Here is a 72,089-nt window from a genome sequence, read left to right as displayed (position 1 = left end):
GCAGAAACTGTAGTGTATCCTATGACGTAGTTCACACTGTTCTATATAGAAAACTTGCCACTAATCTGGAAAAAACAGATCCATTAGTCAAGCAGCTATTTACAGAATGGTAGCCCCAATACACTAGGTAAGGAGGTCCATTAGTAATAAATATTTCTCAATATATAATTAAATATTATTTTTGTGATTAATCACTGTTTAAATTATGTTTGATTTGTAGCAATGAGAATACATAATGCATATCAGGTATTTACATTCTGAATCATAACTGTAGCAAAATTATAACTGCGGCGTCACCGCAACACGAGGAACTGTATTGCGGGGTCACAGCATTAGAAAGGTTGAGAACCACTGCTCTACACACAGCAGGCTGAATCCTAACGTAACCATGCGCATGATGGCTCTCTTGGTTTGCTGATTACTGTTTGCCTTCTGCTCGGGTGCAGCACAACGGTGGAGACCTGAGAACAATGGGGAGGGGAGGGGACATGCTTACGTTTGACTCTCTTTGGCCATGGCCTCACCTCGCTCCACGCACCGTGTGGCCGGGCTAGGTTTTTCTTTTACTCAAACTGCTGATTTGGTAGTCTGTTTGCTCCAAAGTTTGGAGAAACACTTTCAATTTGTGGGCTCCGCTTTTTTTTTCATTTAAATCTCTTGCTTGCCAGACCTTTCTGTATTGAGCAAGCTTTTAAGCCACTGCAGTGGATTCATTATTAAATTTAGCCACCGATCAATGTATGGAAACTGATCGAGACAACCTGAGTTTCCAATTACTATATTCCAGACTGTCCTTATTATCCAAGGATTAGAATTCCCGGTTGTTATTACTTATTACAAAACTGAAATTTGTTTCAGGAGAATCTAAGAATTAGTACACTATCAAGAAAGATAAGAGATAATTAACTAGTACCTGAATAAGAGGGTGTTTGACTATAGAGATATTAATTATTATACCAGACAAGGGGAAGAAGCCAACCGAAGAGAATGATTTTTCCTTCAGGGGAGAAACTTTAGCTTGCCCATTCTAGGGCACCCCGGAACTAGTATTTGAGAACAAAGAGAATAATAGTTCGCTACTTAAGATTGCTTTTTAGTCAGAAGCTTCCAATTTTAACACAAAAGACTCAAACAGGCCTTAAAACAGACACGTTTAGACATTAAACAAAGGACGTATACACACAAATCAAGAAGTTTAAATGAGCCTGCTTTACTTATCCTAATTTTTCTGGCAAACAAAGACAAAGTTTAATAGACAAGGGAGGAGTTCCCCTCAGTGGAGAGCATCGCAATCCAGATGCTGAAAAGTGCTGTGCCTCACTGATGAGGAAAGGGCTCCCCCTCGTGGCCTCTCAGGTACACGCAGGCTGCACCAGAGATTCCTTTAAACCAGGGTTTTCTAAACAGTCACCTTTAAAAACAAAGACAGATCTCGACAAACAGGGACGTCTTTTGGAAGTCTTGGGTTGAGATTAATCAATCCAGGTTAGCTCAGCCTTCACTGATTCAGTGCAATGCGAGACTAACTAATCCTGGAAGGATTTAACCTCCATTAGCTTTCCTGGAGATAGACGCATGTCCCCACTTCTGGCATTCACTGAGAGCACACCTAGAACCCAAGGCAGGACCAACCACTAAAACTCCCACCTACACCTTGGACTTGGAGAGCCCATGCAAACTTACGACCACATCTGGTCTGTTTCGTGGCAGTTCCAGTTCAAAACATAAAGAGTACAGACTAGTTACAACCAGCAAAACAGTTTTGAAAGCCCTACTTACTCCACCGAGGTTCCACATCCCCAGAGTCACAACTCAGCAAAGCCCCCAAATCCACTCTACTTACATTTTAGTCTGACACATAAAAGTGAAAGCAAGAGTTCAGAGGAAAGCCAGAAAGTTCAGTAAAGCAGAAAGAGTTGCTTTACTTACCTCCTCAAGTTCTCTGCCAAATTATTCAAATTGTCGAATTTGGGAACTCTCTTCCCCTCCCGCAGCCAAGGCTCCATTGGAGCAAAGATGGCCTGGGCGCTGGGAATTTGGGAAGGCATCTATCAGAGAAAAGTCCGAACCCCACAGCAAGACCAGAAGCCCTGAAAAGTCTCAGGTGGAGCACCTTTCCTCGAGATTCAAGCAGGGCCGGGCAGCTTCCCAGAGAGACCAGCCGATTAGGGGTGTCTCTATCTGGTGACGTGAAACACCAGATCCCGGACAAGCCCCCATATGTTATAAAGTACTGCACCCTTGATTCTGAAAGGCACTGTACCTCACTTCATCTAGTTCATGTAGAGACACCCAGTCTAGATAAATTTTGAAGTTTTATTAGAGGACGAGATTTATTAAATATACTGGCCACATATGGCTGACACGGGGCATCATACCCAAATTGTGCAGTGCCCAAAATAGTTCAGGGGCTGCTTATATACTCTTGATCATGTGCGGGCATTATAGCACAATTATTAACAAGATTATAACATTTGTCTAGGGGATACACAGAAACATTAAGACTCTCAAGATAACACAAAGACATTTACAAATCTTTAAGGGTTCCTCTTCCCTCACTAGCCTAGAGGTATTTTACACTCAAGATTCCAGGAGAAGGGAGGAACTATAATCAATGCTAGGTGGTATGTAAATTCTGCTTCCCATTGAAAGAGAAGAAGCTACTTGGTTAACTTTTTTTTTTTTTTTTTTTTTTTTTTTTTTTTGCATTTTTCTGAAGCTGGAAACAGGGAGAGATAGTCAGACAGACTCCCACATGCGCCCGACCGGGATCCACCCGGCACGCCCACCATGGGGCAACGCTCTGCCCACCAGGGGGTGATGCTCTGCCCATCCTGGGAGTCGCCATGTTGCGACCAGAGCCACTCTAGCACCCGAGGCAGAGGCCACAGAGCCATCCCCAGCGCCCGGGCCATCTTTGCTCCAATGGAGCCTTGGCTGCGGGAGGGGAAGAGAGAGACAGAGAGGAAGGCGCGGCAGAGGGGTGGAGAAGCAAATGGGCGCTTCTCCTATGTGCCCTGGCCGGGAATCGAATCCGGGTCCTCCGCACGCTAGGCCGACGCTCTACCGCTGAGCCAACCGGCCAGGGCCATCGGTTAACTTTTAATTTGGATTTAAAACTAAATGACCCATTTTTCTTGCAAGCCAGAAACTTCTACATTCTTCTCACTCCCCTCCTTAAGGGAGGGATGGGACAGGAAAGCCTGATAGGAAAGCCTGACCTTTCCTCCCAGAATATCAATATCAATTTTCAGCTTTTTGGTACCTAACAACAGTTAGAGTGTTGGCCTGGCGTGAGAGTGTCCTGGGTTCAATCCCCAGTCAGGGAACACATGAGAAGCGACCATCTGTTTCTCTCCCCCTCCCTCTCCTCTCCTCTTGTAGCCAGTGGCTCAATTGCTTCAAGCGTCAGCCCTGGGCTCTGAGGACAACTCCAAGTGTCAGCCTCAGGCTCTGAGGATAGCTCAATCCCAGATGGAACTTTCAAAGGGGCACATACAGGAAGGAGTCTGTTTATCTCCCCTCCCCTCCTCTCACTTAAAAAAAATAGACATTGAACTTGTTTCCCATTTTTGCTTTTACAGACAGTGCTGCTCTAACGTTCTTGTGGAGTCTCCTTGTGCATGTATGTGAAAGTTTCTCTGGGGTTTATAGTTAGGAGAAATGGCTTTTTAATTAGGAGTCTTTGATAATACCTACCTCAAAGGGTGTTGTGGAAGCATATGAAGTATTATAAGTTAAGGACAATTTTAAACATTCAAATGGTTATTGTTGTTGTTAAACTAGCTTTGAAATGTATAAGGTCTACCGGAAAGTTCTGTCCGTTTTTATCACAAGTTTCGACACGTAAGCACATGTTTATTTGGCGCATGTGTGCCTCTCTATTTTTGTCACTTAATGTATACATACTGTTAAGCCAAATTCAGAGGGACCCGAAACATGAAACACAGGAACAAGGTCGTTTACACATCAAAGCTTTATTGTCTAGCTTGGCCAAGCGGCGGGAACTCTGACAGAAATCTGACGGAGAGCGTGCCGGCCTTTTGTTCTACTTAGTTTTTATAGTTTTGTAAGTGGGAAATACAGAAGCAAAAATTGCAATTAGGAGCCCCTTATCACTATTGGTTATAGGCATATGTCCTCTAACATGATAGGACCACGTTCAATTTGCAAGCCATACATCATTTTGGAGAAAACAAAATTTACAAGTCAACACAATGGTAGAAAGATGTCTCTTTACATATTAAAGGCATTCCTATATTATCTAGTGTTTATCTGCCATCTCTCTGTCCAGAGTCACACCCGCATTTACATAGGAGAGGTAGTTTCGGTGGGGACAAATGCCCGCGAATGGCTCATTGCTATAAGAAAAGGTTTATTTTGGCTTTTCTCTCCCTGTACCTGGCTAGCCATTCACCCTTTTCCCCACAGGCATGGTGGAATATCTGGGAATCCATGTTTTCCTCCCCTTTGCATTTACAATACAATGCCAAGGGCCATCCTGACTATGCCAATCACACAGTACAGAGACTGTTCTCACAATTTCTCTGCACACCTTAACCCAAATTGATAAAATGTTCTCCAAGCCTCTTATAATATTAATATTAATTCTGTAGCCTTTGGTACTTTACAACACCTGCGGGTGAAATGGCTCAGTGGCTCCTCAATACTCACGTCGCAAATTAACTAAAACCAAGTTGATTCACGTTAGTCTTATGTGTGAAGCGATAGTGTACCCATGGGTACTGATAAGGTTCATTTACACCACTGTATTTTTACAAATTTCAACAAGGAAGAAATGCTACAGAAGCATGTAGAAATTTATTGAAAGTGTTTGGTGAAGGTACAGTTTCTGATAGGACATGCAGAAGATGGTTTGAAAAATTTGAAACAGGTGATTTAGACCTTTCTGGTAAGCCACGTTCTGGGCGACCATCTTTGATTGATGACGATGTTGGTAAGACCATGTTGGAGCAAGATCCTTTTCTGACAACATCGAAGATCAAAGAAAGGCTTAATTCAGCTCAGCAAACCATTTTGGACCATATTCGGAAGATAAGATTGGTGTGGAAATATTCAAGATGGGTGCCACATGAATTAAATCAGAAGAATTTGTATTTTGTTTTATTCCAAAAACAAATAGAACTTTCCGGTAGACCTTTTATATGAAGTACTAGGATATAAAGGACAATAGGCTGGTACCAGAATGATAAACAAATATAATATGTGTGCTTTTGTAGCTCCCTCCATACCTAACAGATTATATATAGTTGTCTGCCCATGTCATGCTGTTTTTTGCTTCCACATCTCTGCTCAAGCTGTTGTGTCCTTGGACCTGAAATGGTCCCCTCCAGTTCTGGTTCTGTCCCTCCATACTTATCTTCATTGGCCACTTCTTCTCTGAAGCCTTCCCTGGATACACTTTCCCCTTTGCTTTCTGTATGTGTCATTATCTTTCTGCTCTTCCATAGTCCTCTCTAAATGGTCAATGTCTTTGTTAGAATCCATGGGAGTCCGAAAGACCAGAGTAACAGGCTTTATTGAAAGGAAGAAAGAAACCCTGCCGGGCACTTCTCCAGGGAGAAGGGCACTGGTTACAGACTAGGGGCGAATTATATAGTGTTTGGGAGAGCCTGAGGGGATACTGAGGCAAAAGTCCTGATATGTTTCCTTTTACAATTTGAGGATTTCAGCTTTCTGGAATGCTCCTTCTTGGAGCAGGTTTACCAGCTTCTTGGAATTCCTCTGTCTCAAGGGCGATAGTCCAGTAAGGATGAGGTCTGACAGATAAGTGGAACATCAAAAGGGCAGTTTGGAATTCACGTATCTATCAGTCTTAAGACAGGGCCTACATTTTATTCATCTTTGTACCGGGACATTCACTGAGTAATACATGTGCTGATAAATGTGTGTGGAATAAACGAGTTTAAAAATTCTTGAGAGGAAAGCAATTGACAGCTAATAATTTCTTGGAGAGAGAAAGAAGGAGAGAGAGAGAGAGAGAAGGAGAGAGAGAGAGAGAAGGAGAGAGAGAGAGAGAAGGGGAGAGAGAGAGAGAGAGAGAGAAGAACTTCCTATATGTACCCTGACCTGGGATTGAACCAGCAACCTCTGCACTTTGAGATGATGCTCTAACCAGTTGAGCTATCTGGCCAGGGCACAAGCATGATATTTTAGTAAAAACACAGAGACCAGAGAGAGTGCAAAGTTTTTCCAATGATGTAATTATACAGACATAATGGGCTATCAAAGAAGGAACCTGCTCCTGTCATCCTGAAATGTGAGTGCCAGATATGCACTTGTACTTTTTCTTTGATCTTGTCACTCACCGTGATTTTGAAATGAATGGATGAATCAACCAGTGAATGCACTCGGAGCAGTGAGCTCCTCCTGGCCTGTTTAGCATTTCTAACATCTAGCATTAAGCTATGATATTATTATTTTAAAGCAGGGTTTGGCAAATATTTTCTGTAAAAGGCCAGATAACAAGTATTTTCATCTTAGTGGGCCATATGTTGCAAATATTCAACTCTGCTATGGTAGTGTGAAGGAAACCATAGAAAATATGTAAATAAGTGAGTATGGCTGTTTTCTAATAAAATTTTATTTATGGTCATTGAAATTTGAATTTTATATAATTTTTATGTGTCACAAAAGACATTTCTTTTGATTTTGCCCCCTGACAACCATTAAAGAGGATACAAATGATATTTAGTTCACAGGTCGAAGGGAACTTGTTGACCGCTGGCCTGAATGAAGATTAGCTCCTGGTATGGTACAAAGGAGGTCACAACCAGTGAGTGATAAAGGGCTGCTCTTTTACTAAATCAGGCCTTAGAAGAGATCTAAAATCTTGCAGCTCCTTTGATTTGTCACTAGATGGCAGTCCCTGAAGGTATAAGGATCAGCTAGTAGGTCTTAAAATAGAGGGAATGATTGTGGTTTTTTCCAGGTATGATAGATTAGCGGCCACAGTATGAATATAGGCACACAAATGGTTCCAGCGATTCAAGACTTATCACAAACCATCACTCTGGGTTTCATTTACGTCTTTACCTTCACACTTATTTGTATATATTCTCTGAATTGCATCATGTCCAACTGAAGGGAACGCAATCACTCTCTCAAGGCCTCTGAGAGTGTTTGCTCCGAAGACTCAGTACTCTAATATGAATAGAAGGTTATGGTTCAACTTGGGAGCTTATTGTGAGAGGATAACTTAAAGCCCATGTCTAAGCTTGTAATAATTCTCTCCAAAACAGCTCCATTTCTTGGCCTCTTCATGTTACCTGCTTCTACCCTTGGGGTGAATGACTGGGGACTTGGCATTACCCTTGAATATCCTTCAACAGTTACCTCACACCTTTAGGGTCTGGGAATATTCAGTAGCCATAGTAGTGTTCTTGACATGCGTGTATGAGCTGAGGTGGGAAGGAAATTCAGCTGAAACAGAGGTAGTTAGAACTATAGTGGTCATTATTTGTCATCCTCTTGTCTGGAATCGCTCAGGTCAGCCCTCTTTCTTGGACCATGGATCCACTGGCTTGAGTTGTCTCAGTTTCTCCCTTTCTCACCACCCTTCTTTATCCAGACACACAGAAGAAAGGTGATTGGATGGCTATTAAAATCATTAGCAATAGAATAAATTTCCATCTTCCTGGAGAGGAAAAGGGCTCAACAGAAATATGATTGTGAAGGTGTGTGAAGCTCAAGTTTATAATCTTTTTTTTTTTTTTTTTAGTTTTAGATTTTATTTATTTATTTTAGAGAGAGGAGACAGAGAGAGAGAGAGAGAGAGAGAGAGAGAGAGAAGGGAGGGAGGAGCAGAAAGCATCAACTCCCATATGTGCCTTGACCAAGAAAACCCGGGGTTTTGAACCGGCGACCTCAGTGTTCCAGGTCGACGCTTTTACCCACTGCGCCACCGCAGGTCAGGCTCAAGTTTATAATCTTAATCACTACACTACATTGTCACATGGTTATGTTTACTCTGGCAACCTAGTTTAATCTCTCAGGAAACGCAAAATGAATCTACTCCTTCTATAGTTCAATGTAAGACAATGAAGAAAGCTCTCATGTCCTTCCTTGCATCTTTTATTCTCTGGCTAGACACCTTCAGGAGGGTAATAAGAAATCCTTTCAAAACTCTGGATATGCTTTGTCTGATGATTAAGACCAGCAATTCTCAATGGAGACCATTTTCACCACTTAGAGCATCTTAGAAATGTGAGGGAAACGTTTGGTTGTCACAATCATTGTGAGATATGATTGGCATATCATGGAGAGGGGCCAGGGCCACTAAGAAAGGTCTGGATTCCAGTGGGGGGAAAACTGGAAGGATGTGGGGCAGGGGGGACAATGAGAACATATGAGCAAAAAACTTATATAGGATTTGTGTTGATTTGCAACGTAGCAGTGTCCTGTGTCCATTTCCTTCCCCATTACCAGCCAACAGCCTCATAACTAGTGCCAACACCCTTTGTCCCATTGATCTTGGAAAAGATGATAGATGTCTTGGGAAGCAAGGGACACTTCGATACAGTGAAGAATCTTTGCCCATCCTGCACAAACTTAGAGGTCCAGGAGCTCAGTTCAGGTGAAAACACTTTATAATGATCTGAGTCTAAGGTTCTGTTTATATTTAACCATAAAGAAGCTTTTGTAAAGTTTTAAAACACAAAATTTTCCAGGAATTTAACTTCTTATTAAGTGAAGGAAGATTATTCTTGTTTTTACTCAGAACTTGACTGAGTTATTCACCATTTCAGAGGGTCGTATCACACACAACAACACCCTGCTGATATTTCTGTCCCCAAAATCAACCTACATTTTTATTTTTTAAGATTTTATTTACTGACTTCAGAGAGAGGTGAGAGAGAGAGAAAGGATGGGCAAGGAGTGGGAAGCAGCAATTCGTAGTAGTTGCTTCTTGTATATGCCTTGACCAGGCAAGCCCAGGGTTGCAGACCAGCGACCTCAGCATTCCAGGTCAATGCTTTATTCACTGCACCACCACAGGTCAGGCTCAACTTACATTTTTTTTTTTTTTTTTTTTTTTTTACAGGGACAGAGAGAGAGTCTGATAGAGGGATAGCAGACAGACAGGAACGGAGAGAGATGAGGAGCATCAATCATCAGTTTTTCGTTGCGAACACCTTAGTTGTTCATTGATTGCTTTCTCATATGTGCCTCGACTGTGGGCCTTCAGCAGACTGAGTAACCCCTTGCTCAAGTCAGTGACCTTGGGTCCATGCTAGTGAGCTTTTTGCTCAAGCCAGATGAGCCCACGCTCAAGCTGGCAAGCTTGGGGTTTTGAATCTGGGTCCTTCTGCATCCCAGTCCGACGCTCTATCCACTGCGCCACCGCCTGGTCAGGCTCAACTTACATTTTTAACTCTCAACTATCACAGGAATTCTACTTAGTAGTAGCAAACTCTGACTTTATCATGTGTCCTAGTGTAGTTGTACCCAAGCATAATGAGTGCATTGATATATTTACTTTACAATGAATATATATATATTTTAAAGATTTTATTAATTGATTTTAGAGAAAGGATACAGAGAAAAAAAAGGGGGAGAGGAGCAGGAAGCATCAACTTATGGTAGTTGCTTCTCATATGTGCCTTGACCAGGCAAGCCCAGGCCAAGTGATCAGTGAACCCAGCATTCCAGGTCGATGTTTTATTAACTGTGTCACACAGGTCAGGCTGAATAGACATTATCTTATTATAAGATTACTTTCATTATATTTCTCTCTTATAAGATTAGGTTAGTCAGTGTCTTAGTTCGTTTGGGTGGCAATAAACATACATAGAGTGGGTAGCTTAAAAACAACAGAAATGTATTTCTCACAGCTCTGGAAGCTGGATGTCTGGCCAAGGGTCAGCATGGTTTGGTGAGGGCCTTTTTCTGGGTTGCAGACATCTCATGTGTTCTCACATGGCGGAGGAGAAGAACCTAGTCTCTTTGGAGCCTCTACAAGACACTGATGCTTTTCATGAGGATTCCTTCCTCATAACTTAAGCACCTTTGGCAGTGAGGATTTCAAATATGAATTTAGGGGCACCCATACATTTGGATCATTTGCGTTAGTAATTTATGTGTTTTAGGTGTGAACTAATATATATGTATGAATTTCATTTGGGAGTAGCAAAAGAAATTTTACATAATATTTACTATAATGAGAGATACATATAATACTTTGTGTGTTCATTTTCTGTTGCTGCTGTAACACATTATCACAAACTTAGTGGCTTAAAATAACATAAATTTATTATCTTAAAGTTTGGTCCCTTCTTTCAGCTTCATTTTTAAAAATTTATTTTAGAGAGAGAAAGAGAGAGAGAGAGAGAGAGAGAGAGGGAAACATTGATTTGTTGTTCCACTCATTTATGCATTCATTGGTTGATTCTTGTCTGTGCTCTGACTGGGGATCGACCCATAACCTTGGGGCATGGGGACAACACTCCAATCAATTGAGCCACCTATCCAGGGCCCTTTCTCCATCTTCAAAGCCAGCAATATAGCATCTTCAAATGTCTCTGACTCTGACCCTCTTGCTTTCATTGCAACATCTCCTCCTCTGACTCTGACATCCCTACTTTCCTCCTATACAGATTCTTGTGATTCCAGGATAACCTTCTTCCGCCAAGATTTGTAATTTAATCACATCTGCAAAGTCTCTTTTGCCATTTAAGGTAGTATATTTACAGATCTGGAGATTTGGATCTGGACATCTTTGGGGGGCATTATCCTGTCTATCACACTTTAATAATATAATACTTCTTCTGATTAGGATGAGACTCAAAGATATAACTGAAGCATAGGCTTGATCCTCCCTCTCTTTCTGTTATCTTTTTTTATTTTTATTTTTACTTTAAGTAAGAGGTGGGGAGATAGGGAGACAGACTCCCACATGTGCCCTGACTGGTATCCGCCTGGCAACCGCCTTCTGGGGCCGAGCTATCCTCAGTGCTTAGGGCTGACACTCAAACCAATTGAGCCACTGGCTGCCAGATGGAAAGAGGAAGAGAAGGGGGAGAAAGGGGAGGTGGTTGCTTCTCATGTGTACCCTGACCAGGGATCAAACCTGGGGTGTCCGCACGCCAGGCCAATGCTCTATCCATTGAGCAAACTGGCCAAGGCTCTCTTCTTTTCTAGATTAAAAAATTTTTGGATGACATTGATTAATACCTTTCTGCTCTTAAGGTAGGTTGAGTATGTCCTTGACCTTGGCTTGGACTGGATCTTTTTCAGGGATACAGTGTCTAGAGAACAACCTGACCTTGCCAGGCTGAGGGAAGGCTCTGGTTGTTGCAAGACCCTGTGTTGCCAGGTAATGTGGGTACAGGCGTTCATTTGAAGCTGACCTGGATTGAAGAACTCCTCTTTAACTTTATTTTTCTTAGAAGCATTTGTTGTTTATTTTGGTGGGCACCCAACTTTAAATGTCTTAAATTGTTTGCTCTTCTGGATACATCAGAAGTCACTGAGATATTTTCTGGCTCAGGAGCTCCAGGTTCTGACCTATAAATCGGGATATATGGTCTGTCAAAGGACTTTTGATCTGCTTCCAAGAGTCAAAGAAATTTCAGGAGATGCAATTTGGTTGAAGACACATTAGACTTTTTAGTATATCTTGATAGTTTTGGTAAGATAATGTGACAGAAAAAAATAAAATAAAATTGCTATCATTTAATGAGTTCTTTATTTAAAGGACCAAGCTCACAATGCAGAGGTAGAATTATCTCCTTGTGTTACAGGTTCTGTTTCAAAGTCATAGAGGTAAACTCAGACTTCAAACGTAGATCTGACTCAGAAGCTAAGTGCTTGAGAATTACCACATTCACAGAGATCCAGAGCACAGGGTTCCCAGAAATAGATGCATCCCAGAAACTAAAAATATGACTTGCAAGATAAGCCATAGCCCTAGATCTACTCTTTCTTTTCCACCTGAGTTAAAGTTGGTATTTAGTTCACTGGAGATTTTAAAATTGTCTCGCCAGTGTCTTTATTCATAGGTAAGAAGCACAGAGTACACTGGTATTTTTCTGGCAGTAAACACATGTTAAAGGGAGATTTGATAGTAAGATAGAAATAAGGGCTTTTATTTTCAAGGTTTGCCTCCTCTCATACAGCCTGCACCCAGCACACATGCATGATCAGGGCATTCCCAGACCTCTATGCCCTGGTCAGGGTGCTGTGGGAAAAGGGATTCCCCTTGGAACCTAAATAGTACATTATGTGCATGCCAGAGGGGCTGTTCGGTGTCTGCCATCCACTCTTAGCTTTCTGAAACAGTCCACTGTGAAGGTGGGAACAGCAGGACAAGGGGCCTCCTGGGAGAAGGTGTAAGCCTGACTGATGAAGGGTCCCAGAGCAGCAGGCGTCACCTCTTCTCTTGGACTATTTCAGCTGTCTACTTTGGATTGACAGAGGCATCTGGCTGCTAAAAATACTTTACTGAACAAGTGCTTTCTATTTCAACTAAAGCTGAACAAGACTGCCATCCAAGACTGAGCTTCTAGCAAAAGAACTTTTCAAGTTTCAGATCCAATCCCAGAACCACACCAACTCATAGACATTTTCTCCTTTGTCAGCTTTGCTGGGTGATGAATGAGATGCTTCCCACATTATTGCCCTCTTTTCTGCCCCATCCCTGCCTCTAGGAAAAGTGGCAGAAGGAGAGGTGAGGGCCCAGTGACCAGAGGGGGTGGGGAAAGGGAGGTGGCCTATCCATTTATAGGCTTGTTCTTTGGGATGCTGAGGGTGCTAAAATAGCAACAACGACCGGAGACTTGGCTCAGTGTTAAGTATCTATGGTGCTGCCTGTGAGATGACAATAGGAAAAATGGAGAACGTGGAGGTCTTCACTTCTGAAGGCAAAGGCAGGGGTTTGAAGGCCACGAAGGAGTTCTGGGCTGCGGACATCATCTTTGCCGAGCGAGCTTATTCTGCAGTGGTTTTTGACAGGTATGAAATGTAAAGAGTTGCCTTCTTTTCTCCTGTTCGTTTGGCTGGTGCCAAACTCTAAAATACTTGGCTCTCAAAATCATCAGGAAAAGGATAAAATCCATGAGATCATTTTGAACAAAATGGCATTTCCGCCAGCAGTTTTCTGACATAACATTTTCTGCAAAGACTCATTGCCAATGTGATTTGCTCTGGTCCCTAGAAGGGTTGTAAAATTGAGCAATGGCTTTGGGGCAGTTTCCCTCAACACCAGTGAACTTGGCTGAGTGGGTGTGCTGGGTGTGGTGAGGGTGGAGGAAAAGAAGTGAAAAAATGGGTGTGGTGCTATAGGAAACACTTTCTAACGGAAGCCTCCTAATTGATGAAACTTCAAAAAAGGAATTGTAAGTACACAAGTTAGCTGGAATGCATTTACCTTTGAAAAATTAGAATAACACTAACAAGCTGAAATCTCTTTTTACATTTCCCCCCTAAACCCAGGCCCTTTTATCTTTTCCCAGAGGAAACCCCTGTTATGATTTCAATGTGTTTTCTTCTAGAATGTTCTTGTACTATTACATACATATAATTGCTTTTATCAAAATATACAGCTGTAGTTTTGTTTTGTTTTTTACAGAATCGTTTTAGAACTTGCTCTTTTCACTAAACATCTTTTTGATATTTGTTATTATGGGAACTATAAATCTATAGATACTTCTTTTAAATCTTTAAATATCTACTTCTTTTACCCACATGTGGATATATCCATGTTGGTTCATATGCCATCTGGATCACCAATTTAAACTGCTGTAAATATTTCACCCTATAAATATGTGAATCTTCATCCATTCCCCTATTGAAAGACATTTGTAGTTTCCAACATTTTATAAAAACTAACTTTTTTTGTGTGTGACAGAGACAGAGAGAGTCAGAGAGAGGGACAGATAGGGACAGACAGACAGAAAGGGAGAGAGATGAGAAACATCAATTCTTCATTGCGGCTCCTCAGTTGTTCATTGATTGATTTCTCATGTGCCTTGACGAGGGGGTGGGGGAGCTATAGCAGACCGAGTGGGCCCTTGCTTGAGCCAGCGACCTTGGGCTCAAGCTGGTGAGCTTAGCTCAAACCAGATGAGCCCGCGCTCAAGCTGGTGACCTCGGGGTCTCGAACCTGGATCCTCCACATCCCAGTCTGATGCTCAACCCGCTGCGCCACCGCTTGGTCAGGCAAAAACTAACATTTCTATAATTAAAATTTTTGACTGTGTCTTCTACTTGTATACACGTGTGCTGATTTTCTAGGCTATGTGGCTAGCAGAGGAATTGCTGTGCCTTTGGGTGTGCTGCTTTCAGTGTTCATAGGATTGCCAACATGGCTCTATTAAATTTACATCCCTATTTCCCCACAACCCTGGCCACACTTGCCTACCACACTTTTAAGAGTCTCTTTCTCTGCTTGACCAGGCAGTGACACAGTGGACAGAGCTTTGGACTGGGATGCAGAGCACACTGGTTCGAGACCCTGAGGTTGCTGGCTTGAGCGCAGGTTCATCTGGTTTGAGCAAAGCTCACCAGCTTTGACCCAAGGTCGCTGGCTTGAGCAAGGGTTTACTTGATCTGCTGTAGCCCCATAGTCAAGGCACATATGAAAAAGCAATCAATGAACAACTAAGGTGTCACAATGAAAACGTAATGATTGCTGCTTCTCATCTCTCTCTGTTCCTGTCTGTCTGTCCCTCTCTCTGACTCTCGCTCTGTCTCTGTAAAAAAAAGAAGAGTCTCTTTCTCTACTGACTAAACTAACAGGGTGACACTTTACACTTTTAAAGTTGTACTAAATATATATATATATATATTTAAAACCTACACTGTGATTAAATGTGACAAAATTTTCTGAGCCCAAAGTTGGGTGACCTGCTTGACTTTTATGTGGTCTGAATCATGATGGCCTCTGATAATCCAGGCTTTGTGGTTGGCTCACTGTACTGAGCATCCTGAGAATGGACCTTGCTTCTGAGATTATTTCATTATTATTATTATTATTATTATTTTACTATTTAGTGAGAAGCAGAAACAGACTCCCGCATGCGCCCTGACCGGGATTATTATTATTATTATTATTATTATTATTATTTTACTATTTAGTGAGAAGCAGAGACAGACTCCCGCATGAGCCCTGCAAGCCCCTACCAGGCGATGCTCTGCCTGGCTGGGCCATAGCTCTGTTGCTTGACAACTGAGCTGTTTTAGTGCCTGAGGCCAAGGCCACGGAACCATTGTCTGTGTCTGGGGTCATGGCTGTGGGAAGGGAAGAGAAAGAGAAATAGATGGGGCTGAGGGAGAAGCAGATGGTCGTTTCTCCTGTGTGCCCAAACAAGGAGTTAAACCCAGGACATCCACACACCAGGCCAATGCTCTACCACTGAGTCAACTGGCTAAGTCTGATTATATTTGGTTATGAAAAAAATTCTTCTTTCTTCCTGCCTACTAAGACCTTCTGGGTAAAGGCAGTGAATAGGGCACATGGCTGAATACCATTTGAAGAATAGAAGGAGGTTTAGGTGACAGGAATAGCTTTTTAGAGGGAGCTTGTCCTACTTCATTAATTTAGGTGTGTGTAGCTGTTGGGCAAATAAGTTTGTAAAATTTGTATTTTTTGAGTTTGCTCACTTTTAGTGTTAAAAAATGGTGCCAGGCAGCACCAGGTATGTGATCTGTGAAGTTGACAATTAACTTCCTGTTTGGGAAGGGTTATTGTCTTGCTAATGTTTACTGGAAGAGAGGTTTCACGCCAGAAAGTTTTGAAAAGAGGGAAGGAAGAGAAGGAGAAGAAGGAGAAGGAAGCCATGTTGGCAGAGTGAGGACAGAGAGAATGAAGGTGTGCAGATGGGAACCCGAGGTGAGGGGCTTTTGCGAGCTCCGCTGAGACTGGTGGGGCCTTTGATTCTAGGAGGAACCAGAGAAGATTCTCCTGGTTGTGGAACCAGATAGTGTGTCAGAGGCTTTGGGAGCCCTGAGTGAAAAGGAAGTGTTTTCCCTGTTTGTGTTTCATCATTGGCCGGTGCGAGACTTTAATAAAAGAATGGCCCATTATTTTTTTTGGCTCTGTTGTTTCTTTACCTTCTGTCCGAATCTAATGGGAGCCTGCATGTGAATGGTCACGACAACCGCGACTACTGGCCATACAGTGGCTGTGTGTCTGTGTCTATTAGGGGTGGAGGTGAGGGCAGCTAGATTTAGAATTAAGATAAAAATCTAGAAACACAAAAAATCTGAATAGTCATCTTGGTGCTGCCATTTGCCTTGTTAGAACACCTACATTGGTGCCTCCAATTCCCCAAAGGAAATACTGTTAGCCAATCAATTTCTCTTTCAGAATTTTTGGAGTTGAGTGAGTTTTCCTTCCAGTATAAAAGAAAGAAAGAAAAAATCTTCACACGAGGATAACCACTCTTAACATGGATGTCTATTTCCTTCCAGCTTGTTTTACAACAGAGGTTTCATTTGTTTGTACTACACAACTGGAATCTTTACCAAATACTATGGTGTTTTTACTTAATAGTTTAATTATCTTCTGTATTACCATAGACTCTTCACAAACATAGTATTTAATGGCTGCATGCTATATTATCATTCTTTTATGACTGGACATTTAGGTTGTTTACATGGTTTTGTTACTATAAATAACTTTTCATTCATTTGAAGTAATTACTATAAAACAACCTTAATGTACATTACAGATAAACTGCTACATAAAATGCTGTTATTATAATAGTAATAAAAATTAGAATAATTGGGGTAAATGATCTTTAAAATAATTTTTTAAAAATCTAAAAATAATACTTTTAAAAGATGATTTACCCAAACTCATCACTGAAAAACAAGGGTATACTTTTTCTTTGGGTAGACCTGACACAGCCTAGAGAGGTGGCCAAGGATAATTTTGTCCATCCTGTCCTCCCTCTCATTTTAGGCTCCTGATGAGACTCTGCCACTATAGTTGAGAAAATTGACTGAGGAGGTAAGACTGAGTCACCACAAAAGTCATTCTATAAAAGTGGCATAGTCTAACCCATGTGTTAACCTAAATATAAAAGGCCAATGTTAAAGGCAATAAGTATTTATTTGAGAAAAAAAAAAAAAAAAAAGCTACTCGGGACACTGATTCAAGCAGAAACCTAAATAATGTTCCAATTAACAAAATAAATCATTGCGTATTTATGAGAAAGGGAAGAGGAACAGTTACACCAATAACAGGATGGCATTTCTATTGGCACAGATGAGCTTCACAGTGATGCTAATTCTAAAGAATGTTTTTAATTTTCAACCCAGTAGTCATAATATCTACTTTCTTGTTATCTTTGCAAACAGTTCTTTGGGATAATATGTTGCTAAAGTCCCAGTCTAAAGATATTTCACCATTTCTAAAGAGTTGAGGCATAAAAAAATGCAAGGTAGTTCTTCTGAGATGGTAGCTCCGACTCCATTTTAGAGTTGCTTTGTTTATATTGATTTTTTACACATGTTATTACAAGCCAGGCTTATTTAGTTCATTTTATGTCAAACGAAATGAGAAGATAAATGGTTTTAGTTTTAAGAGTGCAAGGACTTTAGCATGGAAATTAGATCTTTATTTTTACCCTGCTCAGGCTTAGAAGGAATTTCTAGCCTTCTGAAATAGAACCTCCATCTTTTCCAGACTATAAAATCAATTAGTTGATTAACCCACTTGACTCACAGGGTAAGATCCAGGGGCACAATTTCTCACAAATGAATAAAATTGCATCATCACTGTCCCCAAATTAAGTAGACCTGGCTCCAGATGGGTATCTCAACGGATAACTCACTGCCCTCTGCCCGCCCTCCCTGCACACACCTAGGTCTGGGATTCAATCCCCAGTCAGGGCACTTAAGAGAAGCAATCAATGAGTGCGCAATTAAGTGGAACAACAAGTCAATGCTTCTTTCTCTGTTTCTCTTTCTTCCCACACCTTACTCTCTCTCTCTCTCAAATCAATGTAAAAATAATTAAAAAAAAAAAATTAAGTAGACCTTGGACAGCCTTACCTTTAGAGGAACCACCTCACAATATGTCAAAATGTAGCATTTTTTTGTTTTGTTTTGAGAGAGGCAGGGAAAGAGAGAAACAGGAATATCAAGCTGCTCCTGTATGTGCCGTGACCGGGGAATCGAACTGGCAACCTCCATGCTCCAGGAAGGTGTGCCAAGCAACTGAGCTATTTGGCCAGGGTTTGATTTTTCTTGATTTTTAGAGAGACAGAGAGAGGAAGAGAGAGGGGTGGGGAGGGGGAAGAGAAGCATTTGTTGTTCCACTCAGTTGTGCATTTTTTGGTTGCTTCTTGTGTGTGCCCTGACTGGGGATCGAACCCACAATTTTGTCATTTTAGGATGATGCTCTTAACCAACTGAGCTAACTGGCCAGGGCCTCAAAATGTAGTTTTTGCTTATCACTTTTTTTTTTTTTACAGAGACAGAGAGAGTGTCAGAGAGAGGGCTAGATAGGAACAGACAGACAGGAATGGAGAGAGATGAGAAGCATCAATCATCGGTTTTTCGTTGTGACACCTTAGTTGTTCATTGATTGCTTCCTCATATGTGCCTTGACCGTGGGGCTTCAGCAGACCAAGTAACCCCTTGCTCGGGCCAGTGACCTTGGGTCCAAGCTGGTGAACTTTGCTTAAACCAGATGAGCCTGCACTCAAACTGGAGACGTTAGGGTCTCGAACCTGGGTCCTCTGCATCCTAGTCCGATGCTCTATCCACTGTGCCACCGCCTGGTCAGGCTGCTTATCACTTCTGAGTGGATTTTTATAACTTTGTTTTTAAAATTGTTAATAATTTCCTTTTTGCATTTTTTTCTGCCATAAAAAATTTTTAGAACCATTAAAAGGTAACAATCTTAAACCTTTTCCTGGGTTATTACAAGCTTTTAGCACCTTGACACTGAGACTCCTTTGCCTAATGAGTAGAATGAGCCAAGCTTTCAGTGCTTTCTGGAGATGGAAAGGGCTATTTGCAAAACAGTGCATTTCCTGGTGACAACTGGCAAAGATCATGTATGCAGAGAGTTGGACAATAGAGGGTAATTGGACCATATGACTCTTGAGATTTCTTCCAGCCTGAGATTCTGTAGGTTGCATGATATTTTATGTGCAAAGGATTCCAGTGCAGCAAGAGAGAAGTGCTAAGCTAAAATGGAAATAAAGCTAGTTTTGATTATTTATTTTAGCATTAAATACAAGAAATGGTACCAGAATGGTGCTTGTGAGCCATTCTAAGAGCCAAAAATACCATTTGATTATTCTCTTTAAAAGTCTCAATTTAAAGGGTTTCTAATCTATAAGTTCCTAACCTGGGTCCATGGATCCTTAACTAGGGAAACACCTGTAATGGCAAGATCAAAGTTTTATGTGGATATGCATGCATGTTTTTTATTTTTGTGGATAAAGTCTATAGCTTTCATCACTTTTGAAATTACTTTCAACCCAGAAGAAGGTTGAGACCCATTGAATTTATTCAATCCTTTCTTACATATGAGGAAACTGAGGCGTAGTGAGGTGAAAGGCCGGGGTAAGTCATAAGACAGAACTGAGTCTTCTGGGATCTTGTCCAGGCATCATCTCTCACTACTCATCTGCCACAAATGGGTCCAGGATTGCCTACTTAATTATTTTTTGTTCTTGTCAGTCCAATTAACAATATTTAACGTTAATAAAAGCGAGGGTACCCATCATTAATTTCAGAAAAATCAAAATCTGGTTCTGAGACCTGAGAATGGTTAGATCCAAAAGCTCATAGGTGAAAAATAGGAATATACATGTGATTACATAGCAAAAACTGTGCTGATGTATTAGTTTCTTGCTGTTGCTTTACCAAATTACTACAAATTTTAGCAGCTTAAACAGTAAATTTTATCATCTTAGACTTCTGGAGGTCAGAGAACTAGAATGGGTCCACAAGGCTAAGTTTCCTTGACTTTTCTAGCTTCTACAGGTTGTCTTTTATGATATTGTGATTTATAAAAGCATATATGCATAATCATGTGTCGCATGAAGTTGAAGGGATAGACCTGTGGGACTGAGACCTTAACCCATGGGATCTGATATTATCTCCAGGTAGATAGTGTAAGAACTGAGTTGGATTATAAGATGTCCAGCTGGTGTCAGAGAATTGACTGGATAATGTAAGAAACCACTACCACACACACATCATAATTGGGTGCAGAATTGAACCTTCATTCCTGGGCTCCATCTTCAAAGCAAACTGGCTTCTCCCCCTCTGACTTCCTACCTCCTTATAAGGAAGGACTCTTGTGATTATATCAGGTCTATCCCAATGATTCAAGATTATTTCCCGGTCTCAAGGACCTTAATCTTTTTTTTTTTTAATTTTTATTAATTTTAATGGGGTGACATCAATAAATCAGGGTACATATGTTCAAAGAAAACATGTCCAGGTTATCTTGTCATTCAATTATGTTGCATACCCATCACCCAAAGTCAGATTGTCCTCTGTCACCTTCTATCTAGTTTTCTTTGTGCTCCTCCCCCTCCCCCTTCCCCTCCCCCTCCCTCTCCCCCCCTCAACCACCACACTCTTGTCCATGTCTCTTAGTCTCGTTTTTATGTCCCACCTATATATGGAATCATGCAGTTCTTGTTTTTTTCTGATTTACTTATTTCACTCCATATAATGTTATCAAGATCCAATCATTTTGTTGTAAATGATCCGATGTCATCATTTCTTATGGCTGAGTAGTATTCCATAGTGTATATGTGCCACATCTTCTTTATCCAGTCATCTATTGACGGGCTTTTTGGTTGTTTCCATGTCTTGGCCACTGTGAACAATGTTGCAATGAACATGGGGCTGCATGTGTCTTTACATATCAATATTTCTGAGTTTTGGGGGTATATACCCAGTAGAGGGATTGCTGGGTCATAAGGTAGTTCTATTTTCAGTTTTTTGAGGAACCACCATACTTTCTTCCATAATGGTTGTACTGCTTTACATTCCCAACAACAGTGAATGAGGGTTCCTTTTTCTCTGCAGCCTCTCCAACATTTGCTATTACCTGTCTTGTTGATAATAGCTAATCTAACAGATGTGAGGTGGTATCACATTGTAGTTTTTGATTTGCATTTCTCTAATAACTAATGAAGATGAGCATCTTTTCATATATCTGTTGGCCATTTGTATTTCTTCCTGGGAGAAGTGTCTGTTCATGAAGGACCTTAATCTTAATCACATCTTCAAAATCCCTTTTGCCATAAAAGATAACATATTTGCAGTTTCCAGGGATTAGGACACTGACATTTTTGGAAGTGAAAGTGCTATTCAGCCTATCACAACCAATAATATTAACTTCCTGCGGTTAATCTAATTTATCACAAAAGATATTAAGAAAAAAAAGTACAGAAGGAGCGAGGAAGGACTGATTTTTTTTTTTAAAGTTCCTTAGGAAAAAATTAAACCAGCTACCAAATGATTCTGTTTAAGGAGTTGAAGGTGCCCAGGAGATTATAGAAATGTGTATATGTGTAGAGAAAAACAAAGATGAGAACATGAAAAAAAGTAGTTTAAAAGAAAATACTGTCAGCAGGCCTTTTTGGAAAATCAAACCAGTTATGAGCTTCTTCAGGACCAGTGAAAACAGATGGGCTTTTAGCCAGTGTAACTAACTCTCTGTGGGCCTGTGGGAACACCAGGATTAGCCATGGCATATGCACAAACACTCATGTGGCCTTTAATCTGGTTGCAGCTGGTGGATGGCTGGTAGAAGACAAATGATACTATAAATGGAAATAATTTAATAAAAGGATTGGAGATATTCCTGTACAGTTAGTTCAGAAAATGAATGAATAACTGTTAAAGTATTCAGGTTATAACATTAAATGTTTGTACTTTCTGAGGATAACCATAGTAGATTTAGAACTATGTCCTTAATTTGGCACTTGTAGCTGTGAAGGTAAGACATACTGACATGTCACATGACCTGTTATAAACTGTATTGCTGAATTTTTTAAATAATCCTTAAATGCCGAAGTTTGAGAATAATTTTCTTTTAAGCATAGATTAGATCAAATGCCAACTGTGGCCACATAACATTGTTATCTTCACTCAGTTGCATCTGAAGATGTGTTTTGAGCATGAGAAGTGGGGTCTGGTTGCAGTGAAAGTGTGAGAAATGAATCACAGGTTTGAGTGTGTTGTATGAACCTCAGCATGTGAGCTGTGGCAGAGAAAATCTTATGAATTGATATTTTGATAAAACAGATTTTAAAAATAAATAAGCAGCTTCTCAGAACTAAAACAAATAACCCTAAATTTATATAGAATCACAAAAGAACCTGAACAATCAAAACAATCTTGAGAAAAAAAAAACAAAATTGGAAATATCACGCTCCCTGATTTCAAATTATACTACAAAGCTATAATGATCAAAAACAGGCCCTGGCCGGTTGGCTCAGCAGTAGAGCGTAGGCCTGGCGTGCGGGGAACCCGGGTTCTATTCCCGGCCAGGGCACATAGGAGAGGCGCCCATTTGCTTCTCCACCTTCCCCCCCCTTCCTCTCTGTCTCTCTCTTCCCCTCCCACAGCCAAGGCTCCATTGGAGCGGGGATGGCCCGGGCGCTGGGGATGGCTCCTTGGCCTCTGCCCCAGGCGCTAGAGTGGCTCTGGTCGCGGCAGAGCGACGCCCCGGAGTGGCAGAGCATCGCCCCCTGGTGGGCAGAGCATCGCCCCTGGTGGGCGTGCCGGGTGGATCCCGGTCGGGCGCATGCGGGAGTCTGTCTGACTGTCTCTCCCCGTTTCCAAAAAAAGTATAGTACCAGGATAAAAATAGACACATAGGTGAGGAAACATAAAAGAGAATTTAACCCCTACTTTTATGGTCAATTAATCTACATAAAAGGAGCCAAGAATATACAATGGAGAAGTTATAGTGTCTTCAATAAGTAGGAAAAACTGGTCAGAGTCTTAAAAATAAATAATTAAAGGGGGAAAAAAGAAGCAAAAGCCTGACCAGTGGTGGCTCAGTGAATAGAGCATAGACCTGGGATGCTGAGGCTCCAGGTTCAAAACTTCGAGGTTGCCATCTTGAATGCAGGATCATTTGGCTTGAGCAGAGGTTCGCTAACTTTAGCACTGGGTCGCTGGCTTGAGTGGGATCATCAATGTGATCCTATGGTCACTGGCTTGATGAGCCCAAGGTTGTTGGCTGAGTAAGGGGTCCCTGGCTCAGCTTGCGCCCCCAGGTCAAGGCATATATGAGAAGCAATCAATAACCAACTAAAGTGCCACACTTACAAGTTTATGTTTCTCACCTCTCTCCCTTTCTGTCTCTCTCTCACTAAAAAAATATAAAATAACCCCCGAAACTAGACCATTTCCTTATACCATATACAAGAATAAACTCAAAACTGATTAAAGAATAACTAAGAATTTATTAAAGACCCAAAATCATAAAACTCCTAGAAAAAACATAGGCAGTAAATTTTTTGACATTGCTGTTAATAATTTTTTTTGCTATTTCTCTATCCATTTTTTTTCCTTGCAAGGAAAACAAAAACAAAAAGTGAACAAATGAACATACATCAGACTAAAAACTTCTGGACAGCAAAGGTAACAATCAACAAAACAAAAAGGATAGTCTACTGAGTGGAACAAGATATTCACTAATGATACATACGATAAGGAGTTAATATTCAAGATATAGAAAGAATTCATACAACTTAACACCAAAAACTCCCAAACAATTGAATTAAAAAATGGGCAAAGGACCTGAATAGACATTTCTCCAAAGAAGACATACAAATAGCCAATAGGCATATGAAAAGATAATCAGCATCGCCAATCATCAGAGAAGTGCAAATTAAAACCACAATGAGATATTTATCTCACACTTCTCAGAATGGGTATTATCAATAAATCAACAAACAACAAGTGCTGGTGAGGATGTGGGAAAAAGAGAACTGTAGTGCACTGTTGGTGGGTTTGTAAATTGGTGCAGGCACCATTAAAAACATATTGGGGTTCCTTACAAACTTAAAAATAAAACTATCATATGACCAGCAATCCCACTTTTGGGTATTTACCCAAAGAAATAGAAAACACTAATTGTAAAAAACATATGCACCCCTATGTTTATTGCAGCATTATGTACAATACCAAGATATGGAATCAACCTAAGTGTCCAACAAACAAACTCAGCCCAGCTTCAAAGGATCAGATCGTTTCCCCCCCACACACCTGGGGGGACTGCTTTCCCAGATTCCTCAGTGGGAGGCAGGTCTTCCTTGACCCTACAGCAAGTTACCAGTACCCCTGGACGGCATGCTCATCTTGCTTACATGTGTTTATGTCCCGGCCCAGCCTGGGGACTGTTCAAAGGCAAGGTTTGTGTTTTGTTGATCTTTAAGGCTCTCTCTCACCTAGCTAGATGCACAGTACCTAATAGATAACCAAATACATATCATGAAAGGAAGGAAGAGTGGAAGGGACAAGGAAGAAAGCAGAGAAGGAATTTAAAATGTTGTAAGTCCTCTGGGTACTTGAGGGATGGAATGTCTTTAAGACATAACTGTTGAAGGGAGTCCTACCGGCCAGCTGAGGGTTTGTAAGCAGCTCAGAAAGCCAGAACTGATGGTCCAGTTCCCTCTGGCCAGAGGGATCTATCAACTTGCAGGCACCTTTTCTTTGGGTTTATCTGTCCAGTAATTGATTATTTCCATACAAGGAGCTGAGCAGCAGCTGCCCCTCTATCCCTCTTGACTCTGACAGATGACATAATCCAGCATCTACAGAGCAAAGAGTGAGTGGGGACCTGCTGGCTGGGGCAAGTATGCTCAGGGCTGCAAGCAAACCAGGTGGGCTTGATGGTTCCTTAGCCCTCTGTTCTGGGAGCAGTGTCGGGCCTCAGAGACCCTTGTGAGAATAACATCCCTGTGGGGACTCTAAAGGGTTCTTGTGAAGGTTTAACAAAAGAGAATTGCTATAAACATCTTTGCAAAATGTTGTGTAAATGGGAATATTGTGGAGACTGGAAAAATGAGACTGAGAGTTGAGAGGCTTGCTGGAGTTCAGCCAGCTACACCGTCTGGAGCTATTTTAGGAATTCATGTCCTTTGGATTTTCTCTCTCAGGCGGAAAGAAGGAGATGTATTTCTGTCCGGTAAGTATCCTTTCTCTCTAAAGGGATTCTCCTTTAGCCAGGAGATCTTCCTCTCTGACAGCAGCTTGAGAAGTACTAAATGCTGGAGGAGAGCAGAAGCCCAGTTACCATGTGGCCCAATGTCCATGTGCCAGATGGATGGGCAGACCAGGCTGACATCTTCTAAGCACTCATCCTGTGTCAGGCTCTGAGTATTTTATTCGTTATTTCATTTTACCCTCAAAATCACTTCAGGAGTGGTGGGATTTTAGAATTTCTTTGTAATTTTCTTTTTGTTTGAATTTTAAAAATTGTATGTTTCTTTAAAAACTAATAGTCATTAGATTAAGAAATCACTAGATCTAGGCATTGCTAGTCCCATTTTCATGTAAAGAAACCAAGGCTCAGAGAGGTTAGAGTACTTGCTTGAGGTCACACAGCCAGTAGATACCAGAATCAGGAGTTAACCCAGCTCTGGCTGACTCCGGGTCTGACTTTTTTCTTTTTCTATGACAGAGACAGAGAAGGACAGATAGGGACAGACAGACAGGAAGGGAGAGAGATGAGAAGCATCAATTCTTCATTGTGGCACCTTAGTTGTTCATTGATTGCTTTCTCACATATGCCTTGATGTGTGTGTGGGGCTACAGCAGAGTGAGTGACCCCTTGCTCAAGTCAGCGACCTTGGGCTTCAAGCTAGTGACCTTTGGGCTCAAGCTGGTGAGCTCGCACTCAAGCCAGAGACTTCAAGGTTTGAACCTGGGTCCTCTGCATCCCAGTTAGAAACTCTATCCACTGCATCACCGCCTGGTCAGGTAGAACCTGATTTTTAACAAGATCTCCGGTGATGTGATGCCCACTAAAGTTTGAGAAGCCTTGTTCTGCATTAACCTTTCCTTTTCTGTCTTCTCAGATAAGCCTTAATGAGGTAATGGAGAGAAAGGTCAGCCTCATTCTAAGGAAATCTAAATTAGGAGATTACTCACAATGCTTGCGGGTTTCACCAACTTTGAAAACTTGATTCTAGGCCCTAGAAAAATTGTGGAGTGGATTCTAGAACAGGTTTGTGAGCCTGTAGAAAAAGTTTGGTAGTTAACACTATGAGTTCACCATGAGAAAAAGAATCGTTTCAAATTGATAACATTTTCTTTTTCTGAAAAGTTTATTATAGCAAATTGATTGTAAAGATGAGCTAATATGAACTGATGGTTGAATTGATTCAAGACATGATAAGTGGTCATATACATGATTGTAAGGGTCTATTACCCAGGTTGGGATGCAGTTTATACTGCATCACTTCAGGGCTGTGTTTCCAGCTTTCTCATGGTCAAAGTGGTCATTTAGCAACTTTGAGAACATGAGGGACAATTCCACTGGAATTTCTTATAGACATAACTGTAGTTCATGGCAGATAGATTGTTCTATAATCAAGCCCTGGGTGCACTTAGAAGTGTTTTAAGTCAGTTCATGGGCTCCTGGAGGCAAGTGCCTGGGTGCATATATTCTCTCCTTTGTGCCAGGCTAAGAAATTGCCCTGAGGAGACTCACAGGCAGTGCCAACCAAAGAGAAGGCAGTTCCAGAGGTCCATTCCCACTGCAGGCAATAAGGGGCATTGTCTGCACAGAATGTAAAAACTAGTAAAAGTCGATCTTTTTAAACTATCACTTTGTGCCAGCAATTCTAAACAATGTCAGGGATAAACTACTCTTTCTTGGGGGAAAAAATCTATATTGGTCTTGGTTCTAAATGATTGCTGTTGCATTAACTTCAAATTAGCTCATTTTAAAGCTTACATTGGCCACAGCAACATCTTCAATGCCTGAGACACTACTTCTCCCTGCAGCTTAAGTAGGTTAGAAATTAGCAGTGATTGTAAAGATAAAGAAGCAGAAATTCTGTTGTTCTCAGTGACCACCTGGAGTTTTTATTAGCATCTATTTAAAACAGTGCAACAGAGTGAGAACTGTGAAGTGTAATTTATATATTTGGTAGCTACAAATTTAAGTTTATACATGAAGTACATTTGTGACTATGAATATATATGTATATGAAAAATATGAAAATATTATATGAGACTCTTCTAAAAATATCACTGTGGATATTAAATATTAGAGCAGTGCCGGTGTGGGGTTTTTCTCTGCTGGGTGCCATGTTTCAGACAGCATGGAGTTCCGAGTGACGGCCAGCGTGATTGTGCTTGCCCCAACTCTTCCTCTCCAGCCCGTTCCCTGGCTGTCCTTCCTTCCTTTCACCTTTGTCTGTATTCCTGGTCTGAGTGCTTATACTCCAGAGGTGGACATCTGCTCCTCCTTTCCCTTCCCAACCTAAGACATGCTCTCTGATTTGCAGATGACTCAAATCTTAGCATAGTGATATTATGATGACAGAATAAAAATTCAAAATGATCTGGCCAGTGGAATGCTACACTGAAAGCAAACAGAGATGAAGGTGAAGGCCCCACTTCAGGTTAAAAAAGTTCAGCGTCATGAGAAAATATTGGGAGGTGATGGATATATTTACTATCTTGACTGTGGAGATGGTTTTATGGATATATGTATATGTCAGAACCTATCATATTGCACATTTTTAATATGGCAGTTTACAGATGTCAATTATATTTCAATAAAGTTGTTTTAAGAAGACAATAACAAATGGACAAGCAGGGGAAGCTCTAACTTGGCAGCAGCACCTTTGAGAAAACTCAGGAGGCTTTAGTGGCTATATTTGTAATTTGACCTTAGATAAATGTGAATTTTTTGCTAAAGAAGCTAATGAAATTAAAATGTCCAGAGGGACAGGAAGTGTGAATAGCTTCACACTTGGATACTATGCTCTGTCCTAGGCAATGTAATTTAGTGTTGTGACTCAGGGCCCCACCCTCGAGTGGCTAAGATTTGGAGCTTCCTTGGGATCCAAATTACCTGGGTTTTTTTTTTAGCAACCTAGTCCCTGCTAATGAACTTCAGGTTCCTTCCAGAGAATGCAGTCCTGACTTGAGACAGAGGTGAGAAATTCATACCTTCCTTTCTCCAGGCGTTTGGAGATTCCACTGAATGGTCAGGGTCCCATGGGAGTCCCCTGTATTCTGTTCTGCTGAGTATTCATGACAATGACCTTCTCAAGCAGGGTACCTAGTTATGGCTTAGTTATGATCGGCTGTGGATTCTATGTGACTCACTAAGTGTGCCAGTGTAATTCTCTTCTTTTTTTTTTATTTAGAAAGCTTAAGGAATGCAAAGAAGTAAAAAAGACATTATTATGGGAATAACCTTCAGTGTGCTCTAACTTATAAATAAGCACTAACCTTTGATGCTCTTGAGTACTGTATGCTTATTAACAAATTACTAACAATGGGCCTCATAGCAGATGAGAACATGGCAGTGTGTTGACTGACCACCCAGAGGCTGAAAACTGCCCAGACTCCAGAAAGCCCAGGATTTAGCTTTGAGCAGTAGCTCATGCCATGCCCTTAGCATGGTTCTGTTCCGGTCTCTCCATCTCTTGAGGCTGATGTTGGAACTACTGGGACTAGCCTGTGGGCTGGTCCTTGAGCCTGGGACCTTAATGTTGGGTCTTGCTTGATTGCCCTGCTATTCTCACTTTCCTTTGGCGACAGCGACGTGCTGTGGGCACATTAGAGAACAACAGAACACTGAGATTTCCAGAAACTTGTATGAGGAACTGTTGAAGGAGTTGGGAGTATTCAACTTGAAGAAAGGAAGAAAGAGTAAACATGGCATTGGTCTTCAAATTCTTGAGGGGCTGACCTGACCTGGCTTGTTCCATTAGACAAGGATCCAGAGGGCCAGATTACGTTTTAGGAGTATGTTTTTCTGGAAGACAGACTCAAGCATAACACAAGGAGAAAGTCGGCAGCAATCAACTAGCTTTTCTTGGATGCTGCAAAACCCTTGTTTTCTCATACTTCTGAGATCCCTTCTTAGACTGTTAGTTCCACCTGAGCCTGCATACCCACTTTCTCCCAGGCAGCTCAACACTTCCCCACATATCACCGAACTCCTTCTCATCCCTTCTCTGCCTCAGCGGACTTCTCTTTCCCACATTGCAGGAGCATGCAGTTGGGGCCTAAAGATATTGTGCATCACACCAGATTTCACTCATTCTGGGTGTTAGGTTATGTCTTGAAACATTTCCTTCATAATCTTGTCTGTTTGAATCACGGCTTTAACATGGGGAGACAGGAACACTGGGCACCTGGAAGCCGGGGATCAGGGGCCTCATCTTCCTACACCTCTCTCCCTCACCCACCAAACAGGCACGCATGGTTCTTCTGCATTACTTCCACTCTCCAAGCCAGGCATTACATCAGATAACATCAGTGGCATCAGTTACCTTGTAATTCTTAACTTTGCAAAGCACAGAACTATAACATATGTGTAGACCTCATTTTGTGTAAAATATATTATGTTTCATATCACATTATATTGTGAATAGTTATGATTTTTTTTTTTCTGAAGTGAGAAGCAGGGAGGCAGACAGACAGGACTCACACATGCGCCCGACCGGGATCCATCCAGCCTGCCCACCAGGGGTGATGCTCTGCCCATCTGGGGCATTGCTCTGTTGCAACTGGAGCCATTCCAGCACCTGAAGTGGAGGCCATGGAGCCGTCCTCAGCGCCTGGGCCAAATTTTGCTCCAATGGAGCCTTGGCTGCAGGAGGAGAAGAGAGAGACAGAGAGGAAGGAGAGGGGGAAGGGTGGAGAAACAGATGGGTGTTTCTCCTGTGTGGCCTGGCCAGGAATCAAACCCAGGACTTCCATACACACTGGGCCAGCACTTTGCCACTGAGCCAACTGGTCAGGGCCGATAGTTATGATTTTTTATTCTTTTGGAAAGGGACAGTACATTTCAACATAAGAAGGACAAGTCACACAGAATGCCCTCCTAATGCCATGGTGCCACTAAGCTGTGACTTTGGGCAACGGGACCATGAGGGATTTCCACTTGCTCTCTTGGCCTGGAAGACTTCCCGGTTCCTTAAGTGTCTTCCACAGTGTGTTCCAGGAACACCTCGTGCCTCCCCTATCACCACGCTTCCCATGCTTCACGATGGTTGTGAGTTCAACTGTTCCTCTGGCAACTTGTGGTAACCCTGTTGCCCTCAGGTCATAGACCTGTATTTGCTGAACGAGACTGAAAGGTGTACATGCAGAGGTTAATTGTGTTCCCATTTGGTTCACTTTAACATATCTGCTAAAAGAACAGTTACACCCAAAAGGGGACTTTGGGAGCCCAGGCCCCTTATTTTGAAAAGTGAGAGTTTGAAACTTAGAAACACAAGGATGGCGCACTGACCCAGTACCCAAACATCGGTCTTTCAATGGCCAGTGCGGTCCCTTTTCCATCATGCCCTCAAACTCAATCACGTTTTCTCCCTCTACTTCCAGCCTCGTTAACTTTGTGTGCCACACCTGCTTCAAGAGGCAGGAGAAGCTCCATCACTGTGGGCAGTGCAAGTTTGCCCGTTATTGTGACCGCACCTGCCAGAAGGATGCTTGGCTGAACCACAAGAATGAGTGTTTGGCAATCAAGAGATATGGGAAGGTACCCAATGAAAACATCAGGTCAGAGCGGGGCCATGGATGAAGTCTTGGAGTCCCAAATGTCAGGTGGGGGTGGTGCCAGTGACAGAATTTCTGGCCCTAGGAAGCTGGGCTAAATGCAAATCAGGACAGCCTCAAAGAGAGTGAGTATAGGCACTTCTTTGAATTCCCTTTAGATCTGGGAGACTGTCTAAGAGGGAGAACAGGTTAGTGGTTCCCAACTGTACACACCGGCTGGAGCTGGCTACAGACTCATTCTGTATGATTCCTTAATATTTTATTTAAAAACATCAATCTGCCAATGTTAAAAAATTGGAAAATTTCACATTAAAAAAATAGGGGTTTTGTCCTCTTTTGAAAAAAAAAAAAACCCTGAAAATTTGGCAAAATGAGTGAGAGCTCAATAGCATCTGCCCCATTTACAAAACACTGAGCTTCTCAAGTACCCACAGTCCGTGAGTCCTCTGCACCCTTTCCACCTGAACGGCACTTGTATTTGCAACAGTGGCCTCCCCCTGGTGGCCATCACCAGAAATCTCAGGGTTAATACCCAACAGTCCCAGTTCAAGAGCTCCCAAGTCCTGGACTCCACCAGGGCAGGGCCTGACGCTAGGCTGCAGGTAGGGGCTCAGGAAGCTGGCAGAGAGAGCAGAGGAGATGGGAAAGGTGAAGTCGGGGTCATTTTCTCCATGTGTGTAGGATGTGAAGTTAAAATACAGACTAGGATCATCCTGTGCTTGTAAATTTAGGAAACTGCCAAATGAAATGGCTCAGCCAGCCTCCCTATCCCCCTGAGTTCCATCTGTTGAAATCCTACTTCTTTTGTTTTTTTTGTAATTCATATGCAATTGTATGCATGTATGTACATATGTATTTATTTTTTAATAATCTGCAATACTTTCATTCACAGAGAATTGGTCACTAACTTTTGATATGTGTTTTACTGAGGTAAAATTGACATAAAATTGTAAGATATTTAAAGTGTGCCTCATGGTAATTTGATACACATGTACATTGTGAAAGGATTTCCCCCTCTAGTTAACTAACACATCCATCACCTCACATATTTATCTTTTGTGTGTGTGTAAAAACATTAAATACTCTCTTGGAAAATTTCTGTTATAAAACACAGTGTTATCAATATAGCCATCATGTTTTACATTAGATTCTCAGAGCTTATTTATCTTCTAACTGAAAGTCTGTAACCTTTTTCCAACTTCTTTACATTTCCCTCAACCACCAGTCCCTGAAAAACACTTTTCTATTCTCTGATTCTGTAAGTTTGACATTTTTTTTAAAGATTCCACATATAAGTGATACTGTGCACTTACCTTTCTGTCTGGCCTTTTCATTTAGCATAATGCCCTCTAAGTCCATCCATGCTGTGCCAAATAGCAGAATTTTCTTCTTTCTCATGATTGAATATATGAAGTAACACATCTTTCCCCATTCATCTATTGACGGCCCTTAGGTTGTTTCCATGTCTTGGCTGCTATGAATAATGCTTCAGTGAACATGAGGGTGCAGGTATCTCTTTGATGCCTTATTTAGTATTTAAGGCCCAAAGCAAATATTACTTCCTGTGATGAGGACGTTTCACCTTCCAGCTGCAGTCCTAGTTGGTAATTTCTTCTGATACTGGGTTGAAATCTGTCAGTCATTAGTCTGTACTCTTTGAGCTTTGTGACATTCTTCCTAATATTTGGAGGTAACAGATAACCCAGCCTGAGTATTATTATTATTATTATTATTATTATTATTATTATTATTTTCTAGTGAGAGAAAAAGAAACAGACAGGAAGGGAAAGAGATGAGAAGGATCAATTCATAATTGTGGCACCTTAGTTGTTCATTGACTGCTTTCTCATATGTGCCTTGACCAGGGGGCTCCAGCCGAGCCAGTGACCCCTTGCTCAAGCCAGTGACCTTGGACCTAAGCTAGAGACCTTGGACTTCAAGCCACCAACCATGGGGTCATCTCTATGATCCCATGCTCAAGGCAGCAACCCCTCGCTCAAGCTGGTGAGCCTGCACTCAAGCCAGTAACCTTGGGGTTTTGAACCTGGGTCCTCAGCATCCCAGGTCAATACTCTATCCATCACACCACCACCTGATCAGGCCTGAGTCTTATTTTCCCCAGTTTCATCTGGGCTTCATGTGGGGACATCCTGGTTCTCAGGCACCTAGGGTCCCTAGCAGGACATCTCTGCAGAAATAACTCTGTGACCCAAATGAGAGGAGAAAAGGGCTGTGCTTTGCCAAGGCGATTCCTTTTCAGAGACAGGGTCTGCTCTAGGCCACCAGTCCCTCCCTGGTGCCTGGCCAGCTGTAGCCAGTGAATGGCAGAGAATTTCCAAAGTGCCCCTTGGTTACAGGCTTCATCTTGTGGATATGCACCACTTCATAGTTAACAGGAAACCCACTCTGCCCTCAGGAATAAGTACACCCCTCTGTCTTACACTCAAAACTTGTGCTTTCCTGAGCCCTCTGCTCCAGCCAGGTCAGACCTCTGCTGCTTCCTGCTCACACCACGCTCGTGGCTGCATCAGGCCTTTGCTTATGTTGTTTTTCCACCTACATTGTCTTCTTCACCTTTGCTTTATCTAATCATTGAGAATATAAGTTCACACATGATGTGGACATCCATTACCTCCTTTTGTCTTCCAAATACCTCTGGAGGTTATCATGGCAGGGAATATATATTATCCTCATTTTACTGGTCATTAGCTAAGTTCATGGAGGTCAAATGACTTGCCCAGGGTCACACAGTAAGAAGGGAAACTGACTTGAGCCCAGGTCATCAGACGCCTTCTCTAGTACTCATCTCAGTTAGCCATACTACCAGGACAGACCCAGGCTGCCATAATTCATGGTGTCTGCAGATCTGTTTCATGGTCATAACCCACATGACCTGTCTTCTGCCCACTTCTCCATCTTTATTTGCCTCCCTCGCCTCACTCCCTGTGCTCTGGCCCCTTGGTCTTCTCACTGTTTCTCTTTCATGCTGAGCTCATTCCTTCTTCAGAGCCTTTGTGCTTGCTGCTCTTTTCCCATCTGCTGGCTGCTGGTTATTCTACTTTCAGCTTGAGGGTATCTCCCCCATGCTGCCTCCCCTGATCCCCGTGGCTCTCCCTCCACTTCCTGCCACTTTTTATCTTGTTATCCTAGTCCGCTGGTCGGCAAACTGCGGCTTGCGAGCTATCTGCGGCTCTTTGGCCCTTTGAGTGTGGCTCTTCCACAAAATACCACGTGTGGGCGCTACCTCGATAAGGAATGTACCTACCTATATAGTTTAAGTTTAAAAAATTTGGCTCTCAAAAGAAATTTAAATCGTTGTACTGTTGATATTTGGCTCTGAGATTGATGAGTTTGCCGACCACTGATTTTCTTGCATAGTATTTAACACTAGTTTAAATGATCTTTTAAACTTTTGTCTCCCCTACTATAAGAAACATCATGATAGAAGAAATCCTGTCCAGTTCAAGAGCTGTATCTGGGGTCTGACACTGCCCCAATATTCAGTAAGTGTTTGTTGAATGAATGAATACAGTGGGGTCTCTCTAACACTGCCTCTCTCCACAGGCTGGCTGCACGCATCATGTGGCGGGTGGAGAGAGAGGGCACTGGGCTTACAGAAGGCTGCCTGGTCTCTGTGGACGAGCTGCAGAACCATGTGGAGAACTTCGAGGAGGAGGAGCAGAAGCAGCTGTGGGTGGATGTGGACACTTTCCTGCAGTACTGGCTGCCCCAGAGCCAGCAGTTCAGCATGCAGTACATCTCGCACATCTTTGGTGTGGTATGGTTTCTTGTAAAGTGGGGGTAGGACTGTCCAACAAAAAAGTGTTCGGATGCTGCCAGGCCAGAGTGGGGAGGAGGGGCCAAGAGAAGAACTGGAGGGAGACAGTGCCCTAAAGTGGACAACTGTCATCCTGTCCTCTGTCTTTCTGGGCTTGCTTACTCTGAGGTCATTCCTGCACAAACTGTTATCTCTGAATGGTAGATTTGGACGGTATTTTACGTCTTGTTTATTGTACATCCTGTATTTTCTTCCTCCCATATTGAAAACAAAGACCCAATTACTATCCTTTCTGGCTTACTAGTCACTTTGAAAATAAGGTCCTTCTTTTTCCCAGATCTGATGGGCAGGATAACTGGGAGCCTGAGTAGTGGGAATGGAAGCCAGAGAGGAGAGGGTCTTTCCTTGGAGCAAAAAGCCAGGCCTCTTGCAACCTAGAAAGTGCAGGAAGTGGGGGTGGCAGCCTGAGGATCAGCAGGCCTGGGGCTGTGGGAGTGGATGTCTTCTATCTGGCAGGCCCAGTACCATCTGGGGTGTTGGTGAAATGCCGAAGAGGAGGGTTATTGTAATAACAACAACAGCATGGTCACAACCAACATCTCTTGAGTCCTTACCTTGCGCCAATGCTTCTATAATAAAGTTCTTCAGAGATACAGATCTATCTATCTATCTATCTATCTATCTATCTATCTATCTATCTATCTATCTATCTATCTATCATCTATCTATCTATCTATCTATCATCTATCTATCATCAATCTATCTATCATCTATCTCACAACAAGGGAGAAGGACATTTATTTTAATGATTAGCTCTTGAGATTGTGGAGGCCGGTTAATTCAAAATCTTCTGACACATCAGCAGGCAAGACACTCAAAAAAGAGTTGCAGTTCAAGTCCAAAGGCTGACTCCTGGCAGAATTCCTTCTTGCTCTGGGGAAGTCAGTCTTTGTTCTACTAAATAAATGCAAGAGGTCGCCTACATTGTGCAGGCTAATTTGCTTTACTCAAAATCTACCAATTTAAAGGCTAATCTATTTAAAAAACACCTTCACAGAAACATACAGAATAATGTTTGACAAAATATGTGGGCATTGCAGCTCAGCCAAGCTGACATAAAATTAAACATCACAGCTTCACATGTATTATTTTATGCAATCTTTACAACACAAGGTGAAGCTCATGCTTTGGACATTTCTAGTTTAATTTTTATTTATTAATTTTAGAGATTGAAAGGAAAAGAGAGAGAGAAATTAATTTGTTGTTTCACTTATTTATGCATTCATTGTTTGATTCTTATATGTGCCCTGACCAAGGATCGAACCTGAAACCTTGGTGTATCGGAATGACTCTCTAACCAACTGAGCTACTTGGCCAGGGCTAACATTCCTATATTATAAATAGAAAGGCTAGGCCCAGAGAGGTTATGTGACTTCCAAAGACCATGGAAGGGCTAGAAGCAGTCTGCTTTGTGCCAGTTGCTACTCTTAGCAGTTAGGCTCAACAAGCTTGGGGTAAATGGGTATCATAGACCCACTGTGGGTATATCCAAGGTGACCTGGGGACAACAGCCACAGGATGGCATAATAACCAAAGTGTAGAATGTTCCAGCCCATAGAGACCACTTAGTCCAACTTACTCAACCTACAGATGGGAAAACTGGGACTCAGAGAAGAAATTTGACTAAGGTAACACAGCTTGTAAGTGGCACTGACAGGCCTCACGTACTTGCTGAATGACCAATGAGATTGAATGGAGAAAGTGACAGTCCTCCAATACCTACAACAAATAGCTATGTGCTATACACATCAATATACATATATACATGTGTATTGAATTATGTATTTATGTATATTATTTATATATAAAGCAGAAATTTCTGTGCACTTGTTAATGTATTCTAGGTTATATTTATCTTATACATTTTCATGTCCTGATAACAGATATTTAGAATCTGTTTCTATAAAGAACTACTTATTTTTAAGGACAAGGAAATAAACCAAGTTCCATATAAGTAAGAACCAACTTGATTTGCCTTGGGGTCAGAGATAAATGGTCCACTCATCCGAGTTTAAAATTGTGAACAAGTATAAAATATCCAGCAGACACAAATAATAAAAAAGAGATGTCAATTTTATCTTATGAGCAGCTATAGGAGCTGAAGGTGGGTAGGCAAAGAAAGTAAAAAGCAGGGGACACACACACACACACACCCACACACACACACACCCATTAAGGCAGAGTAGTGCCTGGAGAGACAAACCAAATAGATTCTGGGGAAGACTTGTGTGAGACCCAGATACAGGAAAGAGAGAGACTTTCAGAACCAACATTTCCATCTTTGGCCTTTTTAGAATATAGCTACCAAAAACTTTCAAGATGGTGTTGCATTTTAGCAAATGTGGGACTCTCATACGGAACTAATCTTTTTTTTTTAAGGTGAGAGAAGAGGAGATAGTGAGACACCCACATGCGCCCTGACCAGGATTCACCTGGCAACTCCATCTGAGGCCAGTGCTCAAGTACTGAGCTATTTTTAGCTATCCTCAGTTCTCAGAGCCTCACTCAAACCAACTGAGCCACTGGCTGCAGGAGGGGAAGAGGAAGAGAAGGGAGAGAGGAATCAGGGGGAAAGCAAATAGTTCCTTCTCCTGTGTGCTCTGACTGGGAATTGATCCCAGGATGTCGATAGGCCAGGCCGATGCTCTATCCACTGAGCCAGGGCCCCATGGAACTAATCCTGAGGGTCATCTGGAATCACACAGACACTAGGAGACTGTTTTGCTTCCAGAATCTCTAAGCATTTCCAGGATGAGACTAGGTTTTTTATATATTTTTGTAAAAGCTTACAATAGTTAGGATGGTGTTCTGTCCCTAGTCTGTGTTTTTAGCTGACTCTTTCATCTTTTCCTCTGGGTAGATTAACTGCAATGGTTTCACACTCAGTGACCAGAGAGGCCTGCAGGCAGTGGGCGTGGGTATCTTCCCCAACCTGGGTCTGGTGAACCACGACTGTTGGCCCAACTGTACCGTCATATTTAACAATGGCAAGTGAGTATGTCTTTCACTGTGGGTGGTGTGATGGGGATGGGGAGACCTTATGGTGTGTTTTCCATTTGACTTAAGCCAAAGGTAAACTGTTGAACCTGAGCTAGCATGAATTTCAAATAGAAAGAAAGAGAAATTTCATTCTAGAATAATTGTGGCTGGGAGAGAGGTAATGAGGATAGCAAAGAATTCCCCATGGTTAACTTCAGAGGCTTTGTTTCTTTCTTCATATATATATATAATTTTTTAAGATTTTATTTACTCACTTTTAGAGAAAGAGAAGAGAGAAAGAGAGAGAGAGAGAGAGAGAGAAGTGGTGAGGAGCAAGAAGCATCAACTCCCATATGTGTCTTGACCAGAGAGGCTTTGTTTCTTAAGATTACTTAGATATGTTAGATAAACCTCTAATTACTATTTTAAAACTTAATGCCTTGGTTTACCTATCTAGAGCTCATTACAAAACATCATAAACTGAAAAGATACTTGGCAGAAGCATATATTAGTCAAGGTCTCAGCAAAAATCAGAAGGCACACTCATCATTTACCTGAAAATAATTTAATAAAAGGACAATTTATAGAAGTGTGGGTAGCATTTAAGCAACTAACAAAGAATGGTGAGGTGTCTAGGGTCTAGCAACAGCATAAAACTATTATGACCTCTAGACCTAGAAGGGCCAATTGAAGAAGTATTGTTTTTGTAGTTGGTGAGAGCCATGGCCATAGGAGACCCTTTCCTCCCCCTCCCCCAACAGCCTGACTCTGCCTGTAGAGAAACCAGATGCTCTTGGAACCATGGTGAGGCAGAGAGATCCAGGAGACTAAACACTGTCACCTCTCTTTATACATCTTCTGATCTCCTCCCATTAACCAAACCCCAACCAGAAGTGAGAGGGCAAAGGAAATTAGGTGATGAAATCCTCAGAGGTCAGTTAGCTACCCTCCCCCACTCCAAGAAAGCACAGATGGGACAGAAGGGTAAAGAATGGTATTTAGGGGTGGGGCACAAACGGAGAAGAGTCAGCACACAGGATGAGCCCCAGTTGTCCATGGATCAGGCTGGGGGGATTTAGGGAAGTGAGGCCCGAGCAATATTGCTTTTGCTCTTAGAGCCAAGCTATTATACATGTACAATTTGACTCTGAGCCATCAATAATGAGCAGGTTTCCCCGCCAAAACTTCTTAGAAACCAAGACAATGGTTTCTGGTTCTTGGCCAACAATCAAGCCTAAGTCCCAATATAGCAGGGATTCTGATTTCCCTTTTCCTTCCTGTTTTTGGAAGCAAGGGTCCACATGACACAAGGCCCTTAAGCACTTGAGAAAGTCACTCAAGACAGGGAAGTTTATTTTGAATCTAGATCCAGATGATTACCTTTTTGTTGCCAGAACAAGCTGGGATTTGTGTTGCCCATATGCCCTTCAGCCAATTTCACTAGAGACAAGGACTGAGTGGGTATAAGAATGTCCTTTATTTCATATTGCAGCAGTTCTGAGAAGACAGGGGACTAACATTCAAAAAAACCAAAAAACTGTCTTAACAATCTCAGTTGCTCAGCCCATAAATATCTTGGGAAGATTAGTGATTCCCTACTAAATGTTGGTTAGTCAGCAGGAGGGAGCAGGAAACGGGAACTCTGGGCACAGGACTGTCCTCCAGCAGGTTCTGTGTGTCAGAGGAGCTTTAGATAAACTGGGCATCTTTGTTCTCATCTTCAGCATTCCGGTCATCCTGTGTTCCTGGGAACTCGCCTGTGGAGCTATTTCTATTTTTCCAGAGGGATACAAAGCAAACACTATAGAATTAATGAGTCAGGAGTTTAAAGCTCCTGTACCCCGAACACACAAATCAAGTTCCCTCTTTTTCTAACAGCTAGGGACAGGGCACAGAGCAAGGGCTTTCTTTGTTTAAAGCTTATTACCTACAATTACAAGTATATGTACACATTGGCTATTCTAAGACACTTCAGTAAGATTCTCTATTCCTTAATTAATTATAACTGAAATGCGTTAATCATCATTCAAACAAACATCAGTGAACTAGAGACTAGAGTTCTAACTTTTACGTCCCCTTATCATTTCCACAGTGTTTATGTTTCTCTTCCTAAGCCTCTTGGGGTCACTGGCCTTGACTTTGACTTCATGGAATCCTCTTGGAGGGGAGGAATATTGTCCAGGGTTAGCCAGGTTGGTAGAGAGGATCAAGTTCAGCCACATATGAGGCTGGGCTGTTTTTTCTGGATACAATGGTGACTCGCTACATATAACATCAGCAGGTACCTGGGAAACCTTTTTCAGATCATTTCCACTGTCCACTCTGGCTTCTATGCATCCACTGATTTTGAGCAGCCACGTTTTACCCAGGCTTCTTGGTTGCTGAGCAAGAGAAGGTGACTTTTCACTCACTGTCTAACTGCCTGCCATAGTGGAAAGAATACTGGTCATGATGTTAGGGCCCCAATTCTAACCCCAACAATTTTTACCTATAACCTGTGTGACTTAACCAGTATCCACTTACAGTTCAAACTCTCCATGAGATAGACATCAAAAGACGCAACACGTCTTTGTCCAAGATGCTCGTTAGAGTGATATTAATAGCTTTCCATACTTTTTTTTTTTTAGCATTCTACTTTTAAATGCATTGTCTTATAAATCTTATTGATAGGTTATAGATGAGAACACTGAGGCCTGGGGAAGAGAAGTCACTTGTCCAGGGCTATGTACTTTTGAACTCAGAACTACTCATTTCAAATCCAGTGAACTTTTCACTATACTAGGTTACATCTTTTCCAGTGAGTCCAGCTCTAGGGGCTGGGGTAGAAGTTGTTGTTTTGGCCAAAGCTTTGATTGCATAACTTGAAATTCTGGGCAGTCTTGCTAGCTGTGCAGGATCAGTCACTGGCAATGATTTCCGTTTGGGTGTCTGTTTTGTCTTTCAGTCATGAGGCAGTGAAGTCCATGTTTCATACCCAGATGAGGTGGGTCAGTTCTGGCAAACTTCCCTGCTCCTCTGACCCACCTCCCTCACTTGCCTGGTTTGCTGGGGCCACCTCTTCCCAAGATCCCGTGGCTGCTGTCTGCAACGTCTGCCTGCACCCCAGAGTCTCGTCTTTTTTGAATGCTGTATTCTTAATGCATTTAAATTAATCATTTAGTTTTTCACCTGCCCATCACCTAACGTGCCTTTTTGGTACATTGCTTTCTTTCTTTGCCTCTTTCACTCCTTACTTCTCACGTTCCTTCAATATTAAAGTGTGACAGTCCCTTCTGGTTCCCGTCATCTTGGCAAAACCCCATGTTGTCCCTCTAAACCCTGTTTACCATGACATGAGGACTACTGATATCACTGATCTACTAAAGAACTATGTGTTATAATCTTCAACTGCTCACCCAGACTGGGTTCTGAAAATCACACCCATATCTGTGATATTTTGATAATTATTATTCATAGTATTCTATTTACTGCTTTTGGCCAACTATGAATAAGTGGGTTAGGTTAGATTTTACTTTTGACTTTTCTTAATTACAACCAAATGGCCCCAGACGGGTCTTTTTCTCAAGCTGTAAATACTTGAAATGCTCTTTTGACTTAGAACAAAATGCTGTGTGGGAGTTTGGGCTTTGGGAATGCAGAGGGGAGAGGTGTATGCACCTGAGTCTCTGTTGGCATGCATTGCATGTGACTTTGAATGCTTCACATCATCTTCTGGGCATTTTGTTCCACATCGGTAGAGCAAAGGTCAAGATGAGAGCATCTCTAGGGACCTTCCCAATTTCTACAAGAAATACTTAAATTAATTGCCTACTTGTGGCTCAATTGGCTGAACTATAAAATTGCAGAACATTAAGGATGGAAGGAATCTGGGGTCCAGAATACAGTGGTAGTCACTATTCATTCCCTGATCCCCAATTCCAAATTATGTAAATGGGGTATGCATATATGCATTTTTCATATTTAAATGACATTAATTTAATTTGGTTTTGAAAATTCTCTAATATTATTGAAATAATTTGAGATACTCTGAGACCTTGTATGAGCCAGCTTAACCATGATAAGAAGTAAAGCTACTGGAAATCCTAACTCAGTGGCCATTGAATCACTGTTGAATGGGGATATGTTACTATTGTGAACTGCCTCTGTAAAAGGGGTGGGTGGGGTTAGCATGCTTACTTACCCAACCAGGACCAGACGCCAGAGATCCCCACTCAACACTGGCTCAGATATTGCTTACATGGGATTATTTAGGACATTAGTAGAGTCCTAAAATAAAGGGCTTTGGTACACCACACTTCCCATGCATCGCAGACTCAGGAGGCAGACTGAAATCATCGGCTTAGACCCATATGATGTAGAAAGGCATGAATGGCAATGTGAGTCTATCCCGGACCCTGTTGCCAAAGTGCTGTGGGACCTTTGGGGAGGTTACGTCACCTCCCTGGGCAGCAGTGTCCTCATTTGTGAAATGAGGAGGTTGATTCCCTGTAGCTCAGACATATTAGGGTTCCAAGCAGAGCTGTGAGTAGAATCCCTGGGCCCTTCCCTCCTCCCTCTTTTCTCTCATCACTTCAGGACCAGCTGGTGCAAAAAATTGGGAGAGGGGAGAAAGAAAAGAAGGAACAAAAGGTGAATGAGAACTTAGCTTTTTCCAGGTGCCATACGAGTTGTTTATATATATATTATCATATTTATTTGGTATGTCTGTGGACTCCACTTTGGGAGAAGGCTTTTTAACCTTAAGTGGTCAACTCTGATACCTGGACACACATGTCTCTGCTGTTTAGTAGCTACTTGCTCAAATGTTACTTCAGAGCACATGGAAGGGGGATGCCTTTGAATGGGACCCTCCTGGGGTGCTGAAATCTTGTCCTGCCTTTCACTCAAGTGTCTGACAACCTCCCTGGGAGGTTAAAGAAATGACCAAGGACTTCTTTGCAGATGCTCTGCCCAGATTCTGCATCCTGCCACTCACTCTCTGGGTGATGGTTTCCCACGGGGTAGGGAGGCCCCAGAATCCTGGGGAGATTTAGGAGCATTGCTTTGGATCCAGCTTGCAGGGCTCACCACTTGTTTTCTGTAGTTTCTGGCCTTGTGCATGATAGAGAAGTCCACAGGCTGATCTCAGCTTGTTTGGCCAACCTGGGTGTCAGTTCTGTAGTGCACTTCTGTCTTCAGCACATTCTGTATTGGTTACATGGTAAAGTGGGTCGTACTGTAGGTAATTGGAAAGGTCAGGTCTAGGCTAGAAGGGGATTGAAATGCCATCTGCTCTTGCTAACCACCTTCAACCAAAAAGCCCTGTCCCTCGATAAACACAAAATGAACAGTGCAGCAGATTAACAGAGCCAGCCATTGTTTGCTGCCAAGGATCTCTTGAATAAGTCTCCTTGCACAATGTAGGCCTGAACCACTGGGGTGAGGTGAGAAGGGCATATAGTTAGACACAGACTAGGCCAAGATAGTGGGTAACTGAATGCGTGTGCTTCTGAGGAAGCAGTCCTCAAACTAAGCAGAAATGACTATTGAGTCTTCTCTTGTTTGAGTTTTCATCTCATTATCATTTCTCCCTTCCTTCATTAGCAATCTGTAGCTGAATGTACAGGGGTAATTGCGGGCATGGGAGCTTTGTATGGTTTTAATATCAAGACTGGTCCTCTACCTGTAATCTACTTGAGTGGATTTCAGAGCAATTTACAGAACGGAGAAGATTTGATTATTATAATAGTACAGCAGAATTATCCAGAACACTGTCTGTTAGGTTCCATCTCCCCTTTTTGGAGGGAGTGGGAGTTTTCCCAAGAGTTAGTGGAAGTCATTGCCTTTGAGACTCAACTCCTTGAAACTTGAAGAGCACAGATGCCACTCTGATGCCACGAGTTTGATTTACTCTTTCCCTTTGCCCAGAATCGAGCTCCGGGCCCTGGGCAAGATCTCCGAAGGAGAAGAGCTGACAGTGTCCTACATTGACTTCCTTAATGTCAGCGAAGAGCGCAAGAAGCAGCTGAAGAAGCAGTACTACTTTGACTGCACCTGTGAGCACTGCCAGAAAGGGCTGAAGGACGACCTCTTCCTGGGGGTGAAGGACGACCCAAAGGTACACACAGCCCTGTGGTAGGGGTGGCTGAAGCCACCTCTGCAGGAGCCAGGCATATATGGATTCCGCAGCATTAGTTTCTAGAGGACTAGCCCGTTGCACTTAGGAAGGCTGTGTGCGGTGGTGGACAGAGCACTGCTGGTAGGTCCCAACTAGTGTTTAGGTACCACTATTTGCTAGGTTTTTGAGTTTGGGAGCATTACTCAGTTTTCTCATTTGTAAAATAGGAATGATGGCAACCACTACAAGGGGTTGTTATGAGTACTAAAGAAAATAATATATGTAAAGGGTGTGGCATATAGGGTAGACACTCAGTACATTTTAGTCTTCATCTTGCCCCTTTGCAAGCTTTCCTGGCCTGGGGCCTTTCATAGCTGCAAGAGGGACATGCAAAATTGGGTCAAGACAGATGGGAGACCGAGGAAAGAGCCTGATCTTCATCTAAAAGGAGGATTGTTTTTTGGGGAGCAAATGCTCATCATCCCATTTCTTTTTGGTATTTTAGTGAAGGCTCTCCCATACAACAATGTAAGCACCAAATGTAAATAAAGCTGCTGAGCTCAATTTTCAATAATAAAAAAAAACTAGACTAGAGAACTGGTAAATAAAATATTCTAGCTTCAAACAGTGAAAAATTCCACAGCTACTATATGTGGTGATACACACACACACACACACATATATGAAAATATCCATAATCTACTGAGTGAAAATAAAACAGAATAGAGAGGATTTTCCAAGATGGCAATGGAGTAGGTGGATGTTCCAACTGCCACTTCCCAGGACCAAATTGGATTACAACTTAATTTAAGAACAATTATCTTGAAAAACCAACTTCGGACTAAACGAAAAGGTGTCTATAAATAAGGATCACAGAAGAAGCCACACCAATATTGGTAGGAAGGGCAGAGATGCGGAAAGGGCTGCCTTGCTCCTAGGAGCAATGGGGTCCGAAGAGACTCTTATTGTGGGGAGGGTTGTCTGAGAGGTGTGGGTCCTAAGCCCCAGGCCAGGAGCTCCAGCCTAGAGATCTACAGCCTAAAAGAGACATCAATATAGCATTTGGAAGTGAAAAGAGCCAGGTTTCTGTCTGTGAGAAAGAGATGGAACTCTCGGAGATGCAGGCTCCGTCTTAAAGGAACAGTGCAGAAAATTACAGCCACTTACCCGGGGCTCCAGTAAAGGGAGAGCTGAGAAGCCTAGAGTGCATGAAGAGAGTGTAAAGTTGGAGGCTCAGGGAGAGACACTGTGGGGGACAGCCACTGGAACCCCTGTGCTGAATTATTCTCCAATACTACAGTCATCATCTGTCTTGGGTGGAACAGTCTCCTCTGAGTGGCATCAGCCTGGGAAAAGCAATGACTCAGCCCTCAAGAGTCCCTCCTACCCCAGTCCTGGTGATTGGGTCATTCTGAGAAGCCAGGAAGCAGAGGTCACATCAGTGACTCAGTTTTCTGGTGTTGAGGCCAGAGTTTTCCCCCCACACACTCCTGAGTCTAAGACTGGTGGTTCTGCCTCATGGGAGGCTCAGTAGAAACTGTTCAGAGTGTGGGAAGACCACACCTCTGGGTCTCATAGGCCACACCCACTGAGGTCTATAAAAAAAGTCTGGACAGACTGACACTTGGGCCAAGGGGCAGAGCCACACCCACCATCCTTCCTATTGCCTGAATTGCTGCAGGCTCTAGACTCTACTAGAGTTTTTTTTTTTAGTGGCCAAGCCCAACAAGCAGCCAGGAGACAGAGGGAGGAACTCATCTGCAGGAGGCAGGACTCAGGAACCTTGGCCTTTTAAGAGGACCTTCCCCTAGGCCCAGTGTGGGTGAAAGCCAGCCTAGGTGTGCAGCTTGGTATTTCCACTAGCATCTAGGCCAGCAGAGGCAGCCAGAAACTCTGGATTGCTCGTAGCTCCAAGAAGGTTGCTGGGGGCCAGACATGGGCAATGTCTCCCATTGGTCTGCACTGGGTTCCTGCCAGGGAGGCCCAGGGCTGGTACATCCAGTGGCCAACTGCAGAGAGCATTGGTTCAAGACCTAAAAACCCTTGCTAGAGTGGTATCCTAGGGAAGAGCTCCTCACACCTGGCCCAGCTGAGGCAAGTTCCACTCTCTGTGATCGGCATGGGCAGAGAGGCTCATGTGCACTGGATAGGATGGAGCTTCACAATAAGCCAGCCTGGGCGCTGGATATCCTGCCCTGATGGGCTAGATTCCATATGAGGAAGGGAGAGAGCTTGGTGCATGGACATTTAAAGTGTGGGTCCCTGTGAGCCTGTTGTTGGATCTGGTTGAGGGGCTGGGCTTAGCCACTTTCTTGGGGGGGGGAGGAGAGCACAGTCAGCCCCAGAAGAGGACCCTCTCAGTCTTCCTCCCTGAGACCAGGGTCTCACCAGCTGTAAGAACTTCTGCAGAGGGGACTGTCAATCCCACTCGATCTGAACCTGATGCTCACCTTGTCGGAGAGAAATAAAATTTGAGTATCCAGTAGGCACTGAGGGATTAGGCTCTGGAGTAGGGGCCACAGTCCCCATACTAATCTCTTGACCAAAAGACAGCTGAAGCAGAGGGTCTCACTAACATTGTATTCCCAATGTCAGCTGCCCTAATCCAACAAGCTTGAAACCTGTAGAGGGGTTGGTTCAGTGAGGCCAGTCTGAGCCCACACTACAATCTTTCTACAGAAGACTCTGTTGGAAGCCAGGCAGCTGTAAGAGGGGGTGGAGCAACTGAAAAGTGGAGACAAATCTTTTGTTTTCTTTTGTTTTGTTTTGTATTTTTCTGAAGTTGGAAACGGAGAGGCAGTCAGACAGACTCCCACATGTGCCCGACTGGGATCCACCCGGCATGCCCACCAAGGGGAGATGCTCTGCTCATCTGGGGCATTGCTCTGTTGCGACCAGAGCCATTCTAGTGCCTGAGGCAGAGGCCATAGAGCCATCCCCAGCACCCAGGCCAACTTTGCTCCAATGGAGCCTCGGCTGCGGGAGAGGAAGAGAGAGACAGAGAGGAAGGAGAAGGGGAGGGGTGGAGAAGCAGATGTGTGCTTCTCCTGTGTGCCCTGGCTGGGAATTGAACCCGGGACTCCTGCATGCCAGACCGATGCTCTACCACTGAGCCAACCAGCCAGGGCATGGAGACAAATCTTATGGAGATTGTGGCTTTTACAAAACTGCTGTCATCTCTAAGCAAGAGGAAGCTGATTTTTATACATGTATTGGCCCTTCCCACACTACCCAGGCACAGAAAATGCAGACACAAACAGTGAAAAAATAAATAGCTGCAGACAGGTAGCCCACAGCGGGTTACAAACAACAGCTGATGCCAACCCAAAAAGATCTAGAACCAACACAACTGGTAGTGGGTTGCAGACAGCACCAACCCTAGATTCAGCTACCTATACAAGCAGCACACCCAAAGGAGGAGTCTAGCATGCACCAGAAACTGTGGAGAATAAATATGCCCAACAGGACAGACATTGCATAGTGTGTAAAAAACATGATCAAGGTTGACCCTTAGAGCCAGCCAGCCTGAATATATAACCATACCAAAAAAAGGACCAGCTGCATTCAATACTCACATACACCAGGAGAGAAAATAGTACCCTCAGGAAGCATTCCTAGAAGCAGCAAGATGATGATGGAGTAGGTGGACATTCCAACTTTCACCTCCTAGAACCAAAGTGGATTACAACTTAATTTTAAGAACAATCATCTGGAAAAAACAACTTTGGACTAAACCAAAAGGAATTTATAACCAAAGATCATCGAAGAAGCCACATTGAGACTGGTAGGAAAAGTGGAAATGTGGAGGGGGCTGCCTAGCTCCTGGGAGCGAGCGGCAACCCGGAGGGACTTGCATGGTGGAAGGGAAGTTTCCCGGAGACAGGAGGGTCCTGGTCCCCAGGACTGAAGCCCTAGCTTGTAGCACCAGAGCCTAGAAGAGGCGTACGAACAGTATTTAGCTGCAAAACAAGCCACGATACTGTTTGCGAGAAAGAGACAGATTTCTCAGACCCAGGATTTGTCTTAAAGGGACCACATAGAAAACCTGTTTCACAACCATTCATCTGGGGCTCTGGGGACAGGGTGAGATGAGAGAACTGGAGTAGCAGGAAGAGAGTATAATCTAGGAGGCACAGGGAGAAACACTTTGAGGAACAGCCATCCTAACCCCTGGGCTGAGTCACTCTCCAACTCTAAAGTAAATATTTTTCCTGGAACCAGTAATACCAGCAAAGGGAAGCAGGTCACCACCCAAACAGAAGCTCTCCTGCTGCAGTCAGAGCAAAGAATAGCTTAGAATCAGGGAGCCATCAAGGATATAGTATTGAGTGCTGAGGTCTGAGCTACATCACCACCCCTACACTGTTGAGTGCTCACTGGAGGGTGGGCAGTGGCCAGACACAAGAGCACAGTCCCATCGGTAGGGGCAGAAGCTGGGGGCTGGCCATGGCTGCAGACTGAGATCATGAGCGCAGTCCCACCCATGGGAGCAGAAGCTGGAGGTCAGCTGCAGCTGTGGATGGGACACACGAAAGCGGTCTGACCCGTGGCTGCAAGTTGGGTTTGTGAGAACAGTCCTGGCAACAGTCCCACCCGTGGGGGCAAGGTGAAAGCCGGGGAACCAGCTGAGGCTTGCAGCTGGGTGAGCAAGCACAGCACTGCCAGCAGGGGCCGGTTGGAGGCCAGGGGCCAGCCAAGGCTTGCAGCCCGGGCACGTGAATGCAGTCCCTCATATAGAGGCGAGGCAGAAGCTGCAGCGACCGCAACGACTGCAGTGGCTGGCTGGTGCTGGCAACACCCGTGCCCAAATGCTCGAGATGGCAGCAGAGAAGGTGGAGGGCCTGCAAACAGACCACACCTAGGGAACACAGAGGCCACACCCATTGGACTCCTGTGGCCACACCCTTCTTATAGACAGACAAAATGGGGAGGCAGAGAAATGCAACCCAAATTAATCAACAAGAGAAATTCCCAGAAAAAGATCTGAATGAGATAGAAATAACCAAATTACCAGATGCAGAGTTTAAAATAATGATTGTTAGGATGCTCAGAGATCTTAGAGCAACAATGGGTGAACATAAGAAGCACCTAAATAAAGCGATAGCAAGTATCAAAAAATACATTGAAATAATAAAAAATACCAGTCAGATATGACAAATACAAGATCAGAAATGAAGGAATTAAAAGCAGGATGGATGAAGCTGAGGATCAATCAGCAATTTAGAGGACAAGATAAACAAAAGCACACAATTTGAGCTTGCTATAGTAACAAAGTCTAACCTATGCGGGTGCTCTCTCCTCTATGAGACAAGCCCTTATATAGACTTAGACAATGTTAAAAAAATAAATACAAAACAAAACAAACAACAATAACAAAAAATAATAAAAGCACAGAAGCAGAGCAGCAAAAAGAAAAGAGGCTCAAAAAGTCTGAGGAAACTCTAAGAGAGCTCTGTGACAACATGAAGAGAAACAACATCCACATCATAGGAGTTCCTGAAGGAGAAGAGAAAGATAAAGGGATAGAGAATCTGATTAAAGAAATCAGTTGAAAACTTCCCTAAAGTAATGAAGGAAAAAGTCACACAAGTCAAGAAGCACAGAGAGTCCCATTAAAGATGAATCCAAAGAGGCCCACACCAAGACACATCATAATTAAAATACAAAAATTAAGAGATAAAGAAAGAATACTAAAAGCTGTAAGAGAAAAGCAGGCAATTACCTACAGAGGAGCCCCCATAAGGATGACATATGACTTCTCAATAGAAACATTAGAGGCCAGAAGAGAATGGCAAGAAATATTCAAAGTAAAACAAAACAAGAGCCTACAACAAAGACTTCTCTATCCAGCTAGGCTATCATTTAAAATTAACACCAAAAAATAAGCAATCCAATTTAAAAATGGGCAGAGGATCTAAATGGACAGTTCTCCAAAGAAGACATACAGATGGCCAATAGATATATGAAAAGATGCTTAATGTCACTAATCATCAGAGAAATGCAAATTAAAACCACAATGTGATTTCACCTCAAGCTTGTCAAATAGCTAGCTTTAATAAATCAATAAAAAATAAGCGAGTGTTGTCAAAGATATGGATAAAAGAGAACACTCACACACTATTGGTGGGAATGCAGATTGGTGCAACCAGTATGGAAAGCAGTATGGAGGGTCCTCAAAAAATTAAAAATGGAACTGACTTATGCCCCAGAGATTTCACCTCTGGGTAGATAATCAAAGAAACCCAAAATACTACTTCAAAAGGATATATGCACCCCTATCTTCATTGCAGCATTATTTTCAATAGCCAAGATATTGAAGTAACCCAAGTGCCCATCAATGGACAAGTGGATTAAAAAATGGTATATATATATAATACAATGGAATATTACTCAGCCATAGAAATTATGAAATCTTATCATTTGAATCAGCATGGACAAACCTAGAGGGTATTATGCTATGTGAAATAAGTCAGAGAAAGACTAATATCATATAATTTCACTTATATGTAGAATCTCAAGAACAAAATAAATTAACAAACAAAATAGAAACAGACTTATAACTATAGAGAAGCAGCTGATGGTTGCAAGGTGTTTGGGGGACTGGGTGAAAAAGTTGACAGGATTAAGGAATAACAGTCGGTAGTTACAAAATAGTCACGGGGATGTAAAGTACAACATGAGGAATATAGTAAATAATATTGTAATAACTATGTAGGGTACCAGGTGGGTACTGGAAATATTGGAGGAATACTTTGTAAATTATATGATTGTCTAGCCAGTATATTGTACATAAAAACTAATATAAAATATAAACTGTTATTGAAAATTAAAATAAAGAAACAAGAATATACACAGAAATTTGGTACAATTTCAGTTAGAAGAAAATTTTGATGTTATTGGCAAATACACACACATACATGTGTGCACATACAAGACTGCAACTCAGCCAATGTGCCCTAAAAAGGCCTTGTAGGGTACTCACTGTTCATGGTTAGTGTCTGGTCTGGTTGGTCAGTGCTTTTACTGTACCAGTTATTACATATCTTAAATATTATTCATATATATATATGAAATCATAAAAGTTCCTCAAAATCTTTGGATGGGTTCTGGGGATGTCTACTTTTTTCTCCATAATTTTTTTATATCCTTTAATTTTTTTACAGCTTCCACATGCCTATTTTACAGACAAAATAAACAATAAAGTTAATTTCATTCTGGATAAAAGCTTTAGCAGTTTGCCTAAGCAAAAGAAAAAAATCAGATAAGAGCTTCTAATATGGAAAAGCATAGCAAGTAAACTTTTCCTTTCAACTTTGAAAAAATTCAGCACTTTTTCTTCAAAATTGTGGTACCCTCATAGACTTCTTGATTATGGTACCTCCTTGCCTCAAATATCAAAACCTCCTTTTTTTTTTTTTTTTTTACAATCTTACTAGGTTTCTCAGGCAAATGCAATATGTCTGATGGGTCTAGATTTCACAGAGACAGCTGACAAAGTTTTTCATAATATGCTTTTGGTGAAGACAAGGACCAGGAAATATGAACTGGATGCTAAGACACTCGGAAGGGTTTGGATACCCATAGCCAGAAAGGACGGTCTTTAATGAACTCCAATGGCAAACTAGAGTACACATTTTTAGTCCAGGCCTCAGCCTCTGTCCTCAGCCCTGTGCTGGGCAGTATTTAAATAAATGACTTGGATGAAGATGAAAAGCAAGGGCATATCTGTAAGATATAGAGTTGAAGTACAGAAGAAAAATGGAAAATATTTTGGGTGATAGCATGAGAATCCAAAATGCCAGAGAAACTACAACAGAGGTCAATGGCAGAGTCTGCGCCAGGTCCAAAAGCCTAGACACAAGCACATGGTAAGAATGCTTGACTAATAGCAGACTCTGGGATTTGGTCAATGGAAAACACAACATGAGTGAGAAGCATGATGAAGGAGCTGGAAAAGCTATAGGTATCTGCACAGCATTTATAGAAATAAAACATTCAGACTGAGGAAGGCATTGATTTTGTATTACATTGAACGTCAAAGGTGGCAACTATGCAAAGATGTAATTCAGTGTCCCTCACTTTTCTAGCCCTCTCAAGACTTGGTAAAGGAGACGATACAATTGTCCAAGGATACACTAGAGAAAGTTGACAAGGCTCGCTCGGAGGGCTTGTACCATGAGGTAAGAATTTATTTGTACGGGGGATAGAGTAGGGAGGGGGCAGAAAGTTTCTCTGGTAAGGGAGGGAAATGTGGTAGGGTCAAGAAGGAGAGGATACCAAGTAGGTAGTTCTGGAAGCTGTCCCTTTATTGCAACCAGGACTCTTCTTGCTATTATGCTTTTAGCACTTCTTAGGGTTGTGTTCTCAGTGACTGCTCAACTCACTGAAACTGAGTCTGAGAAGAACACAGGCAGCCTAACAAACGTCCCTGAGGGATTTGTGATATTTCAGTCGGCATCAGAAATGGAGAAATGGAGATGGCAGGGAGTTGCTTGCTTTCTCATAATTAAGTGAATGTCCTGCCTACAGTTTCCAGTGTTGACTGACTGAACATTCAACCCTAGCTCTTGAAGCACCAGGAGTTCCCAACTGGCCATATACTAGAATCATTGAAAAATCCTACTGCTCAGATCCTGATCCAGGACAATTTTACCAGCATCTTTTGGTATGGGACCTAGACATCAGGTTTTTAAAATTTTTATTGAATTTATTGGGGTGACATTGGTTAATAAAATTATATAAGTGCACAATTCTATAATACATCATCTGTATGATGCACTGTGTGTTCACCACCTCAAGTCAAGTCCAGACATCAGGATTTTTAAAGCTCTCAAGTGACTGAATGTGCATCCAAAGTTGAGATCCACTGCCCAACACCTGCAGAGCACTTGCATTAAATTCACTTGTGTTTTTGAAACTATAGATTCCTCTGTCTTGTCCCCTAAAATGTGCTTTATCCACTCTGTGACAGAATACAGAAACCATAAATCCACATTCCCCCACCCACCCCACCCCCTGCAACCTCTTTAAACAACTCAGGTGTGTAGCCAGGTCTTTACTTTTTTCCTTAACTCACTCATTCATTGCACACTTTTGAGCTCTTACATTTTTGATCAGTAAGAGACCTGCTCCTTGTTTCATTCCTCTGGCTTCTCTCCTCCTCTTCATTTCTCCTTTTCTCCATTCCAAATTGCCAGGGCCAGGTGTAGTGCTGGACACTGCCCCACAGGTTTGAGAGATTGCCTTTAGGATGGAGTGATTGTCAGCTCATATTTTGCCACATCCCCATCCAATTGCCTCATAGACTTGGGGGAGAATCTCAGAGAAAATTACTTTCCACTCATTTAAAATGGAAAGAATGGTGTGGCATTTCTCCTATGAGAGTGGCAAGGGGAAAAGACAAGAACAACGGACAACTAAAATATAAGGACCATCTGACTTTGTACAGTGCAGCCTAAGCCTAAATCTACACATGAATCATCGAAAAAGCCTGACTCCAAGCAGATCTGGGTCAGGCCCACGTCATTTCTCACCAGGACCAATATGATATTCTCCTGACGGGTCTTCCAGCTTCCTGGGAGGCTCCCTCTCTGTCTATCTACCTTGTATACTTCAAGCAGGGTGACCCTGATTGTTCAACCTCACTGTGAATAAGGACCATGCAGGGGCTTATACAAACTACAGATGCCAGGGCTCCTTCCTCAGATATTTGGTTTCAATTGATCTGAGGGTAAAGCCCAGATATACCTGTTTTTAAAAAGGTCTTCAGGTGATTCCAGAGCACAGCCAGGGTAGAGAATCTTAGGAAAGGTTGTTAACATAGAGCTTGATTGTTTGGTTTGCTCCATCGCTCACTACCTGTTTGACTTTGGTAAAGCACTTATCCTCTCTGGGCTTCAGTTTCTTATCTGGTAAAATGAGAATATTAGTAATACCTATTACTAATACCTCATAGCATTGTTGTGATAGTAAAATATATATATCTAAAATGATATAAACATAGGCATATATCTTTTATAATTCTCCGCTACCAACTGACTTATATATGAAAACTCCTTGTTTTGTCATTCAGTGTAACTTCACTGATACCCTTCCCATGCTTCACTGATACCCTTCTATTTCTACCCAAATAGAACCACTTTGCTATTCAAATCACAAACTGTTGCTTTCCCACTTTTGTCAGCAATTTCCTTAATTTTCAAAGAATGAGTGTCAATGTCACTGTGATGATCCCATATGTGAATTAAGTACCGCATTTCCCCATGCATGAGATGCATATTTTTTTTTGAAAAATTTGAGGTCTAAAAACTGGGTGCGTCATTATAAAGTGGCTGTAGATTTTTTTTTACTTGCATTTCCTGTCTTTTCGCACTTGTTTTTGCACTCATTGTTGAAGACAGTGATTCATCATCAGACACAGATGAGGACAAGCTAATGGATGGGAATTTTGACTGTGATAAGGAATTGTATGAATTTTATGATGAGTAAAACTTGAGTTCAATAACTTTATGTAAGACTTGTTTTGGAGAGGACAAGATGGTGATGGAGTAGGCAGATATACCAATTTCCACCTCCCAGAACCAAAGTGGATTACAACTTAATTTTAAGAACCATCACTAGAAAAAACCAACTTTGGACTAAACTAAGAGGACTTTTCAACCAAGGAACACTGAAGAAACCACACTGAGACTGGTAGGAAAAGCAGAAATGTGGAGAGGGCTGTCCAGCTCCCCGGAGTGAATGGCAGCCCAGAGAGACTTGTGTGGTGGAAAGTGAGTTTAGCAGAGAGGGGAGGGTCCTGAGCCCCAGGAACAAAGCCCCAGCCTGCAAACCCAGAGCCTAGGAGAGGTGTATGGACAGTATTTAGCTGGAAAAAAGTCAGGATACTGTTTGTGAGAAAGAGACTGATTTCTCAGACCCAGGATTCTTCTTAAAGGGACCGCGCAGAAAACCTCTCTCACAACCACTCACCCAGGGCTCCAGGGGACAGGGAGAGAGGAGAGGACCAGAGCAGCAGGAAGAGAGTGTAATCTAGGAGGCACAGGGAGTAACACTTTGAGGGACAGCCATCCTAACCCCTGGGCTGAGTCACTCCCAAATCTGAAGTGAATATTTCCCCTGGAAACAGCAATATTAGCAAAGGGAAGCAGGACACCAGCCAAGCAAGCTCTCCTGTGGTACTTACAGCAGAGTTGCTAAGAAGGAGGGAGCCTTTGGGACTACAGTAGTGAGTGTTAGGGTCTGAACTGCAGCACCCCCACCCACACGGCTGAGGGCTCGCCTGAGGGTGGGGGGGCGGGACACGGAAGCGCGGTTTCATTGGCAAGGGCAGAAGCCAGCTGGCCACCACTGAGGCCCAGGTGTGAGCTCAGTCTTGCCCGGCTGGGGAGGAGGGGACATGCAAAAGTGGTCAAGCCCAGCTGCGGACCACCTACAATCCAGCCTGTGGGGGAAGGGCAGGAGCCTCGAAAGGGGTGGAGACCCATCCTTGAGCAAGGGCACAGGAGCGCAGCCTCACCCAGTGGGAACTGAGGCTTGCGGCCTGATGCAGGAGCCAGCTCCTTCCATGAAGGTGGAGCGAAAGCCCAGAACAGGCGGAGTCCAGCTACTGAGCAAGTGCATGCAGCCCTGCCCTGCCTGTGGAGCCAAGGTTTGCAGTCATCCCGCAAGCAGACTCCTCCCGCAGGGGCAGGGCAAAAGTACGGAATCAGGCAGAGACCCACAGCTGAGCAAAGGTGCTCAACCTTGCCCTCAGGGCCAAGGCTTGTGGCTGGGTGCAGAGCATAACCCCACCCACAGGGGCAGGGTGAAGGCCGAGGCCACTGAGGCTTGTACACCCGAGCAGGTGATCACAGCCCCTCCCATGAAGGAGAGGTGGAAACCACAGCAACAGCCTTAGTAGGCTGATAACAGCAACTCCCATACCTGAATGCCCTAGGTAGCAGCAGCAGAGGTGGTGGCAGGCCTGCAGACAGATCACACCTAGGGAACACAGAGGCCACATCCAGTGGACTCCAGTGGCCAAAACCTTCTTTTACACAGACAAAATGAGAAGGCAGAGAAATGCAACACAAATGAATCAAGAGAAATCCCCAGAAAAGGACCTGAATAAGTCAGATATAACCAAATTACCGGATCCAGAGTTTAAAATAACGATTGTTAGGATGCTCAAAGATCTTAGAACAACAGCCTGACCAGGCGGTGGTGCAGAGGATAGAGTGTCAGACTGGGATGCGGAAGGGCCCAGGTTCGAGACCCCAAGGTCACCAGCTTGAGTGCAGGTTAGTTTGGTTTGAGCAAAAGCTCACCAGCTTGGACCCAAGGTCGCTGGCTCTACCAAGGGGTACTTGGTCTGCTGAAAGCCCGCGGTCAAGGCACATATGAGAAAGCAATCAATGAACAACTAAGGTGTCACAATGCACAACGAAAAACTAATGATTGATGCTTCTCATCTCTCCGTTCCCATCTGTCTGTCCCTGTCTATCCCTCTCTCTGTCTCCGTTAAAAAAAAAAAAAAAACACCAAAAAAAAAAAAAAAGATCTTAGAACAACAATAGATGGTCATTACGAACACCTAAATAAAGAGATAGCAAATATAAAAAAGGACATTGAAATAATAAAAAAAATCAGGCAGAAATTACAAATACAATATCAGAAATGAAGAACACAATGGAAGGAATTAAAAGCAGGATGGATGAAGCTGAGAATCGAATCAGCAAGTCAGAGGACAAGATAAATGAAGGCACAGAAGCAGAGCAGAAAAAAGAAAAGAGACTCAAAATTTCTGAGGAAACTCTAAGAGAGCTCTGTGACAACATGAAGAGAAATAACATCCACATCATAGGGGTTCCTGAAGAAGAAGAGAAAGAACAAGGAATAGAGACTTTATTTAAACATATCATAGCTGAAAACTTCCCTAAATTAAGGCAGGAAAACATCTCACAAGTTCAAGAAGCACAGAGAACTCCATTAAAGAGAAACCCAAAGAAATCTACACCAAGACACATCATAATTAAAATACCAAAACTAAGTGATAAAGAGAAAATACAGTGTATCTGTAAAGTCATGGTGCACTTTTGACAGGTCACAGGAAAGCAACAAAAGACGATAGAAATGTAAAATCTGCACCAAATAAAAGGAACCCCCCCCCAGTTTCTGTAGGATGATGTGGCAGCATGTGCGTATGTACAGATGATTACGTAACACTGTGTATACATTGGAGAAGCCCATGGCCATGCCAGTAGAGATGTGGACAGTACAGAGGAAAGTTCAGTGTGTTCTGTGGCTCGCTAAATTTGAATCCGTGACCAAAGTGCAACGTGAATATTGGCACGTTTATAACGAAGTGCCACCACATAGGAATAACATTAGTCAGTGGGATAAGCACTGGAAGGAAACCAGCAGTTTGGTGGAGAAATTCCATTCTGATAAGCCATCAGTCAGTGACGAGTCTGTAGAGGCTATATGGGATAGCTACCTAAGGATCTCTAAAATATCTGTGTGTGAGCTCACATCAAACTGCACTGAAACAGAGAGAGTTTCCTTTTATTTGGTGCAGATTTCACATTTCTATCATCTTTTGTTGCTTCCTGTGACTGGTCAAAAGTGCACCATGACTTTACGGACACACTGAATAAAAACTGCTAGAGAAAATAAGGCTATCACCTACAAAGGAGCCCCCATAAGGATGACTTCTGACTTCTCAACAGAAACACTTGAGGCCAGAAGGGAATGGCAAGTAATATTCAAAGTAATGCAGAACAAGAGATTACAACCAAGACTACTTTATCCAGCAAGGCTATCATTTAAAATTGAAGAAGAAATAAAAAGCTTTCCAGGCAAAAAAAACACAAACTCTAGAAATTCACTATAACCAAACCAATGCTGCAAGAAATGCTAAGGGGCCTGTTGTAAACAGATCAAAGGGGAAAAAGAATATAGCAAAAGAGGAATACAGTTTTAAAGAATAAAATGGCAATTAACAATTACATATCAATAATAACCTTAAATATAAATTGATTAAACGATCTGATCAAAAGATATAGGGTAGCTGCATGGATAATAAAACAGGACCCATACATATGCTGTCTACAAGAGACACATCTTAAAACAAAAGAGGCACATAGACTGAAGATAAAAGGATGGAAAAAAATATTTCATGCAAATGGAAATAAAAAAAAAAGCTGGAGTAGCAATACTTATATCAGACAAAACAGACTTTAAAACAAAGACTATAGTAAGAGATAAAGAAGGTCACTACATAATGATAAAGGGAGCAATCCAACAGGAAAATATAACTATTATAAATATCTATGCACTTAATATAGGAGTACTTAAATATATAAAGCAGACTTTGATAGATTTAAAGGGTGAGATCAACAGCAATACTATAATAGTAAGGGATTTTAATACCCCACTAACATCACTAGACAGATTCTCAAGAAAGAAAATTAACACAGAAACAGCAGACATAAAGGACACACTAGATCAACTCAATTTAATAGATATTTTCAGAACCTTTTACCCAAAAGTAGCAGCATATACATTCTGCTCAAGTGCTCATGGTAGATTCTCTAGTACAGACCACATGTTAGGGCACAAAAGCAGTCTCAACAAATTTAAGAAGATTGAAATCATATTGAGCACTTTCTCTGATCACAGTGACATGAAACTAGAGATCAACCACAACAGAAAAACTGAAAAATACTCAAACACTTGGAAACTAAATAGCATGTTATTAAATAATGACTGGGTTAACAATGAGATCAAAGAAGAAATAAAAAACTTCCTTGCAACGAATGAAAATGAACATACAACACCTCAAAATTTATGGGACACAGCAAAAGCAGTCCTGAGAGAGAAGTTCATAGCATTACAGGCATACCTTAAGAAGCTGGAAAAAGCTCAAATATACAACTTGACCCTACATCTAAAAGAACTAGAAAAAGAACAGCAAGTAAAGCCCAGAGGCAGTAGAAGGAAGGAAATAATAAAGAACAGAGCTGAAATAAATGACATAGAGGCTAAAGAAACAATATAGAGGATCAATGAAACCAGGAGATGGTTCTTTGAAAAGGTAAACAAGATTGATGAACCTTTAACCAGACTCACCAAGAAAAAAAGAGAGAGGACTCAAATAAATAAAATTAGAAGCGAGAGTGGAGAAATAACAACTGACACAACAGAAATACAAAATATTGTAAGAAAATACTATGAAGAACTGTACGCCAAAAAACTAGACAACCTAGATGAAATGGACAAATTTCTTGAAACATATAAGCTTCCAAAAATTAATCTGGAAGAATCAGAAAACCTAAACAGACTAATTACAACAAATGAGACTGAAACAGTTATCAAAAAACTCCCAAAAAAGTAAAGTCCTATAAAAGTGAAACTAGGAGACATTGATAAGAGTGTGGTGGCTACGGGGGGGAGGGGGGAATGGGAGAGGGAAAGGGGGAGGGGGAGGGGCACAAAGAAAACTAGATAGAAGGTGACAGAGGACAATCTGACTTTGGGTGATGGGTATGCAACATAATTGAACGACAAGATAACCTGGACTTGTTATCTTTGAATATATGTATCCTGATTTATTGATGTCACCCCATTAAAAAAATAAAATTATTAAAAAAAAAAAAAAAAGTAAAGTCCTGGGCCTAATGGTTTCACAAGTGAATTCTACCAAATATTCAAAGAACTAACTCCTATCCTTCTCAAGCTATTTCAAAAAATTCAAGAGGAAAGAAGACTTCCAAGCTCCTTTTGTGAGGCGAGCATAATTCTGATTCCAAAACCAGGCAAAGGCAACACAAAGAAAGAAAATTATAGGCCAATATTCCTGATGAATTTAGATGCTAAAATCCTCAACAAAATATTAGCAAACCGGATCCAGCAATATATGAAAAAAATCATACACCATGATCAAGTGGGATTTATTCTTGGGAGGCAAGGCTGGTACAATATTTGTAAATCAATCAATGTGATTCATCACATAAACAAAAGGAAGGAGAAAAACCACATGATAATTTTAATATGTGCAGAAAAAGCATTTGATAAAATCCAGCACCCATTCATGATCAAAACTCTCAGCAAAGTGGGAATACAGGGTACATACCTTAACATGATAAAGTCCATCTATGACAAACCCACAGCCAACATCATACTCAATGGGCAAAAATTAAAAGTAGTCCCCTTAAGATCAGGAACAAGGCAGGGGTCCCCTTTTCACTACTTTTATTCAACATAATCTGGAGGTCCTAGCCACAGCAATCAGACAAGAAAAAGAAATAAAGGCATCCAAATTAAAAAAGAAGAAGTAAAACTGTCATTATTTGCAGATGATATGATACTGTACGTAGAAAACCCTAAAGTCTCAGTTGAAAAACTACTAGAGCTGATAAATGAATTCAGCAAGGTGGCATGATATAAAATTAATACTCAGAAATCAGAGGCACTTTTATACACTAACAATGAACTGTCAGAAAGAGAAATTAAGAAAACAATCCCCTTCACCATTGCAACCAAAAAAATAAAGTACCTAGGAATAAATTTAACCAGGGAGATTAAAGACTTGTACTTGGAAAATTATAAAACATTGATAAAAAGAATCAGGAAAGATACAAACAAATGGAAACATATACCGTGCTCATGGTTAGGAATAATAAACATAATTAAAATGTCTATATTACCCAAAGCAATTTATAAATTCAATGCAATAACAATTAAAATACCAATGACATACTTCAAAGATATAGAACACATATTCCAAAATTTATATGGAACCAAAAAAGAACACGAATAGCCTCAGCAATCTTGAAAAGAAAGAATAAAGTGGGAGTTATCACACTTCCAGATATCAAGTTATACTACAAGGCCATAGTACTCAAAACAGCCTGGTCCTGGCATAAGAACAGGCATATAGATTAATGGAACAGAACAGAGAACCCAGAAATAAACCCACACCTTTATGGACAACTGATATTTGACAAAGGAGGTAAGAGCATACAATGGAGTAAAGACAGTCTCTTCAACAAATGGTGTTGGGAAAATTGGACAGCTACCCGCAAAAAAATGAAACTAGACCACCAACTTACACCATTCACAAAAATAAACTCAAAATGTATAAAAGACTTAAATGTAAGCCGTAAAACTATAAGCATCTTAGAAGAAAACATAGGCAATAAGCTCTCTGACATCTCTCGTAGCAATATATTTGCCAATTTATCTCCACGGGCAAGCGATATAAAAGACAGGATAAACAAATGGGACTATATCAAACGAAAAAGCTTTTGCGCACTTAAAGACAATAAGAACAGAATAGAAAGACAAACTACATAATGGGAAAACATATTTGATAATACGTCTGATAAGGGGTTAATAAGCAAAATTTATAAAGAACTTGTAAAACTCAACACGAGGAAGACAATCCAATCAAAAAGTGGGCAAAAGAAATTAATAGACACTTCTCCAAAGAGGACATACAAATAGCCAATATGCATGTAAAAAATGCTCAACATCACTAATCATTAGAGAAATGCAAATTAAAGCCACAATGAGATATCACCTCACACCAGTCAGAATGGCTCTCATCAACAAAACAACACAGAATAAGTGCTGGCGAGGATGTGGAGAAAAGGGAACCCTCCTGCACTGCTGGTGGGAATGCAGACTGGTGCACCCACTGTGGAAAAGAGTATGGAGATTCTTCAGAAAATTAAAAATTGAACTGCCTTTTGACCCAGCTATCCCACTTTTAGGAATATACCCCAAGAACACCATAGCACTGTTTCAAAAGGAGAAATGCACCCCCATGTTTATGGCAGCATTGTTCACAATAGCGAAGATCTGGAAATAGCCCAAGTGTCCATCAGTGGACGAGTGGATTAAAAAGCTTTGGTACATATATACTATGGAATACTATTCAGCCATAAGAAATGATGACATCAGATCATTTACAACAACATGGATGAAACTTGATAACATTATACTGAGTGAAATAAGTAAATCAGAAAAAACTAAAAACTATATGACTCCATACATAGGTAGTACATAAAAATGAGACTCAGAGACTTGGACAAGAGTGTGGTGGTTATGGGGGGGGCGGGGGTCAGGGAGGAGGGGAGGGGCATAAAAAAAACCAGTTAGAAGGTGACAGAAGACAATTGGACTTTGGGTGATGGAAATGCAGCATAATCAAATGTCAAAATAATCTGGAGATGTTTTCTCTGAACATATGTACCCTGATTTATCAATGTCACCCCATAAAAATTAATAATGATAAAAAAGTATTGTTGAAAAAAAAAAGACTTGTTTTTTCAAAATTTGGGTTCCCAAATTAAGGTGCATCTTATACATGAGGAAATACAGTATGTGCTATGGTGCATTGGTAATGGGGTTCTGCCATTCACTGTGTGGGGTTCTGCCAATTCACCCACCTGAGTCTCTTCTAGGTTGTGAAGTTATGCCGGGAGTGTCTGGAGAAGCAGGAGTCGGTGTTTTCTGACAGCAATATCTACATGCTGAGAATGCAGAGCATTGTCTCGGAGGTCCTGTCCTACCTCCAGGCATTTGAGGAGGCCTCGTACTATGCCAGGAAGATGGTGGATGGCTATATGTAGGTGACAATCCTCGGTCTCAAATAATTCCTAGACATGTGTCTATTCCAGGCATGCCAAATAGATGGCACACATGTTGCTACCTCTCCCTACTGGCATCAGTAATGGGAGCTTCTGACATCAGAGCCTTTTTATCATAGTGGCCCTAATAGTAATGACCAAATAATTGGAGTTGGTACTCGAGATGAACCTTCTTTGTCATCCCTGGTTTTTCCCAGACCCTCCAGCTCATCTGTCACTTGATGGTGTCTTCTGCTTTTGATTTCTGTAAGGCTAGGTCCAGCTTGAATTTAAGTGCTTAGAAAGGCTTTCTCACTAATAGTCAACACAGAAAATCCTGCAAGCTTTCTTTTATTTAAAAAAAATAGAGGTATCAGCCATTCTTATAAATAATAAAATATAATGCCCTTCCCTTCCCTCTGCAATGTCCTCTCTGTCCACATCGGCTTATGAATTTGTTTTTCTGGCCAAGCAAGTACATTGGTACAAGAATGTTCATTTTTTTGGGAGGGGGGGAGGACATAAGTAAAATGTGAGAAAAATATATAACATGTTAAAAGGAAGCTCTGTTAAGAAGATGCCATGAGGGAAAATACAATTCTGTCCCAAGTAGGACATTCACGGTTTTTTTCTCCTTTGAATTTTCTACTGCTTTCCAGGAAGAAGGGCTGGGCTGCACCGCAGACTCGTGGCTTTCTGTCATAAAGTTCAGAGTATAATCCTGATTCTTTTTCCCCATGAGGACGTGGCTCAAGTGGCTCAGGCCAGAGCCTCAGCTCTTACAGCTTCACTGTGTAGGGTTCTGCCAATTCACCCACCTCTCTGTGCCTCAGTGCCCTCCCAGCAGGCTGCATATGCTTCACAGCACTGGCGGGAAAGCAGATGGACTTCAGTGACAGTATTTTATAAGTTGTCTAATACTCTGCAGATATAAGAAAGGTTGGGATTCTGATTATTTCATATACCCCTACAGGAAACTCTATCACCCCAACAATGCCCAATTGGGCATGGCTGTGATGCGGGCGGGACTGACCAACTGGCATGCTGGTAACATTGAGGTGGGGCACGGTATGATCTGCAAAGCTTATGCCATTCTCCTGGTGACACATGGACCCACTCATCCAATTACCAAGGACTTAGAGGTAAGTAGTATCTGGATGCTGGGCCTCCCTGCCTACTCTGAGCTCTCTGCATAAGTTCCCACAACCTTAGGTGGGACCTAAATGCAGGTGCTAGTGTTCAAATCCAGGTGCCACCTTGACAGTTACTGGAAGAAAACTCCCTCCGCTGAGAGCAACTCTCAGCTGCTCTGTTAGGGATTTGACTCCCTTTCCCTAACAAACTGAACCATGCCAGGTCATTAGACCCCCAGTGGATGTCTCCTGTGAGGGGGTACAATTGAATCTTGGTTACTGAGAGTCATTTACCCCATTGTCTGCCCTTTCCAAAGGGTTCCAAGATAGGTCAGAGACCAATATGTCCTGGAGGTCTGTCATCACTGTTTATGGTGTATCTGCGTCCCACAGGCCATGCGGATGCAGACAGAGATGGAGCTGCGCCTGTTCCGCCAGAACGAGTTTATGTACCACAAGATGCGCGAGGCTGCCCTGAACAACCAGCCCATGCAGGTCATGGCTGAGCCCAGCAGTGAGCCAGCACCAGCTCTGTTCCATAAAAAGCAATGAGGACCTGCTGATGGACGGGGGGAGGGCACCATGGTGGGGAACTGGGGAAACATTCTGGAGGTCGTGAGCTTCTGGGGAGACCCCTGATGAGGCAGTCAGAGTACTGCTCTGTGTTCCCTAGTGTCATTTGGGTTTTTTAAATTTAATTCAACTTAACTCATCCAACAGCCAACTTCATCCTACAAATATTTATTGGGTAGTAGGCCTTAGGGATGAATAAGCTCCAAAAGTAGCTGGGAGGTGAAATGTCAACAGACGATTAAAGTGCTGTGTAATAATAATGCAGTGGTAACTATGGAGGGAGGGGTGCAGTCGAGGGCATGTCTGGTGTGTGTGTGTACAGTGTGGAATGTCATGGAGCAGATGGCATTAGAGCTGAGAGGCAGGTGCTTGGAATCTCAGGCAGCTGCTCACTCACATGTGCAGGTGTCTCTCGGGCTGCTGGTCTCACCCACGGTCTGGAATATTCAGGATTTGGCTGACTAGGATGGGTGATGTCCAGTTTCATTAGGTAAGCGTGGAGTTAAGAAGTGGCTGTGTTGGCCATTTAGGTTCCTTTTAGAGAACTGAAACCTCTTCAGGATGGTGCATATCGGGAAGAGGTGGGGGCTTTGCCCAAACCACTTGAGGCCTCTGTTTGAGGTCTGGTTTCCATGTATTATTCTGAAACTATTTCTAGAACACAGGGAGGGAGTATCTCCTTTACCCAACCTTAATGCCAAACCTGTGATTCCCTGTGATGAAGGGCTACCTGGACAATAGCTGAGATTTTTCTGGCCATTGGCCTGCTAAGATTGAAGAAGTCTTTACAGGGTGAAGCTGAGGGAGAAACTTGGAAACATATATACCTGAAGATCACAGGTCCAGAAGGATTGGCCTTTGAAGGTTTTATTTTGTTACATCTTTACCAGCTTAGACTTCATCATCGGCCCCGTAGTAAATCTCTATTCTCAGTAAGGGCTTGACTTGCTTAATTTATTTTACTGACCATGCTCTGGAGCCGCTGCTCTTCTCACAAGAGGAAATGTCTAATCTGGATTCTGCATAGTGGGGTAGGAGCTCTTTGTAGATGTGACCAACTTGCCTTCATTTTGGGCAAGGCTGCTTGGTTGCCACTCATGAATAAGGGTTATGGGAATCAACCAATCTAGTGTCCTGTTATCTTCTAGGATCCTTCCCTTCTCACCAATATTTTGGGGGATCCTGAGGCAGCACCCTCCATTTGGGGCTATCATCAAGTCTCCTTTACCACTTGGGGCCACCTTTGACCCCAGAACTCTAGCTAACAAGTGATTGCTCCAGGCCCATTATGTCATCTCTGCCAAAAGTGTTAGTTTCTCCATTTCCACCCTTCATCCTCAGAATGACTCACTGCCTCCCTCTGAACCTGTCCAAATGGCTCTGAGAGTATACCAAAGACTTTCTCTAAAAATATGCCACCTTTCTAAAAAATAATTATGGCATTTGTTTTTTCTTTGAGGATACTCCTTCCCTAGAAGCTTCCACAGCCTTAGTGCCACAGGCCTGGAGATGGCATCGGCATTCTCCCAGGACCCAACTGGCACATTCAAATGCTCACCCTTCCACTCTCACATAAAACCTGCCCCCATGCCTTCTCTCCTTCTTTGTGACTGTTGTCTGGTCAGTCCCTATATTCATGGTCTTACTTTCCATTCCCTCTTCCTCAAACTTAGTGTCTCCCATGTCCACGTCCCCCGGTCATCTAATCCTCTTCCTTCATAGATTTTTTTGTTTACCTGGTTACAATTATCTGTCTATTTTTTCAATTAATACTCTTTTCTGACCACACCCTGTCCTTACCCATACGTTTTCCATTTTTAATGTTTACATTTATGGTCATTGCTTCCAACCTTTTCACCTCTTTCTGTCTCTTTTTTCCACCCCAAATTACTATAGATGTCACATGTACTCTGTTTCACACTCCTCCTGTCTTCACTTCCAGATCAGCCAGTTCTTCAGCCCTCCTTCCCCTTCGCCCATTCTCCTTTCCTGCCTGACAGAGTCCCAAACCTGGATTGATTCAGCTGTCTTGTTTTCCTCTACTGCACCTGGAGATGCTGAGCACGGCTAGGCAACAAGCACAGCCACAGGTACCTCAATGGACTCCTCCTCTCCAACTCAGCTGGTCCCTGGCTGCAGCCCAGAAGCAGTTCATTGGCTTTCCTCCCTTGTGCCTAACAGCTATTTCAGGCCTTCACTTCTGCCTTCAAATCCTCTGCTTTCAGCTTCTCACTTCTTGCTCCAAGAGAATACAGAGACCGAAACAAGGGCTTCCCTCAGTTCCTCTTCCTACATTCACACACGTCCTGTCTGCACCCGGCCTCCTCTCCCCTCCTCTTCACCTGAGCTCCTCCCTCCCCTAAGTCCTTGGGGCCTTGCTTCACCTGCTACTCCTTCTCCACCCTGGATCCTTGACATTGTTCTGTCCCCTGGCTTCTTCAGTGCAGTCAATGAACGTGTTGGGGATAATCTTCAGTAATAATCTTTACAGCTGAGTATTTTTTTTAAAAAAAGATTTGTCTCTCACAGTTATTATCTTCTTTTCTTCACTTTTGATTTCTTCCTGACACCTCTGCAGCCTGGCTTCCTGAACTGCACTGAAATAGATTTCACCAGGGCCAACTCTATGGATATTTTTAGTCCTTGCGTTATGTGGCATCTCTGCATCAGTTGACACTCCCAGCGCTTGATTTCTGGAACACTACCTCCTCTGATGGCTCTCAGTCTTCCTCTCTGTCCTCATTTCTTCATGTGCCCTGGTGCATTGGTATTTCCTGTAGTTGATTTCGTTCATCCTGATCACTCTTAGTTTAATTTCATCTAAGTCTGTGCACACTTTCTGTATGAGCTCAGCAGGCCCTTGGTTTCTTCACCACCTGAGTCCGATACTTTTTTGTGTGTGTGTGTGTGACAGAGACAGAGAGAGATAGAGACAGAGAGGGACAGATAGGAACAGACAGACAGGAAGGGAGAGAGATGAGAAGCATCAATTCTTTGTTGTGACACCTTAGTTGTTCATTGACTGCTTTCTCATATGTGCCTTGACAGGGGGAGTGGGGGCTATAGCAGACCGAGTAACCCCTTGCTCAAGCCAGCGACCTTGTGCTTTAAGCCAGCAACCTTTGGGCTCAAGCCAGGGACATGGGGTCATGTCTATGATCCCTCATCCTAGCCAGATGAGCCCACGCTCAAGCCTGTGACCCCTGTGACCTTGGGGTTTCGAGCCTGGGTCCTTTTCATCCCAGTCTGATGCTGTGCCACCACCTGGTCAGGTGAGTCTGATACTTTTAAATTCATATTTCCCAACCTTGCTCTAGGCCCCCACACTCTCTTGAACATTCTGCAGGCACATCCTCAACACAAACTCAGCATATCCAAAACAAGTTGTTTCTCTTTCCCCAACATCTGTCCCTCCTCAGCACACCACCTGAGAATACCTGACTTCTCTGACTTCAGCTGCATCCTAGACTTTGGTCAATCCCATACACTCACGGGTCCCTGAATGACCCATGTTCTCTGCACCTCTCTTTGAGTTTTCTATCTAAAATACCTAAAACCTTCCAACTCCTATTCATCTTTCAGCATACAGTTTAGAAATCACCTCATCTGTGAAGCCTTCCTTGAAGCCTTTGATTCAGCTGGCTGCCTGTCTGAGTCTCCCATGTAACCCCTGAATCCCCCATTGTAACTATCTTAATCATAAAGGCATTATAATTGCCTTTTTACTTCTCTGCCTACTCTATCAGATTGTGAGCGCATGAAAGGCAGGGATTGTGTCCCTTTATTCATCTTTCTATCCCCAGAACCTAGCACAGGTCCTGAACTATAGTAGGTGCTCAGTTAATGTGTGTTGATGAATGAATGAATGAATTTGCTTGTCTCAGAGCAGAAGAGACATGAACTGTGTATTTTGAGGTTTTTATGTTTCAACAAAGCCATTAAATCCAGTTTCCAAGCAACTATGTGTGGCTTCTTTCTTTATGACAATCATTTATTTTGTTTTATTTTATTTTATTTTATTTCACTTCATTTTATTTTATTTTATTATTGATGAGAGAGGGACAGAGAAGGGGTGAGAGAAAGAGACAGGAAGGTAGAAAGAAAGGGAAGAGAGAGATGAGAAGCATCAACTGGTAGTTGCTTAACTTTAATTGTTCACCAACTGCTTCTCATATGTGCCTTGATCAGGGGCTTAAACCAAGCCAGTGACCCTTTGTTTAAGCCAGTGACCTTGAGCTTCAAGCCAGGGACCTTTGGGCTCAAGCTGGCAAGCCCATGCTCAAACTGGTGACTTTGGGATTTTGGACCAGGGACCTCAGCATCCCAGATTGACGCTCTGTTCACTGCACCACCACTGGTCAGGCATGACAGTCTATTTAGAGAAGCACTGCCTAATAGAACTTCTGTGTTGATGGAAATGGATCACATCTGTGTTGTCCAGTACAGTAGCTACTAGTGGCATATGACTATCGAGCACTTGAAATGTGTCTAGTATGAGAGAGGAAGTGATTTTTTTTTTAAGTTAGAGGAGGGGAGATGGAGAGACAGACTCTGCATGTGCCACAACCAGGATCCACTTAACAACCCCCGTCTGTGGCCAGTGCTCAAATCAACGGAGCTATCCTCAGTGCCATGGGCCAATGCTTGAACCAACTGAGCTATTGATTGCAGAAGGGGAAGAAATAGAGAAGAGGGAGAAGGAGAGGAAGAGAAGCAGACAGTAACTTCTGTTGTGTACCCTGACCGGGAATCGAACCCAGGACATTCATATGCCAGGTTGCCGCTTTTTTCACTGAGCCAACTGGCCAGGGTCACAGTGAATTTTTTATTTTATTTAATTTCAATTCAAATAGCCAATGTGGGTAGTGGTTACTCTATTATAGACAGTGAAACTTTAGGGAATACTTTAGTACAGTGTGTGCATGTGTGTGTGTGTGTGTGTGTGTGTGTGTGTGTGTGTGTGTGTGTATTTTTTCCAAAGTTAGAAGCAGGGAGGCAGACTCCCTCATGCGACTGGGATCCACCAGGGGGCGATGCTCTGCCCATTTGGGGCATTGCTCTGTTTCGGCCAGAGCCATTCTAACGCCTAAGGCGGAGGCCATGGAGCCATCCTCAGCACCTGGGCCAACTTTGTTCCAATGGAGCCCTTGCTGAGGGAGGGGACGAGAGAGATAGAGAGGAAGGAGAGGGGGAAGAGTGGAGAAGCAGATGGGCACCTCTCCTGTGTGCCCTGGCCAGAAATCGAAGTGGGGTCTTCCACATGCTGGGCCAATGCTCTACTGCTGAGCCAACTGGCCAGGGCCTACTTTGGTATAGTTTTTAAGACTATGAACACTGAGACAAATTAAGTTTATATCACAAGCTATTAGCTTGGACTGGTCATTTCACCCATGCCTCAGTTTCCTCATTTCTACCTACCATTTAATGTTGCTGTGAGAATTAAAATTTTTACTTTTTGAAGATTTTTTTTAAAGCTGGGGACAGTGAAATAAGGAAGGGCCTAGAATAGAAGCAGCAGCAAGAGAGAGACTAGGCGGGGCTGCTTTAGCTCCGTAGAAAACTTAAGGGAAAGAAATGAGCCTCCACTGGGAAGTCAGGGGAAAGGGTGCCTTGGAGACTAGTTCAGGGGATTAGCTCCGACCGAGCTGCTGCTGCCCATTGCTCCCCTGGTTGCAAATCTGTGAAGACCCTTAGAGTTTAGATGATGCACATCTGCGGGGAAAAGATGGGGAAGGGAAAGGAAAGGCATGGGCATACTCCCAGGAGGGAGAGAGCTGAGAATTAAATTTTTTTAACTTAAAGCCCTAGAACAGTGCCTGATCTGTCATAAGTACTCCATAAGCACTCCAACCATGCTACTTGATTGTTGGGGTGTCCTTTCTCCTAATCAGAAAGTGAAGGTAAAGGATAGAGATAAGCTATGGCATGCTGGAATCAGCTCTTACCAGCTTGTGAGAGCTGACTGTGCACATCTCTTCCCAACTCTTCATCATCACCATCACATTGATACCTTGGCATTGGCCATAGTGGGAATATTTACACCATGGTAATCAGCTTAATTTTAAAGAACACATTAACTGGTAGTGTTGTCAATCTATAAAAATTGGGTTTGCTACATGGAAGTAGCAGAATGGATAGTTAAAGATCATTAAAAAAATCTTTACTTAACCTGGGGTGAAATCTGAATTCTAAAACTTCTGCCCCTAGGGTCATAACAAACCAGTCTAAAATCTCTGATCACTACCCTTCAGAGTAAGCCACCTGCCCACGGCACCACCAATGTATTGACAGACACATGTATTAAAGTCCAGATACAGCCACTGCTTGGGAGAATTACTCAGGGTTTACTTCTCTAAAGGGTGCAGAAGGGACTCCATATAGTTAGAGTCCAGCAAAAAGAACAGTAACATTTCTGTGGGCAGTCAGAGGTACAAGCTTCTGGACCACAATATGCATAGTTGTGGATGATAACCTCATTCACAGTGTGTAAAGGGAACATCACTTCTGAAAGCTTCCTTGTTCCCTTCTGGCCCAGTATGACACATAAATCATCCAGTTGCACACTGTCCAGCCCACCTCCTCAGAAAACCACAACATGCAGCAGGGCCACAGGCCATCACCTGGGCTCACTGACTCTGACATGAACTCAGTCTCTGTAGTCAGCCTTGACCTCCCCACCTCACAGGGCTTACTCTGAAGATGTTCTGGTTCAGGCTCAGTTTCTCAGCTGTCTTTATGGGTTGTACTTGTTGCCACTTGCTATAACAAATTACCACAAACTTAGTGACTTAAAATAATGCAGATTTACTATCGACAGTTCTGGAGGTCAGAAGTCCAAAATGGGTCTCACTGGGTTAAAATCTAGGTGTCAGCTGAAGAATATGTTTCTTGCTCTTTTCAGCTTCTCAAAGCTTCTTCAATGCCCACATTCTGTGGCCCACCAGTCAGCAATTGTGTCCATCCTTCTCTGACCCTCCTGCCTTCCTCTTTCACTTATCAGAACCCTTGTGATTACACTGAGCCCGCTGGGATCATCCAGGATAATCTCTTCCTCTCCAAGTTACCTTAATCAGATCTGCAAAGTCTCTATTGCCATGTAAGTCAACCCATTCAAAGGTCTGGGAGTTTGCACATAGCCATCTTAGAAGGCAATCATTCTGCCTAGCCAGCTGTCTTGCTAGCGAGCCCTTGGACCAGACATGTGGGCACAGCTGCAAGCCTCTGAGCAGAAGATTTGGGACTTGAATCCTGACTTCCAGGCTCCAGGAGAATGACTCTTTGTTCCTATACATCACATTGACAGCCATGTCCAATCTACCCTCTTTCTCTTCCTCGTTTACCAAAACAGGATTTCTAAAATTTCTCTTAGCACACCACAGCCCTGTCTCACTGCTTCCCTTCTGCCCACAGTTCTGGGCAGGTGTGGCATGCGTGGAATCCCTCTGTATACCCTGAGCCTTCCTGGGCATGGCAAAGAGCCCATGGGGCAGCGCAGTGAACCGCAATTTGAAGCAGCTGCTAGAATTTCAGATATGTGGTATGTGTCCTTTGCTGGCACTTATATTTGGCCTTGCAAGACAGTTCTTTGCATTTTATTTACCACTTGTCTTGTTAAAGTGTGTGTTTCTTGAGCGGAAGAATTTTGCCTTCTTCATGGTAGTAGTAGTTGTTCAGGCAATTCCTACTCAACTTGTTTGTACTGAACTCACCCATCATTTCCCTCCAGACCTTCAATCACCAGCTCATTATCCACTTAGTTCCCCACGATCTGAGATATTATCTTAGATGCTTCCCTCTTCTTCACCCCTGTAATGAGCTTCTGTAGCTTGTCTTTTCAGCCCAACTTCTCCTCCTGCTTCTGATAACAGTACTAAGTCTTCTTCTAGAGACATTGCTTCATATTATGAGGTTCTTAAGGGGGCTGCTCAGGACAGGTTGGCTCAGGACTCTGCCTGAACCTATCATGACACAGCATTTCCTGACGTACAGTAGTGTGCTGGTAAATGGTTGTACCACTTTCTGATTTCCATGTTGTAAATACTCCTGCCATGACCAATGTCTAGCTACCAAGCTGTATGTTGAATTGGGAGTGGGTACTATCTCCCCCAGCACACATTTGCCAGGGCCCTTCTGAATTGGAGAAGCAG

At 42.6% G+C, this 72,089-nt stretch overlaps 1 protein-coding gene and 1 non-coding gene across 3 annotated transcripts; both read left to right on the top strand.

Moving 5' to 3' along the window:
• The first annotated feature begins 12,797 nt into the window (after positions 1–12,797).
• On the top strand, positions 12,798–66,861 carry SMYD1 (SET and MYND domain containing 1). Of its 2 annotated transcripts, XM_066377747.1 has the most exons (10): positions 12,798–12,972; positions 30,535–30,711; positions 34,273–34,486; positions 37,407–37,537; positions 40,470–40,508; positions 43,433–43,622; positions 51,710–51,802; positions 62,072–62,235; positions 63,210–63,378; positions 63,763–66,861. In XM_066377747.1, exons 1-10 carry the CDS (start codon positions 12,836–12,838, stop codon positions 63,919–63,921), a joined length of 1,473 nt encoding a protein of 490 aa, XP_066233844.1. In that variant the 5' UTR covers positions 12,798–12,835; the 3' UTR covers positions 63,922–66,861. The 2 variants fall into 2 exon arrangements, with proteins under 2 accessions (XP_066233844.1, XP_066233845.1); XM_066377748.1 differs by lacking the exon at positions 40,470–40,508.
• Positions 48,833–48,956, top strand: LOC136401571 (small nucleolar RNA SNORA28). The gene has a single exon (XR_010750597.1). It is a non-coding gene; the product is annotated as a small nucleolar RNA SNORA28 (small nucleolar RNA).
• Positions 66,862–72,089: the final 5,228 nt, after the last annotated feature.

This window comes from Saccopteryx leptura, chromosome 3, assembly GCF_036850995.1.
Source record: "Saccopteryx leptura isolate mSacLep1 chromosome 3, mSacLep1_pri_phased_curated, whole genome shotgun sequence".
Classification (NCBI taxonomy): domain Eukaryota; kingdom Metazoa; phylum Chordata; class Mammalia; order Chiroptera; family Emballonuridae; genus Saccopteryx; species Saccopteryx leptura.
The sequence above is the reverse complement of the archived record's forward strand: the minus strand, read 5'-3'. Positions and strand labels throughout refer to the sequence as shown.

What these genes read in the sequence shown, in the direction of transcription:
- SMYD1 (XM_066377747.1), top strand. Translation starts at nt 12,836, where the DNA reads ATGACAATAGGAAAAATGGAGAACGTGGAGGTCTTCACTTCTGAAGGC. An exon ending in GTCATATTTAACAATGGCAA is followed by an intron (nt 37,538 to 40,469) that starts GTGAGTATGTCT and finishes TTTGTCTTTCAG; the next exon opens with TCATGAGGCAGTGAAGTCCA. An exon ending in GGGTGAAGGACGACCCAAAG is followed by an intron (nt 43,623 to 51,709) that starts GTACACACAGCC and finishes TCACTTTTCTAG; the next exon opens with CCCTCTCAAGACTTGGTAAA.